The sequence below is a fragment of the Oryx dammah genome, unplaced genomic scaffold (genome assembly GCF_014754425.2).
Source record: "Oryx dammah isolate SB20612 unplaced genomic scaffold, SCBI_Odam_1.1 HiC_scaffold_4, whole genome shotgun sequence".
In the NCBI taxonomy this organism is placed as follows: Eukaryota; Metazoa; Chordata; class Mammalia; order Artiodactyla; family Bovidae; genus Oryx; species Oryx dammah.
The window spans coordinates 42,253,292-42,325,380 of NW_024070188.1; positions in this window are offsets into that span (position 1 = coordinate 42,253,292).

A 72,089-nucleotide genomic window follows, 5' to 3' on the forward strand; every position below is an offset into this window, starting at 1 on the left:
TATTTCAGAATTTTATTAAAAGTATTATTACTGTTATATATTTAAGCATAAAGAATGGGCTTCCCAGGTGGCACTAGTGGTAAAGAACCCACCTACTTGGAGAATCCCAGGGACAGAAGAGCCTGGCGGGCTATGGTCCATAGGGTTGCAAAGAGTCAGACATGAGTGAAGCGACACCCATGCACACAGGCACGTGAGAAAAGTACAAGCTTAACATTACAAAACCCCATGTAACAACGGCCAAAAATCTAATATACATTAAAATTTTACCATGAAAATCTCAAAATTATTTATAAATAGTTGTTACAGACAAAATTGAGGAGATGATGCTGTTTGTACTATTTTCAATCTCATTCTTCCCCTTTCTTCACAAAAGCAACAATTATCTTGAAATTGGTTGCATCTCTGCTGCAATATTTTAGTAGTGTTACTTATACCCATAAGTAATATATTGGATTTTTGTATGTGTATGTTGTGACTATCCAGGACTCTATGGATAGAAGAAGGCCTTTTTTGAAGTTTTTTATGACACTGTGTGATGATATGCTTATCAATAAATTCTATAGCTTGTTTCTTCATGATGGTGTTAAGATCTACCAGTTTTGATATGCAAAGATCAAAATAGCAGATACATCACTATATACATATTCTTCTACTTGCTTGCCTTTGCAAATTTTTTTTTGTGAAAACCATTTCATATAAATGTAAATCAGACTCATTATTGTTAATTAGTTTTTGCTTTATTATTATTTTTTCTATTTCCTCCCATCTTCTCCTTTGAAATAGATGTTTTATTCTCACTTTTGTTTGATTTCTTAGAATAAAAAGACATTGCAACTCTGTTATTTTAATGGTTACACTTAGATTTTTTAAAAAATAAACACAAATTTATTGAATAAGTGTCCTTTATATGCATATAACATAACAGACTGCTCTTAATTTCCTCTTATTTTTCAAGTTATTACTGTCAATTTCATTATTCTTGTTTAAAATCTCTTAAAATTAGTGGTAGATAATTTTTGGCAGTAAATACTAATTAAGATATTCCAAAACACTTAACTGTGTATTTGCTTATTATTGTTTATTCCATATATATCTTTTTTTGAGAGAGCATGAGCTGGTAGGGAATCAGATCCTTGTAATTGTGAAAATGCTTCCAAGTGATCTGAGACAATAGAAGGAAAATGCAAATTTGACACATAGTGTTTTATTTATTTTTTAATTGAAGGGTAATTGTTTTACAGAATTTTGTTGTTCACTGTCAAATATCAACAATGATCATGAATAGGTACATCCATGTCCCCTCCCTCCCAAATCTCCCTTCCATCTTCCTCCCCATCCTACCCTTCTAGATCATCACAGAGCCCCTGTTTGAGTTTCCTGAGCCATATAGCAAATTCCCATTGCCTGTATATTTTACACTGGAGAAGGCAATGGCACCCCACTCCAGTACTCTTGCCTGAAAAATCCCATGGATGGAGGAGCCTGGTGGGCTATAGTCCATGGGGTCACCAAGAGTCGGACATAACTGAGTGACTTCACTTTCACTTTTCACTTTCATGCATTGGAGAAGGAAATGGCAACCCACTCCGGTGTTCTTGCCTGGAGAATCCCAGGGACAGGGGAGCCTGGTGAGCTGCTGTCTATGGGGTCGCACAGAATCGGACATGACTGAAGTGACTTAGCAGCAGCAGTATATTTTACATATGGTATTATAAGTTTCCATGTTACTCTCCGTACATCTCACTGTCTCCCTCCTCCCCCGCCCATGTCCATAAGTCTGTTCTCTATGTCTGTTTCTCCACTGCTGCTCTTCAAATACATTCATCAGTACCATAGTTCTAGATTCCATATATATGTGTTAGTATATAATATTTATATTCCTCTTTCTGACTTACTTGGTATAATAGGCTCTAGGTTCATCCACCTCATCAAAATTGACTCAAATGAGTTCCTTTTTATGGCTGAGTAATATTCCATTGTATATATGTACTGTAGTTTCTTTATCCATTCATCTGTCAGTGGACATCTAGGTTGCTTCCACATTCTAACTATTGTAAATAGTGCTACAATTATATCTTTCTTTTTATTGAGCTTGTTTTCCTTGTTGAAGTATTCCTTTGTCCTTTTTTAAGTGAAGCATGTGAAATGTAAACTTTTTGTTTTTATGCTGGGAAATAATTCATTCAACCTTCAGATGTGAATGGTATTTATTCAATTTAGTATTAGCATTGTTAATATTGTATGGATTCCTAGACTGACAACTAACTTCTCTAAATAACTTGAGGATATTATTACTTTGTATTGTTGTTGTTCAGTCACCCAGTCATGTCTGACTCCATGAACTGCAGCATGCCAGGCCTCCCTGTCCCTCACTACTCAAAGTTTGCTGAAGTTCAGGTCCATTGCATTGATGATGCCATCAAGCTATCTCATCCTCTGACACCCTCTTCTCCTGCCCTGAATCTTTCCCAGCATCAGGGACTTTTCCAGTGAGTCAGCTATTCTCATCAGGTGACCAAAACACTGGAGCTTCAGCATCAATTCTTCCAATGAACATTCAGGGTTGATTTGCCTTAAGATTAACTGGTTTGATCTCCTTGTCCAAGGGACTCTCAGGAATCTTCTCCAGCACCACAGTTCAAAGGCATCAATTCTTTGGCCTTCTGCCTTCTTTGTGGTCCAGTTCTCACATCCACTTGGAAGACCACAGCCTTGGCTATATGGACCTTTGTCAGCAGAGTAATGTCTCTGCTTTTCAACACACTGTCTAGGTTTGTCATAGCTTTCCTGACAAGAAGAAATCGCCTTCTGATTTCATGGCTCTTGTCACTGTCTGCAGTGATTTTAGAACCCAAGAAGAGGAAATCAGTCACTACTTCCACATTTCCCTCTTTTCTATTTGCCAGGAAGTAAAGGGGCTGGATGCCATGATCTTAGTTTTTTGTAATGTTTAGTTTTAGGCTGGCTCTTTCACTCTCCTCCTCCACCCTCATCGAGAGGCTCTCTAATTTGTCTTTGCTTTCTGCCGTTAGAATGGTATCATCCACATATCTGAGGTTGTTGATATTTCTTCTGTCTATCTTGATTCCAGTTTTAACTCATCCAGTCTGACGTTCCTCATGATGCTCTCAGCATATAGGTTAAATAAACAGGGTAACAACAGACATCCCTGTTGTACTCCTTTCTCAGTAGTGAACCAATCAGTTTTTCCACACAGAGTTCTAACTCTTGCTTCTTGACCCACAAACAGGTTTCTCAGGAGACAGGTAAGATGTTCTGGTATTCCCATCACTTGAAGAGCTTTCCACAGTTTGTTATGATCTACACAGTAAAAGGCTTTAGTGTAGTCAATGAGAGAGATTTTTTTTCTTGAATTTCCTTGCTTTTTCTGTGATCTAGTGAATGTTGGCAATATGATCTTTGTTTCATCTGTCCTTTCTAAACCCAGCTTGGACGTCTGGAAGTTCTTGGTTTGTGTAATGCTGAAGCTTATCATGTAAGATTTTAAGCATGACCTTACTAGAATGGGAGATGAGTGAATTGTCTGATGGTTTGAACATTCATTAATACTACCCTTCTTGGGGGATTGGGATGAGGATTGATCTTTTCCAATCCTGAAGCCAGTTCTGGGTCTTTCAGTTTTGCTGACATATTGAGTGCGACAGAGAAGGCAATGGCAACCCACTCCAGTACTTTTGCCTAGAAAATCCCATGGTCAGAGGAGGGTGCAGTCCATGGGTCACAAAGAGTTGGACACGACTGAGCGACTTCACTTTCACTTTTCACTTTCATGCACTGGAGAAGGAAATGGCAACCCACTCCAGTGTTCTTGCCTGGAGAATCCCAGGGACGGGGGAGCCTAGTGGGCTGCTGTCTCTGGGGTCGCACAGAGTCGGACACGACTGAAGCGACTTAGCAGTAGCAGCATTGAGTGCAAGGCTTTAATAGCATCATCCTTTTCAGTTTTGAATAGCTCTACTGGAATTCCATCTCATCCACTAGCTTTATTGACAGCAGTGCTTCCTAAGGCCCACTTGACGTCACACTCCAGAATATCTGACCCCTGATGACTGACCACACCATTGTAGTTATCTGGTTCATTAAGATCTTTTTTGTATAGTTCTTCTGTGTAGTTTTTCCATTACTTTGTATACTAATTTCAAATGTTTTGCTGAGACCTCTGCAATTAAAGTTGATTACCAATTCTTTGAAAATAATCTATTTTTTTAAAAAATCTTATTTTTCCTTTTGGTACTTCTCCAAGACTTTTTCCTCGTCTCTTACATTCTACATTTGGAAGCCCTGAATTTGCACTATAACACACACAGATATAGGCTTATAATTTATATATGTTGTTTGGTTTTCTGTATGCTATTTTATTTCTGAGGACTCATATTTCTTTTTAAATTCTGGATTTTAAAATTCATGATGGCTTTCAAAATATCCTCTCACCTTTTAACTCTGTTCTCTATCTGGAACTCTTAATAGTTATGCATTGAAACTTCTTAATTTTTCTTCAATGTCTCTTAACAGCTTATTTATATTTTCCAACATCTTATTTATCTCTGCTGTATTTTTCATATTTAACTCTATAACTTCCCAATATATAACTCTTTCTTCAGTTGTTCCTGTTCCACCCACAGAAACACCTTTAAAAAATACCAGTGCCTTTAATTTTCATCTTATAAATTTTGTTTGTTCATCTTATAGTTTTAAAAATGAACTTCTTTTTGTATGAATTACAATATTTTCATCTTTTCTTTGAACATTTTCAAAGTGCTAAAATTACCCTGGGTGGTTCTGTTTTCTGTTGTTCTTAAAGTATGTGTTTTTTCTTTAGATTTCTTTGATTATTCTCTTTCTCTTTTTCTCATAGTTCTGTTCTGGACACTTTTGCTTCTTTTTATCAAACCCAAGTCACTTGTTTGCTCTGGGAATTCTTTCTTGCTTTAAACCACAGAGGTGCTCTGACCGGGCTTCTCCATGTTCATCATGAGCTTTCTGAATGTCATCCATCTTGTACCAGTTTTCAGATCAGTTTGTATTGCCTTTTTGTATATCTAACAGATAACATGATTTTAGACTTTTATTTAATGTAATAGTTTGGAGTCTCAGCTTTCTCTGGATGTTTGTCTTCTTTCTTGCCATAAAAGAGAGTAGGAAAAGCATTTTAAAAATGGTTCTACAACCAGGCAAGTGTGAAAATTCATGTAACTTCCCAGGTTTTGTTAACTTATATGATTGATTCTGTTTCCAGCCTTGAATTCTTTCTATATCATTTGTAGGTATTGTTTTCTCTTCCTTTTAAAACCTAATGTATATCTGAATTATTTTGGCATTGCAAGAAAGACTGCTTTTATTAACTTGGTGGACTATAGTGACTGAAGTCTCTCTGAAACTTAAACTCCTTACTGGAAATGTATGTGCTCAACGGTCTATCTGTAGGAAATCAGGAAACACCTGGAGTAACAGGAAAATTTGGCCTTGAAATGCAGAATGAAGCAGGGCAAAGACTAATAGAGTTTTGCCAAGAAAATGCACTGGTCATAGAAAACACCCTCTTCCAACAACACAAGAGAAGACTCTACACATGGACATCACCAGATGGTCAACACCGATATCAGATTGATTATATTCTTTGCAGCCAAAGATGGAGAAGCTCTATACAGTCAGCAAAAACAAGACCAGGAGCTGACTGTGGCTCAGATCATGAACTCCTTATTGCCAAATTCAGATTTTAATTGAAGAAAGTAGGGAAAACTGCTAGACCATTCAGGTATGACGTAAATCAAATCCCTTAGGATTATACAGTGGAAGTGAGAAATAGATTTAAGGGCCTAGATCTGATAGATAGAGTGCCTGATGAACTATGGAATGAGGTTCGTGACATTGTACAAGAGACAGGGATCAAGAACATCCCCATGGAAAAGAAATGCAAAAAAGCAAAATGGCTGTCTAGGGAGGCCTTACAAATAGCTGTGAAAAGAAGAGAGGTGAAAAGCAGAGGAGAAAAGGAAAGATATAAGCATCTGAATGCAGAGCTCCAAAGAATAGCAAGAAGAGATAAGAAAGCCTTCTTCAGTTATCAATGCAAAGAAATAGAGGAAAACAACAGAATGGGAAAGACTAGAGATCTCTTCAAGAAAATTAGAGATACCAAGGGAACATTTCATGCAAAGATGGGCTCGATAAAGGACAGAAATGGTATGGACCTAACAGAAGCAGAAGATATTAAGAAGAGGTGGCAAGAATACACGGAAGAACTGTACAACAAAGATCTTCACGACCCAGATAATCATGATGATGTGATCACTCATCTAGAGCCAGACATCCTGGAATGTGAAGTCAAGTGGGCCTTAGAAAGCATCACTACGAACAAAACTAGTAGAGGTGATGGAATTCCAGTGGAGCTGTTTCAAATCTTGAAAGATGATGGTGTGAAAGTGCTGCACTCAATATGCCAGCACATTTGGAAAACTCAGCAGTGGCCACAGGACTGGAAAAGGTCAGTTTTCATTCCAATCCCAAAGAAAGGCAATGCCAAAGAATGCTCAAACTACCACACAATTGTACTCATCTCACATGCTAGTAAAGTAATGTTCAAAATTCTCCAAGCCAGGCTTCAGCAATACGTGAACAGTGAACTTCCTGATGTTCAAGCTGGTTTTAGAAAAGGCAGAGGAACCAGAGTTCAAATTGCCAACATCTGCTGGATCACGGAAAAAGCAAGAGAGTTCCAGAAAAACATCTATTTCTGCTTTATTGACTATGCCAAAGCCTTTGACTGTGTGGATCACAATAAACTGTGGAAAATTCTGAGAGAGATGGGAATACCAGAACACCTGACCTGCCTCTTGAGAAACCTGTATGCAGGTCAGGAAGCAACAGTTAGAACTGGACATGGAACAACAGACTGGTTTCAAATAGGAAAAGGAGTATGTCAAGGCTGGATATTGTCACCCTGCTTATTTAACTTATATGCAGAGTACATCATGAGAAACGCTGGACTGGAAGAAACACAAGCTGGAATCACGATTGTTGGAAGAAATATCAATCACCTCAGATATGCAGATGACACCACCCTTATGGCAAAAAGTGAAGAGGACCTAAAAAGCCTCTTGATGAAAGTGAAAGAGGAGAGTGAAAAAGTTGGCTTAAAGCTCAACATTCAGAAAACGAAGATCATGGCATCCGGTCCCATCACTTCATGGGAAATAGATGGGGAAACAGTGTCAGACTTTATTTTTGGGGGCTCCAGAATTACTGCAGACGGTGACTGCAGCCATGAAATTAAAAGACGCTTACTCCTTGGAAGAAAAGTTATGACCAACCTAGATATTATATTCAAAAGCAGAGACGTTACTTTGCCGACTAAGGTCCATCTAGTCAAGGCTATGGCTTTTCCTGGGGTCATGTATGGATGTGAGAGTTGGACTGTGAAGAAGGCTGAGTGCTGAAGAATTGATGCTTTTGAACTGTGGTGTTGGAGAAGACTCTTGAGAGTCCCTTGGACTGAAAAGAGATCCAACCAGTCCATTCTGAAGGCGATCAGCCCTGGGATTTCTTTAGAAGGAATGATGCTATAGCTGAAACTCCAGTACTTTGGCCACCTCATGCAAAGAGCTGACTCACTGGAAAAGACTCTGATGCTGAGAGGGATTGGGGGCAGGAGGAGAAGGGGACAACCGAGGATGAGATGGTTGGATAGCATCACAGACTCGATGGACGTGAGTCTGAGTGAACTCCGGGAGTTGGTGATGGACAGGGACGCCTGGTGTGCTGCAATTCATGGGGTCGCAAAGAGTTGGACACGACTGAGCGACTGAACTGAACTGATACTTCCTCAAAATTTATCCTGATTTTTTAATGTAAAATTTATACATTTTGTGTAGACATCATTAACAAAATAGTCATGAGGCAATGAAAAATAACATGAAGAAATTTGTACTGTGGTATGAAGTTATGATGGTATTAGAAAACATCAATAACACCTAGTGTTTTTTTATTCAATATCATTTTTCAAGGATATTCACAGACAAACATTTTAGAAATTTGATATCGAAACAACATTGTGAGATATATAGGCAAGAATAAAGTCAGGGATTTGACATTTAAATGTGTGTACATCTTCATAATGTTAGCACGTTCAGGGCTGGTATTCGAGTCCTTTCCAACATAAGATTCAAGATTTAATATTTAATAAAATTTTTAATGCTGCTTAAGTAAAACATCTGATTTTAAAAACTGAAATTCACAATTTTAATGTTATCTACAAATATAATACTGATCACTCTCAGGAGATAATCTGCACATTTATTCAGTAAAAATAAAATTTTTATATCATAGCCACACCTAATTTATGTTCAGGCTCATTTTACAGATTGTATTGCAGATAATCATGTCTCTTATTGTCATCCTAATTAACTGCTTGCTTATCTGGCAGTTCCTTGTGTTAGTTTGCACCCTTTGCATTCTCAACTTTCAGATGTAATTATTCACACTTTTTTTTTTGGCTTAAAGCTCACCGGATAAGAGGAAAGAAGATTAGCCTTCTGTTTTGTCTAGTTGGAAAATAAAGTTGATTCTCAGGGCATATAGGTAAATATAGAGTTACTTATTGAAACTAGGAAGTTTCCAATTTCATGTTTTGACATTTAAAATGTTTGAAAGGGATCAGAGATTAAGTATAAATATAAGTAAACAATACATTCAAGTTTTTCATTTTTTTAAATAAATAAATTGGTCTTATCACCATATTGTCACAGATCACAGTAATTAACTGGAATATAATCATCCACTCTCACAAGCTAGAATAAAAAATAAAATTTTTAAATCTGAATAGCAATAATTACCTGAATGGTAACAATGGTATCAATCAGTTTGGTTTTGATAAGTTAATTGTTCATCATATTATTTCATTATTACTTTCACTTTCAAAATCTACTTGATCTACTTGGTATATCTACTTATAATGCAGATTTGTACACATCACCTCAAAATTATCACAGAGAATTTGGAGTGGTTTGGCCCTGGAATATTTCTCATTTGAGATTCATTGTTCTACTGAATTCAGAGTCAAAAATATTTGATTCAATTACTTTTTATTACATTGCCCTCCGAAATTCAATATTGAAAATATTTTGGCCCTTCTGTGCCAATTAGGTTTTTTTTTCAAATTGAGCAATTTGAAATAAACTAAAAATATTAAAAAAACCATAACAACTGCATTACCCTAGCTGCCGTCTATGGGATCGCATAGAGTCGGACACGACTGAAGCGACTTAGCAGCAGCAGCAGCAGCAGCAGTGTCTTTAGTATAAAGACAAGTATCATTCACACAAGTATCATTGTGACAGCAAGTGTGCATTTTTAGGATATAGCATTCATTTTGTCTGTTTGTATATTGCCTCATATAATTTTCAACAACTCTGTAAAGAAGAAATTATTACCTCAATTTATATTTGATGACACTAAGCCATAGAAATGGAATAAATGTTTGATTCTTGGAGAAAAACTCCAAGGTTTTACTCTTCACTGCTGAGCTTTATTACACATTATACATGTTGCCAGGTACTGACTGGAAAGAACAGTTGTCTAAATCCATCTTGAATGTTAGAGTCATCCAGGGTAAGTTTGCTGCCCTCAGATAACACGTATCAGTTATAAGATGAAGGAAGATTTATTCACATAAAAAATTACCTCAAAAATCTAATAAACAATGAAACTGAACAAATAACTTGAATGTTATTTAATCTAATCGATCATTAAATGTGGGCATGGACTTATATTTTGAAATATTAATTTACTGAAGATTTCTATCATTCCTAAATTGTTTTATTTAAAATAATGAAAAGTATTTTGGTCATTTTGTAAATTCTGGATCCCCAAGAAAATTAGAAGGTAAATGGGATGAAAACACTAATTAGAAATGTAATATATATTGTAATTCTAAACTCTCATAATTGTACATAAACTTTTGTTAATTATAGACTTTCCCCCTATGCTTAGTGAAGTTGATTAGAATCACTTGTAAACATGAGAATGCTCATACAATCTAATAAAAGTAAGTAGGGCATTTTAATTATCCACACCTGTAAACATGTGAAGACTGACATTCTAGGGATTCTTTTTTCATGTGTAGAAAATAAACATCAAACTTGTGTTGAGTTTGACATTTCAAATGTCTTCCAAGCCTTTTTCTTTATGAAACCTAAAAATAAATATTTCCCAATAATTCTGTGAAAAACATTTTCCTATTTGATTTCTTTTTCTCTGTTACTTATCCATCCCTTCCACTTGCCACTTTGCCATTAATGTTATCTTTTGACAACTATGTTTTGATTTTTTAAGCCACTAGTAATATACCATTTGCTATAGAAGAATCTGTAATCTTTTGACACAGTATATGCAATCATTCAGAAATTGTGTTCAAACTTAATTTTAAATCTCTTTGGTAGCCATTTACATTCACTGTGCTACAAATCCAATTCTAGATCCCTCCAGAGAGGATCCATACACCAGCATCCCTGGCACCCAGAGAGCTTGATAAACATTCAGAAAGCCAGCACTGCTCAGAATCTCCCACACTTCAGCACCTCCCCAGGTGATTAGTAGACAAAAAGTCTCAAAATGTTATGGAGGGTGTTCTTTCCACTTGAAGGGAAGGGCTCTCCTAGCGATCACTTTAAGGAAAAGAAACTCATTTGAACTAGCTAAGAACTTATTGAAAAGATACAGAATTTTCATAAGATCCAATGCCAAAATTACAGCTGCATCTGACCAACTTGAACTACCTGTCTGCTTTTGAGCCCCAGAAGCTCAGGCTGATTGGTTTCCCAGTTACTACTCTTGGCATTGTTTTTCCTTCTTCTTCTGCAATCTAGATTTTCTACTTTTGTTTTCAAAAAAAAAAAAAAATAGCCTCTCAATTTATAGATATATGCTTCTCCTCATTCTCTATTCCTCAAATATAACTTCTCTGACTCTTGTCCTAAATCCTAATTCTTAGGTAAAAGAATCAATTAGATCCATTTGAGGGCCAATATCCATCCCTGTCTAATCAATTATGGCAGGGTGCTAGGAGGGGTCATGGTCAGTTCAAATGAACATGAGAGGAAAATCCAGAATGCTATAAAGAACTGAAGGTAATAATTAATTCACTCAGAAGGTAGTGTGAACTGGACACAGTCCCCTCCGCCAGTGCTCAGCCCCAATCTATTGCAGTATTTTAAAATCATCATTTTCCCCCAAACATTGCCAGGCCCACAGGTGGAGCATCTCTATCCAGGGAAGCCAGCTTCAGTCTCCAGGTTCAGGGCTATTATATTGGGCTGACCACATTATATAGTAATAGAAATGAAGTTCAGTTCAGTTGCTCAGTCGAATGGACTCTTTGTGACCCCATGGACTGCAGAACACCAGGCTTTCCTGTCCATTATCAAGTTCTGGAGCTTACTCAAACTCATGTCCATAGACTTGGTGATGCCATCCAACCATCTCATCCTCTGTCATCCCCTTCTCCTCCTGCCCTCAACATTTCCCAGCATCAGGGTCTTTTCAAATGAGTCAGATCTTCACATCAAGTGGCCAAAATATTGCAGTTTCAGCTTCAGCATCTGTCCTTCCAATGAATATTCAGGACTGATTTCCTTTAGGATGCACTGGTAGGATCTCTTTGCAGTCCAAGGGACTCTCAAGAGGCTTCTCCAACACCATAGTTCAAAAGCATCTATTCTTTGGTGCTCAACTTTCTTTATAGTCCAACTCTCACATCCATACATGACTACTGGAAAAGCCATAGCTTTGGCTGTAAATTTGACTTTGGAATGTGGAATGAAGCAGGGCAAAGACTAATAGAGTTTTGCCAAGAAAATGCACTGGTCATAGCAAACACCCTCTTCCAACAACACAAGAGAAGACTCTACACATGGACATCACCAGATAGTCAACACCAAAATCAGATTGATTATATTCTCTGCAGCCAAAGATGGAGAAGCTCTATACAGTCAGCAAAAACAAGACTGGGAGCTGACTGTGGCTCAGATCATGAACTCCTTATTACCAAATTCAGACTTTAATTGAAGAAAGTAGGGAAAACTGCTAGACCATTCAGGTATGACCTAAATCAAATCCCTTAGGATTATACAGTGGAAGTGAGAAATAGATTTAAGGGCCTAGATCTGACAGATAGAATGCCTGATGAACTATGGAATGAGGTTCATGACATTGTACAGGAGACAGGGATCAAGAACATCCCCATGGAAAAGAAATGCAAAAAAGCAAAATGGCTGTCTGGGGAGGCCTTACAAATAGCTGTGAAAAGAAGAGAGGTGAAAAGCAGAGGAGAAAAGGAAGGATATAAGCATCTGAATGCAGAGTTCCAAAGAATAGCAAGAAGAGATAAGAAAGCCTTCTTCAGCAATCAAGGCAAAGAAATCGAGGAAAACAACAGAATGGGAAAGACTTGAGACTTCTTCAAGAAAATTAGAGATACCAAGGGAACATTTCATGCAAAGATGGGCTCGATAAAGGACAGAAATGGTATGGACCTAACAGAAGCAGAAGATATTGAGAAGAGGTGGCAAGAATACACAGAAGAACTGTACAAAAAAGATTGTCACAACCCAGAAAATCACGATGGTGTGATCACTCATCTAAAGCCAGACATCCTGGAATGTGAAGTCAAGTGGGCCTTGGAAAGCTTCACTATGAGCAAAGCTAGTGGAGGTGACAGAATTCCAGTTGAGCTATTTCAAATCCTGAAAGATGATGGTGTGAAAGTGCTGCACTCAATATGCCAGCACATTTGGAAAACTCAGCAGTGGCCACAGGACTGGAAAAGGTCAGTTTTCATTCCAATCCCAAAGAAAGGCAATGCCAAAGAATGCTCCAGCTACCGCCCAATTGCACTCATCTCACATGCTAGTAAAGTAGTGCTCAAAATTCTCCAAGCCAGGCTTCAGCAATACGTGAACCGTGAACTTCCTGATGTTCAAGCTGGTTTTAGAAAAGGCAGAGGAACCAGAGTTCAAATTGCCAACATCTGCTGGATCACGGAAAAAGCAAGAGAGTTCCAGAAAAACATCTATTTCTGCTTTATTGACTATGCCAAAGCTTTTGACTGTGTGGATCACAATAAACTGTGGAAAATTCTGAGAGAGATGGGAATACCAGAACACCTGACCTGCCTCTTGAGAAATCTGTATACAAGTCAGGAAGCAACAGTTAGAACTGGACATGGAACGACAGACTGGTTCCAAATAGGAAAAGGAGTGCATCAAGGCTGTATATTGTCACCCTGCTTATTTAACTTATATGCAGAGTACATCATGAGAAACGCTGGACTGGAAGAAGCACAAGCTGGAATCATGATTGTCGGGAGAAATATCAATCACCTCAGATATGCAGATGACACCACCCTTATGGCAGAAAGTGAAGAGGACCTAAAAAGCCTCTTGATGAAAGTGAAAGAGGAGAGTGAAAAAGTTGGCTTAAAGCTCAACATTCAGAAAACGAAGATCATGGCATACAGTCCCATCACTTCGTGGGAAATAGATGGGGAAACAGTAGAAACAGTGTCAGACTTTATTTTTTGGGCTCCAAAATCACTGCAGATGGTGACTGCAGTCATGAAATTAAAAGACGCTTACTCCTTGGAAGGAAAGTTATGACCAACCTAGATAGCATATTCAAAAGCAGAGACATTACTTTGCTGACTAAGGTCCGTGTATCTTTGCTGACTAAGGTCCGTGTATTCAAGGCTATGGTTTTTCCAGTGGTCATGTATGGATGTAAGAGTTGGACTGTGAAGAAGGCTGAGTGCCGAAGAATTGATACTTTTGAACTGTGGTGTTGGAGAAGACTCTTGAGAGTCCCTTGGACTGCAAGGAGATCCAATCAGTCCATTCTGAAGGAGATCAGCCCTGGGATTTCTTTGGAAGGAATGATTCTAAAGCTGAAACTCCAGTACTTTGGCCACCTCATGGGAAGAGTTGACTCATTGGAAAAGACTCTGATGCTGGGAGGGATTGGGGGCAGCAGGAGAAGAGGACGACAGAGGATGAGATGGCCTGGTGGCATCACTGACTCGATGGACGTGAGTCTGAGTGAACTCCAGGAGTTGGTGATGGACAGGGAGGCCTGGCGTGCTGTGATTCATGGGGTCACAAAGAGTCGGACACAACTGAGTGACTGAACTGAACTGAACTGAAAGTAATGTCTCTGCTTTTTAATATGCTGTCTAGGTAGGTCATAGCTTTTCTTCCAAGAAGCAAGTGTCTTAATTTCATGGCTGCAGTCATGATCTGCAGTGATTCTGGAGCCAAAAAGTAGTCTGTTTCTACTGTTTCCACTGTTTTCCCATCTATTTGCCAGTGATGGGACCAGATGCTATATCTTAGTTTTCTGAATGTTGAGCTTTAAGCCAACTTTTTCACTCTCCTCTTTCACTTTCATCAGAAGGCTATTTAGTTCTTCTCTTTCTGTCATAAAGGTGGTTTCATCTGTATATCTGAGGCTATTGATATTTCTCCTGGCAATCTTGATTCCAGCTTGTGCTTCATCCAGCCCAGCGTTTCTCATGATGTACTCTGCATATAAGTTAAATAATCAGGGTGACAGTATACAGTCTTGACATACTCCTTTCCCAATTTGGAACCAGTCTGTCATTCTATGTCTGTTCTTACTGTTGTTTCTTGACCTGCATAGATATTCTCAAGAAGCAGGTCAGGTGGTCTGGTATTCTTATTTCTGGAGAATTTTCCATATTTTGTTGTGATCCACACAGTCAAAGGCTTTGGCATAGTCAAAAAAGTAGAAATAGATGTTTTTTCTGGAACTCTCATGCTTTTTCGATGATCTAATGGATGTTGGCAATTTGTCTCTGTTTCCTCTGCCTTTTCTAAATCCAGGTTGAACATCTGGAATTTAACGGTTCACGTACTATTGAAGCCTGGCTTGGAGAATATTTTACTAGCATGTGAAATGAGTGCATTGTGTGGTAGTTTGAGCATTCTTTGGCATTGCCTTTCTTTGGGATTGGAATGAAAGCTGACCTTTTCCAGTCTTGTGGCCACTGCTGAGTTTTTCAAATAAGACTCCAACAATAAGGCCATGTATATCATCAGTTTGAATGTCTACACAAAATAAGTACTGACAATCTGGTGAAGCTCACCCCATTGCTCTGAATACACCCACCAACATTATTAATCAAAAACAAAGAACATTCTCTAGGTCACAGTCCTGGGGGTTGAGCAAAAATCAAACCTGTTTGTAGATTTCTCTGGAGCCATTCAAAGATGGATGAATCAGATTTGCTGTGTTAATTTTTTCCTCACAATGACATTATCAATAAGACCTTCTCATATACATGTATTACTCTCCAAAAATATTTTTTCCCTCTATAAAACTTACTATCATCTGATATTACTTGTGTTTCTTAATGGTCTTCTCCCAGCTAAAGGTCTAAGGGGGCACAGATTTGTTTCTCTCTCTCCCTTCCCCTCTCTTATTTTTTGGGTCCCTAGGACTCTAAATGGAGAAGGCAATGGCAACCCACTCCAGTACTCTTGCCTGGAAAATCCCATCGATGGAGGAGCCTGGTAGGCTGCAATCCATGGGGTTGCTAAGAGTCAGACATGCCTGAACGACTTCACTTTGACTTTCACTTTCATGCATTGGAGAAGGAAATGGCAACCCACTCCAGTATTCTTGCCTAGAGAATCCCAGGGATGGGGGAGCCTGGTGGGCTGCTGTCTATGGGGTCGCACAGAGTCGGACACAACTGAAGCAACTTAGCAGCAGCAGGACTCTAAAAGTACATAAAAGTGAAAGTGTTAGTCACTCAGTGTGTCGAACACTTTGTGACCCCATGGACTGTAGCCTGCCAGGATCCTTTGTCTTTTGGACTTCCTAGCTCATGCGAAGTGTTGACTTCATTGGAAAAGACCCTGATGCTGGGAGGGATTTGGGGGCAGGAAGAGACGGGGACGACAGAGGATGAGATGACTGGATGGCATCACCGACTCGATGGACATGAGTTTTAGTAAACTCCGGGAGTTGGTGATGGACAGGGAGGCCTGGTGCGCTGTGATTCATGGGGTCGCAAAGAGTTGGACATGAATGAGCGAGTGAACTGAACTGAACTGAAGGCAAGAATATCGGAGTAGATAGCCATTCCCTTCTCCAGGGTATCTTCTTGACCCAGGGATCGAACTCAGATCTTCTGCATTGCAGGCAGATTGTTTACCATCTGAGCTACCAGGAAAACCCAGAAGTACACAGATGCTCAATAAACATTTGTTGAATGAGTTAATGAACGTAGCATTTTTATACCCTTCAAACTGTTTTGTCTTTTCTCTATTAGATATAATTGATAAAAGTGTAATACTGATGTATTGAAAGCATACGGTGCCATTTGAATCACATGTACATTGTGAAAAGATTCCCCTCATCAAGTTAATTAGCATGTTCATGGCCGCATATATCCTTTTTTAAAAAAATTATACAATACAGTGTCATCAACTAAAGTCACTATGTTATACATTAGATCCTCATACTTTTTCATCTTAAAACTGAAAATCTGTACCCTTTTTACTAACCTTTTCCTATTTCCCCCAGCTCCTGGCCCCTGGCAACCACTTTCCTTTGTGATTTCACTCTTTCTGGCTTCGCTGGTGGCTCAGAGGTTAAAGTGTCTGCTTGTGATGCAGGAGACCCAGGTTCGATCCCTGGGTTGGGAAGATCTCCTGGAGAAGGAAATGGCAACCCACTCCAGTACTCCTGCCTGGGAAATCCCATGGACCAAGGAGCCTGATAGGCTAGAGTCCATGGGGTCGCAAAGAGTTAGACTCGACTAAGCCACTTTGCTTCCCTTCATGAATTCAGCACAGTTTTTTGTTTGTTTTTAGGATTTCACGTATAAGTGATACTTTGTAGTATTTGTCTTTCTGTCTGGCTTATTTCACTTAGTGCAATACTCTCCTTTTCATCCATGTTACCATAATTGACAGGGTTTTTTTCTAAGTCTGAATAATGTTCTCTCTCTGTGTGTGTATCACATTTTCTTTTTCATCTGTTGATAGGTTGTTTTCATACTTTGACTACTGTGAATAATGCTGTTATAATATGAATGTGGGTGTACAGGTATCTCTTCAAGATAATGGTTTCCTTTTCTTTAGTTATATACCCAGAAGTGGGATTGCTCAATAATATGGTGATTCTATTATTAATATATTGAAGAACCTCCTTACGGTTTTTCCATAGTGGCTGTGCCAGTTTACATTCACACCAACAGTGCATGAATGTTCCCCTTTCTTCATCTCCTCACCAATATTTGTTATCTCTTATCTTTTTAATGAGGATCCTTTAAAAGATATGAGGTTTGTGGTTTCAATTTGCATATCCCTGTTTGCTGGTTAGTAATGCTGATCACCTTTTTATGTGTTTGCTGATCATTTGTAAGTCTTCTTTGAAAAAAATGTCTATTAAGATCCTTTGGCCATTTTTAAATTGGGGTTGCTTCTTTGCTATTGAGTTATTGAGTTAGCATTTATGTTTCTGAAGTTATTCTCATAAAATACATAATTTTAAAATACTTTCTCTCATTCAGTAAGCTTTTTTTTTTAACTCTGTTGGCTTTTTCCCTTGCTGTGCTAAAGTTTTCAGTTAAATGTAATCCTACTTTTTAATTATCATTTTTCTTGTTTATGCTTATGGGGTCATATCCAAGGAATTGTTCTCAAGGCAATATAAAGAAGCTTTTCCCTTGTTTTCTTCTATTCATTTTATAGTTTCAGGTCTGTGTTTAACTCTTCAATCCATTTGAGTTGATTTTTTGTATATGGTAGAAAATGGGGTATACTTTCACTTTTTTGTATGTAGATATCCAGCTGTACCAACATCACTTATTAAAGAGAATATCCTTTCCCCATTGTGTCACTCTGGTCAAATTTAAGTTCACTGTATATATGTGGGATTTAATTCTGATGTCTCTATTCTGGTATATATATCTGTCTTATGCCAGTACCATACTATTTTAATCACTTTAGCTTTGAAATATGTTTTGAAATTAGAAAATGTGATGCTTCCAGTTTTGATCTTCTTCTCAAAAAAGTATTGGGTGTTCTAGGTCCTTTGTGGCTCCATATGAATTTAAGGATATTTAAAATATTTATATGAAGCATTTATTTTGGATTTTGATGGGGATAGCATTGAATCTGTAGATCATTTTAGGTAGTATAGACACTTTAGCAAAATTAATTCTTCAAATCCAAGAACAAAGAATGCCTTGTGATTAGCTTTCAATACCATCAGAAACTTCCACTAAAAGTCATAACCAATCCTTAAAAGTATATTAAATTTCATACTGTTAAAGTATTTAGAATATATTTATATCCACACACTTGGAAGAATAAAAAAATGTCATATTTCTTTATTCTTTTAATGGGCTAAAATAAAAATCTAACCCTAAATCTGAGTGCATTCCTTAAAGTCCAAATATTTGTCAATATTAGTTTTCTTCTCCCAATCTAAAGCAAGGTCACTGAAATTTCACTAGACTTGGGCAGTACCACATAAGCTTTCAGGCTAGAAACATGTCTGTTTATGTTCAAATCATGTAAGAAGAGGTGGCAAGAATACACAGAAAACTTTTGATAGTTTGCTGCTAATTTCCATAAGTTTCTTCTTTCTTATTCCAAAGATGATCTTCAGGGTCTAGTCCACAAAATTTTTGAGGGAATAAAACTATCTCTCTTTTGCTTGCTTTGTAAATGAATAAAATCCTCCTCTCAAAATGTAAGTAAAGACAGCATACTAACTGTTAAAATCAAGATGAGATCAAACTTTTAGAAATTAAATCAGTAGGCTGCAAAAGGTGATCGTTTCAAGTTCAGAAGATATAACAGAACATATTTTCAAATTTGTTTGCATGTCAGTCTTTAATTTCTATTTTTGTGTATATTGTATAATATTCATGCAACTCATAATACTAAGTGCTACAGTCCATGGGGCCTTAAAGAGTCGGATATGACTGAGGGACTGAACTGAACTGAATTGAACCACTTATTTGTGTAATCTTGAGCAAACAATATAGCATTTCTTTTCCTTAGTTCCTCTGGTTCTGAAATGGAATCAATGCTAATCTCATACTATATACTATGAGCATTAGGTGTTTTCAGGTGTACAATGCATAGTAAATGTCAGTGTCTGTGAGGCTTTTTTGTCAGTCCACAGGTTACCAACAAGAAAACAATTTCTCAGCTTGTATGGCTCTTCATAATTTGGCAACTTGCTACCACTGCACTGATTTTCATGCAAGGGTATCACTGTAAACCCCAGGACCTGATTATTTTGTTTTCCTTAATGAATCATCAATTCTTGCAAGCTCTATGTGTTGCTGCCACTAAATGATACACAGATCTTAGCTATTTTGAATTCTTCAACTTCTTCAATTTGGGAAAAGGCTTCCTTTCTCTCACCTTGCTCCCCAAAGCATTTCTCTTTCTCCCACCCAGACACATGTCTTCACTTCTGCTGAGTCTCCAAGTTTTGAAAGGCTTCTGACACTCTGCAGTTCCTCCTACAAAACATCCTGAGGCACGGCATTTCAAAGGACCTGCTTAGAATAGCACTGCTTTGAACAGGAATGAAGGGGAAATACAGAGAAAAACCCAAATTGATATCTCAAAAATGATTCTGCCATGTTGAGATGCTCAGTTTATGCTTTCCCTATTTTTAGTGTAATTTTAGTAATCAGTAGCTGAGTTGCAGCCATATTTTAATATATACTTAATTCACCTCATACTATTATGAGATAATTTCCTACATTCAATTATTTTAGTTTTAAAAATAAACTAAAATTAGCAAAAGAGGATCTTTAAGGTCATTAATGAACTAATGGGTAAGAATATACTGTAGAGACATAAGAACATAAAGTACACAGGAGTAAGAGTTACAGAGTCAGACAGATGTAGAATTGAATGCCCATTCTGCCACTTACTAGCCACTTACTAACTTCTGACCTTTGGAAAATGAGTTTCCTTACTTCTAAAATGGGATAAGGCAAATCGATACAGACTGCAGATTAGTGACCACAAGCGTTATGGGAAGGAGGAGAAATTGACCCCAAAGCAGAACAAGAGAACTTTAGGGGGTGAAGAAAATATTCTATAATCTATTGGGGTGATTTAACAAAACTCTTAAACCAGATGCCTAAAAAGAGTAAATGTTACTAGATGCAAGTTTAATTTTAAAGAAATGGAATAATGATATATTTTTTAGGGAAATATCTGACTCTGAGTGATCACTTAATATTAATTTGTGCTATTTCTACTTAGGATTCTCATAAGAAATTATATTCATCTTAGAGAGATATTTTTAAGTTTTGTTAAAACATGCCAAGTATATTAGTATAGGAAATTAGGAGGGAATAAATGGCACCCCACTTCAGTACTGTTGCCTGGAAAATCCCATGGACAGCGGAGCCTGGAAGGCTGCCGTCTATGGGGTCGCACAGAGTTGGACATGACTGAAGTGACTTAGCAGCAGCAGCAGCAACATTCTCTATTAAATTTATGCATATGGAGATCTGAATAGAATAACATGGTATTGAGAGTAGATCAAAGCTGGAAGTGAAAAACGAGAAACGGAACAGTTAGATCATTCTGTGCTTTCTCTCTTCAGCTATATGAATGATTTGTAGTTTCCCTATCACTGGATGTCTGGTAAATGGGTCGCTCTGCCACCATACAATGGTTTCTTTTGATTGTCTGAGATAAGTTGCCTTCTAGTTTAGGGCAAGAAATCCAGAGCTCCCTTTTAAAATGATTATAAAAGAAGAAAGGATGAGATACTAATATTGTACTAAGTTACTTATTCAGAACTTAACTGAAGTGTTTAAGTGTTATGGAATATATCTTCAATACTTGTATTATTCTAGGGATTTTGATAACTTTCTGTAAAATCAGTGTGTTTATTTGGGGATTTGTTCAGTTTAACAGAGACTTTAAAGAATTTACAACCCCTTTCAGTAAGAATTCACATCACTTTTTAGATAGCTTGAGACCTTTTGCTGGCTAATAACCAATTACATAGTTGGTTTATGACTAGGGAAACAAGCAAGACAGATACTTTTGGGCTCATCCAAACAGTTCCTGAACTGGGCATTGGCTCTCTGTTTATTTATAATTATTCGGAAACTGTAGTTCTCTTGGGAATAGTTGTAAAGGAGCAAATAAATACTTAAACTGAGATGTGCTTAATTATCACTCTCTGAATTTCAGCTCTGTTAAATCATACATCATACATCTATGACCTTAGATTTATGCCTATATAATCTTGGACAAGCTACTTAACAATTCTGAACTTCAATTTCCTTTCTGCAATATTGGAGGAATTACTGTACCTTGTTTTAGTGTTGTGAGGATTAAATCTTACATATCAAGTACAGTGTTCAACAAGATGCCTAAGAGTTAAGAACTCAGTCAGTATTAGAGAACTGTTTTTTTCTATTTATTTAAATAATTTGATGAAAAGTAAACTCGATACATGAATGCTGCTGCTAAGTTGCTTCAGTCGTGTCCGACTCTGTGCGACCCCAGAGATGGCAGCCCACCAGGCACCCCTGTCCCTGGGATTCTCCAGGCACGAATACTGGAGTGGGTTGCCACTGCCTTCTCCAGTGCATGAAAGTGAAAAGTGAAAGTGAAGTCGCTCAGTCATGTCTGACTCTAGCGATCCCATGGACTGCAGCCTACCAGGGTCCTCCGTCCATGGGATTTTCCAGGCAAGAGGACTGGAGTGGGGTGCCATTGCCTTCTCCATGATACATGAATACTACTTTCCAAATAACATTCATTTTCTCCTTCTTTTCCTAAATACTTCTTTTCCTTTTCATCTCACTGGGGTGAGACGTTTGTGTCATTAAAATGAGTGGGTTTGTGGGGAGAAAATATACTCAGAGCAGCAATAAGTAACATTTATGGAACTCTTATTCACACTAGCCCTCTTTAAGCAATTTTTGTGTACTTAATAAATTAATCCTCACAACTTTAAGAATCTAAGTACTGCCATTTTGTCCCTTTCAAAGATGAGGAGACTGAGGCTTTACATAAGTGGGTATTTTGTTCAGATTACACAAGCATAATATGACTCAAAGTGTCTCTGTTTTTAGAAATGGCTTCTGGAAATAGAAATTCAAAAGTAGGTGTATATGTATAGCTATCCCAAGCTTCTTGGGGTATTATTAAAAATAACATCCCAAGCTTCCTTTCTCTGCTGTTTTTCTTTTCCTATTTGTGAAATTCTTATTATATTCCATAGACAGATAGTTCCCATATATTACCTCATTTGATAGGCATGAATAAATTATATCAGAACTATCCCATTCACAGATAAGAAAACTGAAACATGCCCAGGCTTATTAAGAGACGGTATCAGGAGGAACTTCCCTGGTGGTTAAGTGCCTAGTACTCTGCACTCCCAATGCTGGAGGCCCAGGTTCATTCCCTGATCAGGGAACTGAATCCCATATGCTGCAACTAAGATCCTATGTGCTGTGATGAAGACCCAGTGCAGCCAAATAAATAAATTTAAAAAAAGAAAAAATAATTATTTTTATAAAAAGATAGACAGTATCAGAATCCCTACAACGTCTCCCTGCTTGCTGATATTACCTGGTACATAAGTGAAGGATGAGATTGAAATGCTGTTCACTGTTCTTACATGACATGACATTGGGGTACAATGGAGAAAACATTGCCAAATTCATTAATTCATGGGAAACAAAAGAGCATAGTAAGATGGTGGTTAAACTGGTGGTGGTGGTTTAGTCAATAACTTGTGTCCAACTCTTGAGACGCTGTGGACTATAGACTGAAATTAAAAGACGCTTGCTCCTTGGAAGAAAAACTATGCCAACCCTAGACAGTGTATTACAAAGCAGACATTACTTTGCCGACAAAGGTCTGTATAGTTGAAGCTATGGTTTTTCCAGTAGTCATGTACCAGTGTGAGAGCTGGACAACAAAAAAAGGCTGAACATTGAAGAACTGATGCTTTCAAATTGTGGTGCTGGAGAAGACTCCTGAAAGTTCCTTGGATAGCAAGGAGATCAAACCAGTCAATCCGAAAGGAAATTATCCCTGAATATTCATTGGAAGCACTGATGCTGAAGCTGAATCTCCAATAATTTGGCCACCTGATGCAAATTGCCAACTCATTGGAAAAGACCCTGATGCTGGGAAAGATTGGGGACAGGAGAAGCGGGTAACACAGGTTGAGATGGTTGGATGGTATCACGGGCTCAATAGACATGAATTTGAACAAACTCCGGGATATGATGAAGGACAGAAAAGCCTGGCGTGATGCAGTCCGTGGGGTTGCAAAGAGTCGGACACGACTGAGCAACTGAACAACACAATGGCTCCCCTGTCCATGGGATTTCCCAGACAAGAATACTGTAACAGGTTGCCATTCCCTTTTCCATGGGAATCTTAATCCAGGGATTGAACCCATATCTCTGGCATTGCAAGTGAATTCTTTACCCCTGAGCCACCACAGAAGCCCGGTTAAATTGGTAGCTACTGTAATCTTATGCTTACTAATTTCTAGGCCTGAAAACAATTACTTTTCCATCAAAATGCACCACTAGAGAAGCAGATTTAAGTGCCTGGTTTCATGTCTCTGCACAGTGTCACCTGTTTCTATCTCTGACTTTACCTTCCTTTTCTACTAGACTGTATTCAAATATTGCTACAGGGAGATAAATTCTCAGCGGCTTATTATCTTCCCTTTCTCCAATGCCCTTAAGGGTGCTCTGGAACAAGCCCTGCCACCTCCTCATTACCTCCACAGGCCTTCTGTGATTAGGAACTACAGCACAGTCACATGCAACCTGCAGGATACACATCCATACACAAACACACACTTGTGCATGCATTTGCTCTTCTTTTTTTTTTCAACTGGGCAAGATAACATAAAGAAACTTTACTTCTAAAAATGACTGCAGATTTCACTTTTATCATATAAAATGAAAGAAGAGATGTCTGATAAAACGTCTTCCTGTTTCCTTGGATTTTCTGTCATTTTCACCTTGACCTAAATTCTATAATCCTTTACCACTTGACTCATCCCTGTTGATATACTGTCTAGTAGATAATTCCCTCAAAAGTGTCAAAAATATCTACTGCCTAGTGTTTTATTTCCTTGTTCTTGTCAAGAGAAACAAAGGTCGCTCTTACTTACCACCAGATCTTATAACTCACATTTTATAGTCTGAAGCTTTATCAAATTTAGATTTCTTTTTAGAGTTTTTACTACTGAGCTTAATAATTGCATTTAACATACTTAAAAGGTATTCCTTGTTTGTAAATGTCACATAATATCAATAGGCTTTCTGTTATAAAATATTAAAAAAGAAATAATTAAATCCTCATATTTCTTACCTGATTCACTTTCCTAAGCTTGTCATTATAGTCTTCTAAATTTCTTATTTTAATCCTTTAAAAACAATTAAATTGTATTTGAGAATCAAATATGCTTGCACCACTTTAAATTGATTTGCAAAATTTAGATAAAATCTATTAATTGTATATTAGAAAAATATACACTATTCATAAAAACTCATTAATTAATATTGTCTCAAGTTTCACCTTTTAATTTTCTTTTTGGGTAGTTATCTTACTTGTTGTCATTGCAGTTTTCTGGCTAAAGGTATTTCATATGACACAAGAATCTGTGATACAACTTTTTCCTGCCCCTTGGCCCAGTTATCCACAGGTTAAGTTTTCACTTAGAAAAAATTTTACTCTTCTTTAGCAATTCTTGTTCTGCTCTGTCCTTGAGATGGATGTGGAAACTATTTCACACATGTTTATTCTTCATGGAATCTCCCAGACCTTATGTGAACCCCATAAAAACTTTAAATGGTTGGCAATTATAATTTTTATTACTAAAAATATCAGTGAAATTGTTGTGACTCTCGAATCCTAGAGCAGTTTATCCTTTATTATATGTGGGTGTGTGTGTGTGAATGTGTGTGTGTTCAGTTGCTAAATCAGGTCCAACTCTTCACAACATAGACTGCAGTATGCCAGGCTTCCCTGTCCTTCACTGTCTCCCAGAGTTTGCTCAAATTCATATTCATTGAGTCCTTTACTAGAGAGTTACCAGTCAGTGTAATGTTTCTGATAAAAATATTTTTAAAATTATCCATATATTAATATGAGCAGACTATAAAATGGCAGTGCCTTTCTCTTAATTTGAGGCACTTAAATCAAAGCAACTAAATGACAGGGTTTTTGAAATGGCTTATTGTTATTGCAATCTAACCCCAGAACTTACTTGGTTAGAAATTTTTGTTTCTATTTTGGGAAGTGTTTCATAGCAAATGCTCAATAAATCTCAGCTGTAATTTTTATCTTGGCAGAAGGAATAATTATGCTTCAATGAAAAATGCCATGATGGTGGGCAACATAGGGAACTTCCAAGCATTTTTCTGTGCTAACCAGATTATAGTTAGTTAGTCTTTATCTACCAACAGAAAGGCAATGATTCATAATAAAGATTCAATCTTCACCTCACATAAGTGGAATTGTTGAATAGGTAATCTGGATAATCACTTCCCTCTCTTTTCATCAGAGGTAGAAGCCAATCTGGGTACTGTGTTAGACTCATTGGTCAAGTTTTCCCCAAATCATATCACCTTACCATATATATGTTTTAGAACTTTTGAAAAAGTGTCTAGCAAGATACTGAGTTGGTATAAATCAGTAGAGACAAGAAGTGTGTCAGCAAGAAGGTTATACAGGTGTTTTCTATTTTGAACATATGTGTAGGGGTTTTTACACTGTCAGTGTTTTCACTGAAGATTAGGTTAGAGAGACTGCAATTTATACCAGGAATTGTACATGTTATTGGAAAGATGTAAGAAAGATGCTTCATATACTTTGTGAAACCTGGCCAGACACATTTTATCTCAGGATGCTAGAAATGATTATGATTTTCTGAATTTGCCTTTTGTGTAAAATGCAAAATGAAGTTCATTTCCCTACTATCTACAAGATACTGATAGATACAATTTGCCTTTCTAAACTAGGTATAAATTAACAAGGGTTCTCTTTTTAAGATGTATTACTCATTTAATATAGGCTCTTAAGTTGTATGACTTAGTGATTTTCTGTGGTGGGCAAAGCAAAGGGTCAGCAAACATCTATGCCTCTACTTACAAGCAAAAGTATAAAAGCAAAATGCAAATAATTAGTCTTAAATTGATGTATTTCTTTGCCTGAATGTAAACAAAAGTAATATACTTCCATCAACATTTTTATCAAGATATATATAATGTGAAGCAGAATTTAAAATTTAACTTAAATATTTTAATAATTCTCTATGAATTTCTCATTAAAATAAAAAAAACAATTTACTGAACATAGAACTCCAAAATTCTCCATTCCTATTAGTTACACAAATTTTGAAGGCAGTATTAAATAAAATACATAATATCAAGAAAATAGTCTGATATTCGGTTTTGCCAAGAGCTATAAATTAAGAGCTACAGAAAGATAGACTTCTTTTTTTTCCCCTTAGGTAAGAAAAGTAGGCCAGTGAGAAGATGTGAAAAACATGAACCAGGAAAACAAAACTTGAATATCTGACATATTTGGGACAAGGTATTCTTGATGGATCACTGTCTTGGCTTGCTTGCTGACCCACATAGTACCTAATATCAATCAGAGATAAAGTCATCTACTAAAACCCCACTTACAAGCACTTCTCTCCAGTACTCTGGCAATGGTTAGGAAAGCTTTGATTTATTCACTCAGGATTATAGTCTATTCTATCATTCTTTCCCTGTTCAAATCATGTATTTGGTCTTTCCACAAATACAAATTTAAATTGCAAATAGGGACTTGAAGGTACTGGCCTGGATATGGGTATATATTCTACATAGATCCAATCTACTGGCAAAAATTACAGTTTTCACAGGAATTCAGCATAAATATACCATAAACATAGATCTACATTAAGACATTCTGATACAAGACAGATCTCTATTCACCTGATGCCAGCTAAACCTGTGAGATAATGAAACTGCTGACCCAACAGAGCATTTCAACATATTTGACCATTTAGTTTTAGCCAAAAAATTGGAAAAATGTTTCTATTCATGTGGGAAATTTGATATCATTTGAATATATTCTATATTATAGTCAATTCTGAACATTGTCAAGGCTGTGTGGTACAAAAAGGTTCAGATAAACATTTTAAAATATCAATAAATTACTAGATGTTTCATCTACATAAATCTAAGAATGCTTATATTTGTAAGTGTTTGGTCAATAGTTCTATTTTTAAATTTTCATGTAGATATTTAATGTTAATTACTGAAACTTTTTTTTTTTTATTTTTATTTTTATTTTTATTTTTTTTAAATTTATTTATTTATTTTTAATTTTTACTTTACAATTCTGTATTGGTTTTGGCATAGATTGACATGAATCCACCACAGGTGTACATGCGTTCCCAAACATTCTATGCTAGGCTCTTTAAAAAGAGAAAATGGATTAAATAATAGTTATTTAGAACTATTTTCATTAAATACTTTTTATTTTAAATTACTTTGTATATTATTTGAAATGTTATACATGAAGAGTAATTATTTTACCTTTAAATACATATCTTCCTGTAGACAAGTTTTTGTGTATTCATATTACTAGTAAAGATAATCCTGAAGGATGAATCTTTGGTTCCATGTATCATAGTTTTCCTTTAACTTCAATGTGAAAGACCAACACTGCATTTGTAATACAGGACCTGACAAGAAAAGATCAACATGTACGATGATTTTATTTGTGATTCTATTTTCTAAATTGTGTTAGATGCAACATAAAACCACTTACACAAAACATCAAAAGAACTTTAACAATTAAACTTTTAATGAAATAAAGCATTCCCAGAATGAAAACGGGTTGCATTTCCAACAAACTGTCTGTGTTTATTTTATCTACAAGAAACATTTGCATCTCTAGATTAAGTAGTTTTGCTAATCAGTTTACATCTCCAAGAAGGCTGCTGTTCCTTAAATATTTATATAGCTTTAATGTACATCATGCTGGTTTTATTAATTTTAACCCCAAAGCCTATTCTACCAATTACCACTTAATGACTACATCGCTTTTCCTTCTGATCGCCTTTGTTCTTTGGTAAGGTATCAAAGAGGGGGGCAGGGACATCAGACTGAAATAAAACAGCTAAATAAAATGTTACTCTGATTCACCATGAAGGACTTTTCTTCTCTGACTCACCTGTCTCTTTCAAACAAACTTTCTTGTTTGGGGTTTGTTTTATTTTTCTTAATCCAGAGTCATTTGCTTTCTTTTTATCCTAAGATAACATTTAAAAAAAAGCTTTCTGTTTGATGGAGTTGATTTTAGACTTTATGTAGCTCGATAAAAGCATATCAAAGTCCTTGAATCATCCTATATCTTCTGACTGATCAGCAAAAGAAAACATTTAAGCCCTTTCGGAGCTTAGTAAGATCATTCAGCCAAAAAAATGTAAGATATTATCCTGGTGAAACTTACTTAATATTTTACTTTAAAAAATATGTTTGTCAAAGAGATTTTTTCAACTTTTAAGTTATTTTTTTCTTTATTTCTAATATCTATCAATGGACTATTTTAAAACACAAAATTAGACTTGTGAAATATAACAAATAACACCCAGTTATGATTAGAAGTATATTTCATTTTAGAACGTCTAACTATATATGGAATAGTATCTCTAAATATAATTAATATGTTTATTTGTTTAAACTTTTGCCAAAATGGTCACAAAGAAGTGTTTTTACTATATTAATCCATGTATATATCTACTGATGGGATAAAACTCTTTACTATTATATTTTATAAACTGGCTCATTTAATATACTTATATATATTTTAGTGATGTTTCATATGCTTATATAAATATATCAATTTTATCTTTCTTTCTCTTTATATTTTAATCTATGATGTGTGATATGTGGCATATATATGACAATTTATATAAAATTTATATTTAAGTATTACTTTAAAATATTTCTTATATTTCTTATTTAACTATGGCAGTGGAGGAACAGTCTGACATGGAAAAAATTGCAAACAGATCAATTTGTACTTTACTTTTTAAAATCTTGATTTATTATTCAACTTAGCTGTGCTGTTAGGATTCACCGGTTAACATAGTTTTCAGAGTTGTGAGACAATTTGTTTGCTTTCAAACTGATTTATACTCATTGTTCCTTCTATTATTTTAGTTCCTTATCACTGTAGCTATCTTTGTTTTGGGTGGTGGTTCTATTTAGCAGGCAACCAACTCAAAACTGGATGAAAAAACAAATTTATAAATTATATATAAGAAATCTACCTTAGGTTTAGTATTTAGGCCTAAAACTTCTAGAATATATATTTAAGTATTTACATTGTCTTTCAGAAATGGGGGGGGAAGCATTGTACAATAATATGTACTATGTTTCTAACATAAACCTTTTAAATAGCTTTTAAATATAAACCTTACATAAATATTTGTATCAGTGCCTGACACATAGTAGATGCTAAAATATATGATCCATATATAAATAAATCAATAACTAAATTCCCTAGTATAAGTTTTCAGTTTATCTTGATCAACTAACCACTGGGACAAATTTCAAAGTTTTAATATGGATAGATATGTTGCTAATATTTTCTCTTTCTAGTTATCTTGCTAGGATTTCTGTATTGTATTTTTCTTGTACTTAAGTTGTACACCAACCTCAGCCTGTTCAGCTTTCTAGTGTTACAGGGCATTCAGGACCCTTTCTAGTCTTTCCCAAATGAACTTTCTAACCTTCTTCCACCATTCCCTGGCCTAGGGCATGAACTCTCCTCATTCTTACGAGAATAATCAACCAGTGCTTCCTCAAACATATCTAATTTACTTTAAACTTTACATCTTTGTTGCCACTGAAGCCATTATGCTCTGGCTTCTTACACAAATCATAGGCATTCTTTAAGCCCCAAAGCTAATCCTTCCACTCCCAGGAAGCTTTCTCAACCACTGTTTTCTCTTACTTTTCTCTGAATTCCTGCACTATGCTATGAGGCAACCATTCCTTTGTTTGGAGTTGTGATACATGTTTCTCTTTTTCTCTCTAGAGACACAAACCCTGTATTATTGCAGAAAAACTACTTCAGTATTTGTATATAAATGTTTAGTACATTTTAGTGAGTCGAGCCAACTGGCTCTCTGAGTAATTAACTCATAATCCCTCACATCTCTACTTACTGAAGCAGAGTGAGGGACTATCATGTAAAAATTGCATAGACACTACAGAGATTTGATCTTGTCATCCGAAGCAGAGCAATCTTTCCCCACAGCGTCAATCATTTCCAGCCCCAATTCCTTGCCAAAGAAGATTCCTGAATTATCTTTTTGTGTCTTCAGAATTACAGGTGGCTGAACTCTACCTGGTCCCAATTAACCTAACAAGTGAATATACATCATTATACCAGCACCAAGCCACAACCTGCTAGGTTAGTGTAAGATTTTTTAAAAACACATACAAAACAAAATGAAATACAATTTGCCTTCTCTTTCAGTTTAACTTTAAAAAAAATGTTTAAGGCAGATATTGCCAATGCAAGTGCTATTCTAGTCTGCATTTTGGAACCAAAAAAATCAATTACATTATAAAAATTGTAAAGTACTTCTTATTTTGAAATCTGACAGTCTTAATTTCTTTACGAGGATTTCAAGAGATCAATCATCTATTTTTATATTCTAGAATTCTGCTGTACACAGAGGACCTCATTGCTTGAACTTTCCTTCCCTTTATACATAGACATTTTTATAAAATATTCATAAGAAATTGTTGACTATAGAACTATGGCAATTCTCTTGAGTGATCCTGGGAGTTTTTCAGTCAATGAGCTCCATGCGGCTCTGGCAGCATGAGCCACGCTTCATAAATCAGACTAAAACCATTTTATGCTGCTTTTAAAATTACTGCTATCAACGAAACCCATGAGCCTGAATTACTTAATCTATGCAGATGTTGTTAACTGCATTAATTATTTAATTCTGACAATAAAACAGCAGTTCTATTTGCCTTATACAGACGATTCACGCTGCTAATTCCTGAAAGGACATTTAACCGCATGACCACTAGGTGGGAGTAGACAACTTTTTAAGCTTCATAAAGCAAGGGATGAAAATGGCAGCTGCTAAACTTAGATGTAAGGTAATTCTAGGTTACAGTACTGCATTTCTAACCAAAGCTCATGAAATACCTTTTGTTAACTAGTGCAGGTTACATTAAAATTGAATTACTTTCCTGGAGAACCGAATTGATTCAAAGGAAGTTCCTTCTTTATTGCCAGCGGAGTCATCTTTATGATTTCATAAGAAATAAATTATATAGAAACTTTTCCTATATTTCTATTGATATAAAAACCAATTTTACATACCAGTTAGACAGCCACTAGCTTGATGAATTAAGTGGTCCCATTTGAAATAGGATTGTATTTTTTAATAATCATATTAACTAGAAATTAACAAAAAGGAATTGCATGGATTATTATCCTCTTTAGACCACTGGTTAATTGATTACTTCTTGCACATGTGTTGAATATTAAGCTTCCCCAATCAGACATGTGCATAAAGCAAAATGATCTTTTTTTTTTTTTTCACCAGGACATAGTGAGCCGTGGCAGGTCAATGAAATTATAATTGGTTCTAATTAGCACTCTTCAAGCTGTTAAATTTTTTTTTTAACCTGCATCTAAATCACACAAAAAGAAAGGTAAAAACTGTCTTAGGAAATCACAAAAGTGCCCCCAATACTTGGATCTTTCAATTTGAGAGACATCTCCAAAGCTTAGATTCTTTTTTTCTTTTTTGGTATGACTTTTTGGTGATTTCTGGGGAAAAAAAAAAAAAAAAAGTTCATTAAATTGCAATATTTTTTCCAAGAAAAAGCACATAAGGATGTCATTGTAACAGTCATGCTCTTTTTGTTATTGTTATTATTTATAGCTACACAGAGAGTGAGGTCATTAACTGGAGGCAAATGTCACATTTTTTATATAAGCTTTCAGCTTTTTTACTTTGCTTTGTTTCAAGGAATGTTGGAAATCTGATTCTAGTTCTAGTTGCCACACAAGGTAAACACAAACGAAACTGATTATGTTCTTTGTGCAATGCAACTTGACATAAAAAATTCAGATTTCTACTCCTCTTACACATGTCAAATGGAAAAAAAAAAAAAGATGCACGGTCAGAATGTCTAATAAATTGAAATCTCTGAGTTTTTTCTATGTACTAAGGTTCACCTCTATTTTTAAATGTGAATGCTTCAATGTCAAAACTTTGCAAAATTTCTGAATAGATATGTGAATTGGAGCTGTTCTCTCAGGGTTATTTTCTCTCTAAGGCCAATATACTTTTTAGAAATCACTTTTGAATCATCATTTATTTTTATATAATGTGTTTTATTTCCCATTGCTTCATACAGATTTCATCACAAAATTAGTTTCTAATAATGTCTTCTTTGATTAAGAAATTATTCATAAATTTAATCTTGCTCAATGTTTCTTCCATTTGATTCTTTAACCACAAATTTCCTATTTTAATTTTATATCACAGTTATCATTTTAATAAATTTACACTAAATCTGCAAAATAATTGTATTTGCAACAAATGTTAAATTTTATCATAGTTACTATTTTTTCTAAGATTAAATATCACATTTAAACTATAGGAAAATGCTTATATAATATATAAAAACCTGCTTTTATGGCAATTGTGGAAACAAATAATATTTGCAGTAACTATTAAATGTGTCTGTTATCCCCTTAAGTAACAATAATGTGTTTGTCAAATGATGAGCAAGACAATGTAGTCTTTGTAGTATAAGACACAATATGAGGCTTTAGAAAAATGTTCTAATCAGATTTCTCTAATATTTCACCTAATAAAGTTGAATTACATGACATTTTTTAACAACAAAATTAACACTATGTTTCTTCAACATGTTTTTAAAGTAAACATTTTTAATCATACATATAATATAAAAATACATATTAAATCAGCTTAGACTATCAAATATGATTTCAATTTGGCTTTAAAACCTGATAAATTTATTTCAGAGAAACAAATGTAACATCATAAGACAAGCTAAAAAGAACATATCAGTTCCAAAACAGATCTGATATAATTTTCTTGTTTAAATGATCTTGATGATATAATGGCTTGAGAAAATGTTAATCTACAACTAATAAACCTGAATAGAATAACTAGAAAGTGAAAGAATGCTATTAAATGATAATTTTTTCCTCTTAGGCTTTTCTTGCTTTACAAAAATTAAAGCAATTATATTTTCTTGTGAAGTCCTATTTGTGTAAATTTCCAATTTTGACATTTAAATTAACAATTTAAGCTATTTGAGTATTAGTAAGAATTGGATTTGCTTACAATTTCCAAATCATTTTGTTGAAAGAAATTTTGTCAAAAGTCTACATAATTGGTCAGGAGAAATGATATTTTAGATTCCTATTTGTTATCTTGTGTAAGATCTTTCTTGGTATTAAAATCTTTGATAGTAGCATGTTTTTGGCACATATGTAGCATTCTATATTTTCCAGTTGATTTTTATTATTGCTCCTTAGTTGCATATATTAATGAGACAAATAAATATATTTTAACATGGCTGAAATTAACAGAATATATATTTTAATTTCTATATAGATTTTTTGCATTTATATAAAAATTGAGACATCTTAATAGAAACCCTCTATCCATGTGTTCTAATTCATAGCTCTGTAGTCAATCATAAATACAGCAGAAAACACCAAATTGACCCTGCTGGGGACAATGGAGCCAGGTTACACAGAATTTGGCTCCAGTTTTTGTTATTTTCAAAAATGTCCGGTTAGAAAAACATACTAATCCTGGAGACAGCAAGCCATCTTCAGTTTAAAGATGTAGGGTTCAAGTGCAGCCAAGTAATACGAAGAAAGAAACTAGATATGAGAGCTAACTGAATTTTTGCTTTACATTATTCACAAAATTTATTTACACTTTGTTTTCTTGAAATAAAAAAATTGTTATTGCCTGGGAACAGATCAAACACTTAAGCCACAGGCGGGAGATTCGGCTCCACCCTTTACCTGCTGTGAAACCATCTGCAATCTCCTTAATCTTCTGAATACCTCAGTTTCTCCATTTATCAAGTGACAAGAGAACACCACCTGCCCTCTATGCCACTTTTTTTTTTTAATTAAAGAAATGTTAGAATTAATGAAATCTCTTTTGCAAAAACACACAGCTCTGAGAAAGTGGAGAAGGAAGTATAACATGACGATAGCAAAGAAAATGCCTTTTAACAAAGATATTACGGATACTTGTGATAGGTTATCAGAACTAACAGTATGTGTTCAAAGAAAGCAGTATTTTAGAGTATTCAGCTTTTCTGCACACAAACCTGCAGCTCTGGGTTTGCCAGTTAATGCTTGTCTGAGGATTATACAAATTCAATAACTAAATAACTTAATTGCTATAAATATTTTTGGCTAAAGCTTAAAATGAATCTATTTATTTTCATTTAAATTGTTAGCAAAATTGTAGGTCATGAAGAGGTAGAATAAACATTGTCTCTTGCATTTGCTGTTGGTGGTGGTGGTAGCAGATGTTATATTCTATTTGCCACTTGTGTTTAATGATAGTTAAAATATATAAATTTAGGAACTTGAATATAGCTAAAAGTTGACCTACAAGGATTCCTACTGGGCATTTTGAAAATTAGTAAATTTATACAAAATTAGATTTTTCAAAATGGAGTATATGAACAAAAATGTAGTGCAGCTATAGCTATTGAAATTGACAACTTCAATTAATGTAAAACATCAAATATATATAGCCTGAAAGAATATCACATTGGGAAAAGATGCACATGTTGGTCTTACTAGCCATTTCATTTTACCTAGCTTAGATATAGTCTCAAACTCTTTTCTGTTAAACACACAATAAATAGTAAAAGAGATTGTCTCTCGTCTCCAAAATGGAATATGCATATAATGTTAAATAGCTTAAATTTTTAAATAAATTCATATTATGTAGTGTATTATATTCTATAGTCACATTAAAAATATCTCACAGAAAAATCTTATTCAGATTATGGAGTTAAGTGTGAATCAAAGTATGGAACATATTATAAAAATCAAAGAGGACCAAGGTGGAATAAAGCTGTGGCTTCGGCATTGGCATAAAATGTAGAGCAAACCTCTCTAAATAAGCTTATTTGATTTGGGAATTTTCCAAGCTTGCTTAACATAAACTACATTTTAATTCCAGAATAATCAGCCAGAGGGAATGGTTTTATAGTTAACACATACGGTTTGAAATCCTTGGACTTCCTGCGACTACAGGTTCAAATCCCAGTAGTGCTCCATTCTCCAGTGGTGGCTAAGTACCACGCACGTGTATATACATCTGTGAGGGGATTTTTACAGATGAAACGTCCTAAACGAGAGCATTGCTTGCACTGAGTGAAGATCCCAATGCAGTTTTCCTAAGAACCGAGTGTGTGGCTCATGAATGACTGCAGCTTCTGGGAATCTTGCCAAAAACCTAGGGCAGCCGAGAGTGTGGCTTTGCTCTAAAGGAGATTAAACTCCCTATTTAAAAGCTCCCTATACTCCACCATTGTGAGGGTTACACTCATTATTTTTTCCATGTTAGATGGTGAGTTAATGCACATGCCTAAAATGCAATATCTTAATTTTCCTCTGCCTCCCTGTCTGACCGAGTTGGTAGACTTGCCACACACAGTATTCAAGGTTACTGATTTTCAACAGCACTCACAAAATGCTATTATAGGGGAAATATCGTATGCACTGGATGGATAACCACAAAAAAGGTGAAAAGTGACCCACAGAAGTTAGCTCAGTAAGAATATAAAAATAAATATGTTTTAAAAGCTAAGGCAATGAGGTTAAATTCCCTGTGAATCACACACTTCTATATTTTCTAACTATAATCTGTAGTCCCTAAATATCACTATTTGTTGTATGATTAGGTAGAAAATATGAAGGAATTAACACTTAGTGCCTTTTTAAAGTTTATTTCCTACTGTGCTTTGGTCAATATAGTTTTATTTATATTTTATGAGGAATTAGATAAACAAAATACCTCTCATAAACTTATCTCCTTTTTAGTATTGGTCAATATAATCCATATTTATTTAGGAGATATTTGTTTTAAAGGAACATCTAAAATTTCTGAAATTAATCAGTCATAAAGAATGTAAGATGGGGCATGAGGAAGAAAAAAACATGTTTTTACTACTGTTGCTTTCCATTAAGAAAACATCTTCATTCTTTAAATTTTTCACTATTATAATTTAATCACAATGTAATATTATATATGTTTAACATGGAATAAATATGATACAGGTTTCCAATATCTTTTCTACTTTTTTAAAATTCACTAAGTCATTTCTCCTTAAAATAATCCAATAACATCTCAATTTTTAGAATCCATGTGATCGACTGACAAAACATATTTAAATGCTCTCTGAAAAATATAAGATACCTTAAAACTACATGATATTATTATTTTCTAATTTTAGGACGTGCTAAAATTAGCAGTTTTTGAAAAGACTAAAGAAAGGAACACACAAAATATTAAATATACAAGTATTACAAATATATCATTAAATTGTAAAACTAATTATGGTAAATATAATTAGATTAAGTTAACCACTGGCGGTCTTACTAAGAATTATTGATACAGTTGGTTTTCCAGCATGCTCAAGGTTTTTCTTTTTAAATTCTTGGACATAGAATTTAAGGTGTTTTATTTTATCATTAACAACAAACAAATAATAAAAACTTTAGTTTGCTGTAGGTTAATAACTCAGTGTGATAGATAGGTTATCAATTTCTGTTTTGCCCTTTCATTCATATGTAAAAGGTTGAGGATATAATTATTCACAGATGGCATGATTATCTATATAGAAAGAAACAAAAACATACAAATAAGCCATGATTTCCAACAAAAGAGTTTACTGTTTTCTGTATTAAAAATCTTAATATAAAACTAACTTGAATTTTTATACATCAGCAGCAACAATAAAAAAATCCTGTTAGACAATGTAATTTTTAAAGGATGCCATTGTAGTATATCAGAAATAAAGTAGTTAAAGAATATTAACATGCTACCTATGAAGAAAGTAAAAGTGTTTCACCAAAAGATATTAGAAAAGACTAACAAGTTGAGATATATATCAGTAATAAGTTCACAGATGAGAAGATACTGGAGTGGGTAGCCTATCCCTTCTCCAGTAGATCTTCCCGACCCAGGAATCAAATGGGGGTTTCCTGTGTTGGAGGTGGATTCTTTACCAATGGAGCTATCAGGGAAGCTGATATGTAAATGTCAATACTTTTCAAAATGATTTGTAAATTTGATACATTTTACATCAAAATCCCTACAGTTTATCTTCTTGTGCAGATGACTCTAAAGTTTGTATGCTTGAGAAAATGACAAAAATTTCCAAGACATACCTGTGAATAACAAGGAAATAGAATTCTTCATGAGATATCAGAAATTATTATAGACCTATAATAAACGAGCGAGTGGTACTGGTGTATGAACTAAGAAAACATCAAGAAGTAGAACAGAAAAGCCAGAAACAATCCACAAATACATGGATTTTTGATTTACCACAAAGCTGGCTTTGGTTGTTCATGAACTGATAAACTTTTAAATAAATGATGCTAGTATGTTAGGCTATATTCGCTTTTATGGATATAAGTAAAGCTGAAGCTTTATTTTATACTATACACAAAAAATCATTTGCAGGTAGATTAAAAAAATTGATGTAAAAGGAAAACAAACTTCTAGAAGACAATATATTTAAATACTTGAACAATTAAACTTTTAGAAGACAATATAATTGAATATTTTGAGGGCTCAGTAGAAACTAACTTATTAAGAATCAAATAGCAAAAGTAAAATAGAGATTAATTTTAAAATGGTAATATTTAAAATTTCTATTATTCAAAACATCAAATAGAAAATAAAATGACAAGACAGAAACAGAATATTTGCTATATATATACCTAGGCCCTCCAAATTATGATGAATAAAGAGAATGACTTTTTAAAAGATAGTCAAAAGTCCTGAATAATCATATGAAAAATTGACACATGGACATACAGATATTCTAAAACTATCTAAAAATCAGAGAAATGCAATTTAAAACTAATGAAATATAATTTTTCACATAGGACTTTTGTAGAACATTTTTTAAAGTTTTGACAATAGGAAGTAAAAATGAAGCTATGGAAAAACTTGAATGTTATACTGGTGGTGAGTTTTAGTCAGTAACACTAATTTAGAAAAACATATTGTCATGATCTTATAAAGCTGAGGATAAGTATATCAATGACATAGGAAATACCTTCTTTGGCATTCACCCTGGAGAAAGATGTGTACCTGGAGACACACAGCAGAATGTACATGGTAACACTATTTGTCCAAAAATAGGAGATAAATCAATTGTCCATCAGCAGTAGCACCCATAAATAAATGATGATATATAAAGGAATTCTATACATCAGTAAAAATGAATAAATGATAGCTCAGGAATAAATGAATCTCAGGAATAAAACATAAGGCATTAAAAATAAATTACAAAGGAATATATAGATTTGATTCAATTTATATAAATTTACAAAATAAGAAAAACAAAAATAAGTTATTAAGGGTGAAATATCACTTTAGTAGAATAATAAATAAAAGCAAGAAAATGATAAACATGAAATTCAGGAAATAATTTACCTTCTTTAAAAAATGGGATGAGAAAAAGTCATGTAAGGTATTTCAAAGTAATGAAATTATGTATTTTATTTCTTATATAGCTTGACTAATAATGGGTATTAGGCTATATGATTAAATATATTTCATATAGTATATATAGAAATATATGAATGCCAATAATCTTTTGAATCTTTCATTACTTAACAAATGTCCTTCATGTTTCATGATAAAAAGAAAAATTATATTAAATAGTCATAAAATTATTTTTCACTAAAGACATTTTAATTAGGCTGTCATAATGCTAATAAAACTAGATCGTTTGCACTTGCACAGCATTTTAACTAAATTCTGTACTTGGGAAACATTCTGAATACATTCTAGGCTTCTTTTCCTGACTTTTGAACTGAAACTGGGACAATGGATTTTCTTGATACATAAGAGGAAGTGATTGTGATATATTCATGGTATTCAAAGTTCAGACTTTCTTAAATACAGTATTCACTATCTCATACATTATTCTTTCACCAGGACTAACAAACAAATTTGCTTCAGCACTAAGCTTAAAAAAATGTATTTCCTGAATAAATGTCTTAAATTAATGGTATGGCCCTGGGAAACTCTTTGGACATTGTTTAACTTAGCTCTGAAACTTTCATTTCTAGATTTAAGGCCTCACTGACCTTATGAAAGGCCAAATTTTGGCCACCAAATAAAAATTTTATAGTAAGGTTTTTTTCATATTTATCCCATATTTTACATTATTGTCCAGCACTTATTTTCCATTTATTTCCTGAAATTTGTATACCTTACTTTTGCTCCCTACTGCATATATGCATTCCTTAGCTATTGTACATTCTTATCTGAAGGAATCAGTGTATAAATAATTCTTTTAAAATTTTTCAATGTTTAAATCTTATGACTCTAGCTTTATTACTTAAAATTCAGAATTTGAACTTTTGAGGATGTTCTCCTGCACAAATGATATTGAAAAAATCATGCCAGTTTCAATACTGAATAATACAGAATATAGGCAAATTTTTTAAGCCATTTATAAAAATTACATGATCAAAAAACTCTGTAGAAACATATTATATACAGTTGCTTTTCTTTAAGAGACAAATATCAAGAAGTCATATTTTAAATACAAGGAATACTAACATAATGTATACAGCATGTCCACTATGGAAAATAAGAGAAAATAAATAAAAATACTTAGCACCCCTTTTGTTTCTTCTTTTAACTGCTAAGTCACGTCTGACTTTTGTGACCCATGGACTGTAACCCTCAAGGCTCCTCTGGCCATTGAATTTACCAGGCAAGAATAATAAAGTGGGTTGCCATTCCCTTCTCCATGGTATCTTCCTGACCTAGGGATCAAACTCATGTCTCCTGCATTAGCAGGCAGATTCTTTACCATTGAGCCACAAAGGGTAGCCTTAAAACAGTTTAGGTAAGAACAAAAACTATATCCATTGTTATCTGAAAAAAGACTTGAGAGCTGTCTTTAAAACTGGGTTAAATTTTTGACTGGAACCTCAAATCATCTTTCTGAAAACAAAGCAAATTATACAGAGTGAAGTAAGCCAGAAAGAAAAACACCAATACAGTATACTAACACATATATATGGAATTTAGAAAGATGGCAATGATGACCCTGTATGCAGGACAGCAAAAAAAGACACAGATGTGTATAGCGGACTTTTGGACTCAGAGGGAGAGGGAGAGGGAGAGGGTGAGATGATTTGGGAGAATGGCATTGAAACATGCATAATATCATGTAAGAATCGAATTGCCAGTCTATGTCCGATGCAGGATACGGCACGCCTGGGGCTGGTACACAGGGATGAGCCAGAGAGATGTTGTGGGGAGGGGGGTGGGAGGGGGGTTCATGTTTGGGAACGCATGTACACCCGTGGTGGATTCATGTCAATGTATGGCAAAACCAATACAGAATTGTAAAGTAAAATAAAAAATAATAAAAAAAAAAAGAAACTGACTCAGTGGCTTAAGCCACACAAGTGCATCAACAATTTTCACAGGAAGCACAACCAGCTTCACAATGTTTGGCAACCGGTAGAGGGTGAATTTCAGCATGGGTCTTTCCTTTCTTCAGGGGTCATCAGGAAAGTGTACCCACTCCTCCTGCCTCAGTTACAAAAGGAGTTATCTACAAAGGACTTCAATATCCATTATTTTGGTAAAGAAAGTGAGAAACTAACTTTATATATAGTTAAGTACTATGCTTCCCATACCATATCATCATCTTTTCACCAATAACATGACAGATCAAAGCTACACAATAGCTCAGACATTCCAGGAGTGGACCTTAATTTACAATCTCCCAAGCATTTTTATAATGTTTTGGCATTTTTTCTTTTTTGGCACTTTTTGCAGTATTTTCAATAACACAGTCTTTCCCCCCCCTCTATTTCTCTTTTCTCCTTATTTTTCATTAGTTTCATTTTTATCCTTAACATCATTTTATTGGTGATAATCACTATTACAATACATTGTGTTAAAAATTATCACATTCCACACTAAATCAAAAGCTATTTCAAGCATATTTACCTTTAATAATGAGTGATATTAACAAAGGATTGCTATGTTCTAGTTACCTTTTCCAGGTTTAGAGTTTTTCTTAATTGATTTCAGTCACACAATTTTCATCCCAATTATCTGCAAAATAAATGAATCTTAATTAAACCATATAGAAATATAATAGATTCAAGACTGACCTCCATTAAATGGCTGGGAAAATTTTAGAAGTATGCACAGTGCCCCTAATCTGAAATTTTCTAGACCAAATGACCTCAAGCTTCATCTACTTATCTCTGGAGTCATTATATCAGTCAATGATAGTTGATTAAAAAATGTGTGTATATCTGTATGTATACACACACATATTCTTTGGATGCTGTTCTTTTTTTCAGTAGTACATTATTTCCTTATTAAAAATGTATATATCCTAGATACGTTTAACTTTCAAGAATGTATGAATGTAGAAAAATTCTGACTTCATTTAGCTTGCATTTTATCAGAGGGAAAATTAATTATTTTCATGTGCTAAACACTTGGCATTTTACATGCAAAAACATATTCAAATCTTAAATCTAATCTGTGAGTTTGTATTATATCCTCATTTATTTAGCCAATAAGTATTTCTTGCAATTATATATCATACACAGTTGCTGCCCTTATTTTATTTAGAGTGTAGTGGAAGAGGTACATATTAGAAATCATATATTGAATGTTTGTGGGATTTATCTTAGACAGGAAGGTTTTCTTGAAAATTGAAATGAAAACTGATTAAATAATAGAAGTTAAATAGAGGCTATGCTGAGCTTTCCAGACAGAGGGCACAGAGTGTGTGGAAGCTCCATTCTGCAAATATTATTTCCAAACAAAGTATACCATTTAATAGTCGGTATGTATTTCATCATTTTTTTCAAAATGAAGGAGTATGGGATAATCAAGTCTTGTTTAGTTAACAAATGATGCAGAGTATGCATGGGTTGGAAGCATATTTATTGTTACAAGAAAATATTTGGTTTGGGCACATGTGAACAACCCAAGCATTTGTTTCCATCAAAAACATTTGTTTCAGAAGAAAATTTGGCTTTCACAGTTGTATGCAAGTTTCCAACTTGGTTTCCAATTGTAGTGAAGTAAGCATTTGGTTGGTGGCAGTTAGGATAGCCAAATGCTTCTGCACATGTTTATAGAGACCTGGGAACTCTTCTGAGGTCCAAGGCCTTTTATTTTGTTTTTATTGGTTTTCTGATTAGTGATTTTTCACATAATTGTGCAATTAGATTCATCCAAACTTTCATTTAAAGGAAAAAAAAAATTTACAAAAGCTCATCAGAAGTTAAAAAGGCCTCCCTCATCTTAGAACTTTTATTCTTTCCTTAGATTATAAAACTTTTAAGAAACAGAAGGCATGGCACAGACAATAATTATGCTATATTATTTTTGTATTTATTTATGTATTTATTTACTCATGAAAGTGTTTTTTTTTTTTTTTAATATACTCTAAAATTTTAAATTTAAATTGGCTCAGACAGTAAAGCATCTGCCTGCAGTGCGGGAGACCTGGGTTCGATCCCTGGGTTGGAAAGATCCCCTGGAGAAGGAAATGGCAACCCACTCCAGTGCTCTTGCCTGGAAAATTCCATGGACTGAGGGACCTGGTAGGCTACAGTCCATGGAGTTGCAAAGAGTTGGACATGACTGAGCGACTTCACATCACTAAAATTTTAAAGATTTTTTTTTAATTTATTTTTTATTTTACTTTACAATTCTGTATTGGTTTTGCCATACATTGACATGAATCCACCACGGGTGTACATGCATTCCCAAACATGAACCCCCCTCCCACCCCCCTCCCCACAACATCTCTCTGGGTCATCCCCGCGTACCAGCCCCAAGCGTGCCATATCCTGCATCGGACATAGACTGGCAATTCGATTCTTACATGATATTATACATGTTTCAATGCCATTCTCTCAAATCATCTCACCCTCTCCCTCTGAGTCCAAAAGTCCACTATACACATCTGTGTCTTTTTTGCTGTCCTGCATACACGGTCATCATTGCCAATCTTTCTAAATTCCATATATATGTGTTAGTATACTGTATTGGTGGTTTTCTTTCTGGCTTACTTCACTCTGTATAATCGGCTCCAGTTTCATCCATCTCATCAGAACTGATTCAAATGTATTCTTTTTGATGGCTGAGTAATACTCCATTGTGTATATGTACCACTGCTTTCTTATCCATTCATCTGCTGATGGACATCTAGGTTGTTTCCATGTCCTGGCTATTATAAACAGTGCTGCGATGAACATTGGGGTACATGTGTCTCTTTCAATTCTGGTTTCCTCTGTGTGTATGCCCAGCAGTGGGATTGCTGGGTCATAAGGCAGTTCTATTTGCAATTTTTTAAGGAATCTCCACACTGTTCTCCATAGTGGCTGTACTAGTTTGCATTCCCACCAACAGTGTAGGAGGGTTCCCTTCTCTCCACACCCTCTCCAGCATTTATTGCTTGCAGATTTTTCGATCGAAGACATTCTGACTGGTGTGAAGTGGTACCTCATTGTGGTTTTGATTTGCATTTCTCTAATAACGAGTGATGTTGAGCATCTTTTCATGTGTTTGTTAGCCATCCGTATGTCTTCTTTGGAGAAATGTCTATTGAGTTCTTTGGCCCATTTTTCGATTGGGTTGTTTATTTTTCTGGAATTGAGCTGCAGGAGTTGCTTGTATATTTTTGAGATTAGTTGTTTTTCAGTTGCTTCATTTGTGCTTATTTTCTCCCATTCGGAAGGCTGTCTTTTCACTTTGCTTATATTTTCCTTTGTTGTGCAGAAGCTTTTAATTTTAATTAGGTCCCATTTGTTTATTTTTGCTTTTATTTCCAGAATTCTGGGAGGTGGATCATAGAGGATCCTGCTGTGGTTTATGTCGGAGAGTGTTTTGCCTATGTTCTCCTCTAGGAGTTTTATAGTTTCTGGTCTTACATTTAGATCTTTAATCCATTTTGAGTTTATCTTTGTGTGCGGTGTTAGAAAGTGATCTAGTTTCATTCTTTTACAAGTGGTTGACCAGTTTTCCCAGCACCACTTGTTAAAGAGATTGTCTTTATTCCATTGTACATTCTTGCCTCCTTTGTCAAAGATAAGGTGTCCATATGTGTGTGGATTTATCTCTGGGCTTGAGATAAGAATCAATCATGACAAAACTGGAGTTATTTGTTGAGATTAATTGCAAAATACCCTGTGTTTCTCCTACTGTTTACTGATAAGATATTCAAGTTTTCAGTTTACTTAAGAGAAACCTAGAGTAAAATTTTGAGACACTGTGGAAAGCTACAGCTTTGTCTTCCCATTCTAGTCTCAATTGTTCTGCAGCATTCCCAGTTCTCCAGGCTGCCTCTGGCAAGGTCTGGCCATGAAATTAGGTGATTACCAAAATGATGTGAAAAGAAGAAATTAAACTTCCACCTGACCAACTTTTTAGAAAATTTCTTGTCTGGAGTTTCTGCTTCTTTTTCCCCTTACCCACAAGTTGAAATATGGATGTAACACCAATCCAGTATCACTGTGAAGCCAAAACCATTGCCTTACATGGGTGGGTCACAGTAGAGTGGATGGTTTCATGAGAGAGAAGTTCTTTCTTTTAGCAAAGCTATTATATTCTGGAGTCTCTTTATTATAATAGCTCAACACTTACATGAGCTATTATAATGAATATCCATTCAACCAGATTATCAAAGTGATAATTTTATGATGATGAAAGTGTTTCTTATACTGATATTGAAAATTATTAGTTTAGTTTCCAAAAATAACTAATAGTATTAGAAGGATGAACATGTTGCTTTTGTCAGTCCCTACTATTTAGGTAACTAAACCTCAGGGCTACATATATATCAACATAGACTTTTACTCAGGATCCCAACTGAATGTATGTTTTTAATTTTTTAACTTTAACTAAATGAAAATAAAATTGCCAAAGATGATGAGTATATAGAAACAATAGTGGCCAGGATATTAAAATACTATATAAGAAATTTAATCAAAGAAACTTATTAAGACAAAATAGAGATATCAAATTTTGTCTTAAACAGAACCTGGAAATTAATAGGTCATATATTCATATACCTTCCATAAGCAAGAAGCATAGAATGAAAATAAAAATACATCTAAAATGTAATCTTTTATGTAGGAAATACCATATTATGTGGAATATCAACAAATAAGCAAGCCAGTTCAACTCAGTTATAAAGAAGCAATATGTTTTGAAAGCTAAATAAAGATTTAAAAAATTTAAATACTTGAAAAAAATATTTTTGAAACAAGTTCTCTATCATAGGCTATATCAAAAAGTAGTAATGGAACATTTTAATTTTTTCACATATATAAGGAAAAGAGACAACATTAATTTTATAAATCAATAAAAAATTTACAAAATTTAGATTATACACTGTCCATATGAATGAATATGCCTACAATGATGGGTGATAGATGCTAGAACTTAGTGTTCTATTTTGTAAAATGTGAATACCTTTATTTAACTCCATGGTGATATTAACAATAATAATACCAGTCCAACTGTTTTTCACTTTAATATTTGCTTTTACATGATCATATTATTTGAGCTGATGAGTCGACACTGTTCCTGTCAGGCGAGTGTATGCTCCTCGGTTCTGTCTCATCACAACAAAGATTTGGAGTGACAGACATTAAAGCTCTCGGCGTGTCACAGCTCTTGGGTTTTGGACAGACCATGTTATAGCTCTTAGACAGATCAGTGTTACAGTTCTATTTTATTTAGAAAATAGCAGGAAAATCCATCTTGAGGTGTGAGGGCATGCTGATCCAAAGATGCAGAGAAGAGAGTGAAGGAGTGTGCCAGTGCGCAGGAGAGAGAGAGACCCCCAGCCCTTTGGCTCCTGTTTTTACATGTCTTTTCCTCCCCCTGGGCCTACCCTATGTAAACTGGGCTAGCTAGGAGTGTTGTTTGTTCTACCTGAGGTCCTCACTCCGGTCTTCAGACCTTCCTTTGTTCTATTTTCATAGGCTTTTCCCCTCCACATCTTTTAGCCACCACCATTTTGGACTCCTATTTCCTAACTACCTAACAGTCCTATTCATAATTGTTCATGTTTGCAGCAATATTCTTTAAATGTTCAAAACAATCTTGTCAAGTTTTAACCCAACTTTCTCTACTCTTCTCTTTCACTATCATCAAGAGGCTCTTTAGTTCTCCTTCACTTTCTGCCATAAAGGTGGTGCCATCTGTGTATCTGAGGTTATTGATATTTCTCTTGGCAATCTTGATTCCTGCTTGTGCTTCATTCAGCCCAGCATTTCGCATGATATATTCTGCATAGAAGTTGAATAGGCAGGGTTACAATTTACAGCCTTTATTCACTCCTTTCCCGAATTGAGACCAGTCTATTGTTCCATGTCTCGTTCTAACTGTTGCTTCTTGACCTGTATACAGATTTCTCAGGAGAAAAGTCAGGTGGTCTGGTATTTCCATCTCTTTAAGAATTTTCCACAGTTTGTTGTGATCCACACACTCAAAGGCTTTGGCATAATCAATAAAGCAAAAGTAGAAGTTTTTAGAGAACTCTCTTGCTTTTTCGATGATCCAGCAGATGTTGGCAGTTTGATCTCTGGCTCCTCTGCCTTTCCTAAATCCAGCTTGAACATCTGAAGTTCAAGGTTCACATACTGTTGAAGCCTGGCTTGGAGAATTTTGACCATTACTTTACTAGCATGTAAGATGAGTTCAATTGTATAGTAGTTTGAACATTCTTTGGCATTGCATTTCTTTGGGATTGGAATGAAAATGGACATTTTCCAGTCCTGTGGCCATTGCTGAGTTTTCCAGATTTGCTGGCATATTGAGTGCAGCACTTCCACAGCATCATCTTCTAAGATTTGAAATAGCTCAACTGGAGTTCCATCACCTCCAGTAGCTGGTGGAGGAACAGTACTGGGAGACACTTTCTTCCCCACAAATTCATCAAAATGTCATTTGTATGCTGAGCAACTTCCATAAAACAACTTCTGAACACTGGCGGAGAACACTCAGCACCCAGAGAGGCAGCCCATTCTCTTTGAAAGGAGGTAGGAAAAAATATAAAAGACAAAAAAAGAGACAAAAGAGTTAGGGATGGAGACCTGTCCTGGGGAGGGAATTGTGAAGGAGGAGAAGTTTCATACAGTTGGAAACCCTCTCACAGGTGGGTCTGTGAGGAGTTTTGGAATCTCAGAAGGTAACATTGTATACAATATTTCACTATAAAAATAGATAAATTTCACTATAAAAATAAAAAAATGAGCTTGGATTGTCATCTACTTTCATTACACACTAGTGCAAGAAATAATCAATTTGTCTCTGTCATTCTTTAAACATTTCTGTGTACATTTTCCCCTTAGGACAGCTCTCTTCAGTCACCTACTCAAAGCTAAATTCTTGGAGAAGCAAGGTGAAAAACAATGGAAACTAAGTTGGAGGGTTTTACAAATATTGAATATATGTAGAAGTTTAAATGATTCCTATTTGACAATAATGAATAAAAAATCACTGGTAGTCACAAAACCCTTTGGTGGAAGGCAACCTGAAAAGTACACAAACCTTTAAGTATTTTTCTTTTTTTATTATTATTGGTTTATAATTGCTTTACAATGCTGCATTAGTTTTTGCTGTATAATGAAGTGAACCAGCTACATGTATACATATATTATGTCTCTTTCGGACTTCCTTCCCATTCACCCTCAAGTATCTTTTTAAGATACAAACAGTTCAGAGAACATTTGTGTTCCTTTTCTTTTTTGTGTGTGTTCCTTTTCTTTTTTGTGTGTGTTCCTTTTCTTAAATCTTGAAAACCTCAGTACTGAAATGTTCAAGATAGTTATGAGCTATACTTTGATTAGTTGACCAAGATACTTAAACGATAAGATATTTCTCAAGTTTAGGTGGATTAGAGAGTACATTCTGTGGACTCCTGAGGTCTTCACCAGAAGTTTCAAGGACATTTACTTGTCTATATTTCTGGTTGGAAAATAAGCATTATACTTCAAGGGCTGTATGGTTATTTGTACAACAAGTTGGAATGACTATTTGTGGAATCACATTCCAAGTATCCAAATTCTGATATATTTGTGCTGGAAAAAAGTAGAGTGAAACAATAAAAAGGAAGTAAGAAAAATGTTCTTTTTGGTATATTGCTGGCAATTGTTAAATGTCTAGGAATCATGCCTTAAAATTGCCTAGCAAATGGGTAAATACTTATCATATTAGCACAAAGAAAAGAAAGATAATAAAATAAAATTCCAAATCATAATTCAATGCAAGAATTTTTGAAAATGAGTAAATGTTAACTTGACATCTTCCATTACCCTTTAAATTGTCAATTCTTACTGCATAATGAATATTTGGGTTAATTTAAAAATTATTTTATATTTAAATTTATGTACCCATAATCTTAAACTTCCATGTGGACGGAAAACAAAATACTGATCAAGTAAATCATAAATTCATGGGATTAACAACTAAAGTATAATTGTGACTTGTAGCTTTTTCAGTGGAGAAGGCAATGGCACCTCACTCCAGTACTCTTGCCTGGAAAATCCCATGGATGGAGGAGCCTGGTGGGCTGCAGTCCATGGGGTCGCTGAGTCGGACACGACTGAGCGACTTCACTTTTACTTTTCACTTTCATGCATTGAGAAGGAAATGGCAACCCACTCCAGTATTCTTGCCTAGAGAATCCCAGGGATGGGGGAGCCTGGTGGGCTGCCGTCTATGGGGTAGCACAGAGTCGAACATGACTGAAGCAACTTAGCAGCAGCAGCAGCAGCAGCTTTTTCAAAATGTGATTATATAGTTGGCAGAGGTAATCCAAAAGATTATATTCTTCAGTATCTTCTTGCCCCTTCTTGCATTACAATAGAAGTTTTTGTTGGTTGATAATGTCCCAGAATAAAAATGACATTTTCCAGCCTTTTTCTCAGGTAGAAGTGGCCATGAGACTAAAGAAATTTCTGGCAATGTTTTTTTTTAGGAAAGAAGTTGTGAGAGCCCTTTGCTTCTTTTTTTACCCTGCCGTACATCCTGCTGATTAGAATGAGTATGAAATTACTGAAACTCCATCTTGAACCTTAAAGATGGAAGGCATACTCTAAGAACTGCATGTGTACACGCTCAGTAGTGTCGGCCTCTTTGTGATCCTATGGACTGTAGCTCACCAGGATCTCTATCTATGGAAGTTTTCGGCAAGAATACTGGAGCAGCTGCCATTTCCTCCACCAAGGAATCTTCCCCACTCAGGAACTGAACCCACGTCTCATGACTCCTTCAGAGCAGGCAGATTCTTTACCACTGTGCCACCTAGAAAAAGTGAAAGTGAAAGTACCACAGTTGTGTCCGACTCTTTGCAGCTAAACAGTCCATGGGATTCTCCAGGCCAGAATACTGGAGTGGATAACCTTTCCCTTCTCCAGGAGATCTTCCCAACGCAGGGACTGAACCCCAGACTCCTGCATTGCAGGAGAATTCTTTACCAGCTGAGCCACAAGGGAAGCCCCACCCACCCTAAGAACTGTTTAGCCAGAAATCAAGGGTAGTCTAGATCCCACGTGACAGCTGAACAGTCAAGGACTCAATATATATGACTTATACAAAATAACAAAATGAATTTCTATTTTGTTTTTATTGCTACTTTTGAGAACACTTTTGCTCACAATTAAATTTAGTCCTTTTTAGTTCTTATTGCTGTGGGACAGTGTGGGAGTAGGGTGTTGTAGTTTAAAATCTATATAACAGACAAATTTAAGCCTAATGGAAAGTTATATTGTTCATAATAATTTAAAATATTTAAAAATCTTATTCACAGTATCTTTCTTATTCACAGAAAATATACTATGAATTTAATATTTATCATATTTTAATAAAAACAATGGTACCAAAAAAAGAAAACTTGATTCTTTAAAAATACTTTCTTTTCCTCTAATGAGCATGTTATATATAGCTGATATATTATATTTCATTAATACAAGTATAAATATTCCTTAATTATGAGTATAAATATTATTATATACAGCTGACCATAGCCTCAAAATCTTAATCTCTCTTAACATTGTAAAAGATATTGTGACATGCACACTTAAAAATAAAAAGGTATATTCTCTTACAATGGAGTAAAGACAATCTTTTTAACAAGTGGTGCTGGGAAAACTGGTCAACCACTTGTAAAAGAATGAAACTAGATCACTTTCTAACACCATACACAAAAATAAACTCAAAATGGATTAAAGATCTAAACGTAAGACCAGAAACTATAAAACTCCTAGAGGAGAACATAGGCAAAACAGTCTCTGACATAAATCACAGCAGGATCCTCTATGACCCACCTCCCAGAATCCTGGAAATAAAAGCAAAAATAAACAAATGGGATCTAATTAAAATTAAAAGCTTCTGCACAACAAAAGAAACTATAAGCAAGGTGAAAAGACAGCCTTCCGAATGGGAGAAAATAAGCGCAAATGAAGCAACTGACAAACAACTAATCTCAAAAATATACAAGCAACTCATGCAGCTCAATTCCAGAAAAATAAATGACCCAATCAAACAATGGGTCAAAGAACTAAACAGACATTTCTCCAAAGAAGACATATGGATGGCTAACAAACACATGAAAAGATGCTCAACATCACTCATTATCAGAGAAATGCAAATCAAGACCACAATGAGGTACCATTTCACACCAGTCAGAATGGCTGTGATCCAAAAGTCTACAAGCAATAAATGCTGGAGAGGGTGCAGAGAAAGGCAACCTTCTTACACTGTTGGTGCAAATGCAAACTAGTACAGCCACTATGGAGAACAGTGTGGAGATTGCTTAAAAAACTGGAAATAGAACTGCCTTATGACCCAGCAATCCCACTGCTGGGCATATACACCAAGGAAACCAGAATTGAGAGAGACACATGTACCCCAGTGTTCACCACAGCACTGTTTATAATAGCCAGGACATGGAAGCAACCTAGATGTCCATCAGCAGATGAATGGATAAGAAAGCAGTGGTACATATACAAAATGGAGTATTACTCAGCCATTAAAAAGAATACATTAGAATCAGCTCTAATGAGGTGGATGAAACTGGAGCCGATTATACAGAGTGAAGTAAGCCAGAAAGAAAAACACCAATACTGTATACTGACACATATATATGGAATTTAGAAAGATGGCAATGATGACCCTGTATGCGAGACAGCAAAAGAGACACAGATGAATAGAACAGACTTTTGGACTCTGTGGGAGAGGGAGAGGGTGGGATGATTTGGGAGAATGGCATTGAAACATGTATAATATCATGTAAGAAATGAATTGCCAGTCTAGGTTCAATGCAGGATACAGGATGCTTGGGGCTGGTGCACTGGGATGACCCAGAGAGATGTATGGGGAGGGAGGTGGGAGGTTCAGGATTGGGAACTCATGTACAGCCGTGGTGGATTCATGTTGATGTATGCAAAACCAATACAGTATTGTAAAGTAAAATAAAGCAAAAAAAAAAAAAATCCCATGATAGAAAATAAAAAAGTAAAAAGGTATATTCTCAACATTATTTAATCTGTCCATAGTTAAATTTTTTTCTACTTGGGTGGTTCTCTTGTATAATGTTATTTTGAGTTGGATAAATAGTGTTTATACTCCCTTTCCACTCAAAGATGGTAAGCAGGGCCTTGGTGAGATTATCTGTTTGATAAAGGAGTTTAATCTTAGATTGATAGAATATAAAGTCTAAGTGTATAATTCTGCCTTTGTAGGTTGTATTTGCTTTGGTGGAATATATTCATTCTATCATTTATGTAGCTTTTATGTCCGACTCTTTGCGACCCCATGGACTGTAGCCTACTACACTCCTCTGTCCATGAGATTTTCCAGGCAAGAGTACTGGAGTGGGTTGCCATTTCCTTCTCCAGAGGATCTTCCTGACCCAGGGATTGAACCTAGGTCTCCCGCACTGTAGGCAGACGCTTTACCATCTGTGCCACCAGGGAAGTCCCATAATTTTATATACTAGATATTAAAGAGAAAGATTTGTCCTCATCTGATCCATGTGTTTGCAACTATTAATATGTTTTTCTTATGTCTTTTTCTCACCTTATCAATATTATATGTAAACAATATTCAGTATTCTTGTAACAAGTATCAAAAATAGTTTTACTAGTCTAGTAATAGAATTAAGTTATGTTTTATTCCTACTCAATCCTACAATCCATTAGCTAATGGTATATCCCTAAATTTCTTATAAATTATTATCATTTTTTTCCAGATTGTTTACAATAAGACATCATAGCTTACATAACTAAATAGATGAATAAGATTTGTTTTAATAGTATATGCCCACATAACATCCATAGTTCTCTGTAAACACACTAAATAGTTTTTCAAAGCAGAATTTAAAATTAATTAATTATAAGATTGAATGGTAACTTAACTACATTACTTTTTCTCTAAAGCACAATATAGTAGAAAAATATCTACATGGCTTTGTGATTGCAATTAATTTCCCAAATATATTGATTATAGGAGTTATATATGCAAACATTTTCCCCATATCTTTTAATTATGTTTTCTCACTGCAGGCAAACTTAACATGTATTTAAAGCAAAAAAAAAAAAAAAATGCAGAGAGTTCTGTAAGTTCTTCACACTCCCCCTTACCTATTGCTGTTTTCCAAAAATAACTACTTCCAACTGGTTTAGCTATTTTTCTCAAATTTCCTTCATTCCTCTAAGTAACAAATGTATGCTTCTATGTGTTGATTGTTCAACAGGAGGCATTATCTAACTCACCTTTCACAATGATTATTCACAGCAAGCTCCCACAGTATTTATATTTACACAGTCCTACACTTTTGTACTATTATTTAGTGGGTTTTGGTTTGTTTATTTCAGCAAATCAATGCTCAGATCAGTATTTTAGAGTCTTCAACAATGCTGTAAAGTTTGTGATTATTTTTGCTTTCTTGTATAATATTTTGCTTTGTTGTAAATAATTGCCTTGTAATCCCCCCCTTGTTTTCTATGTGCTTATCACTAATTCAATATCAAACTCTTTTTGTAAACCTCCCCTGTGTATGTTCACAAATGTCAAATATTTGACCAATTTTACTTTCTTGATGAAATCTCTGCTAGAACTGATCCAGTCTGTATCCTTTTTACATGGTGTACTATTGTTATCCTGTAATCTTGCACCACTTTACTGAGGAGGTACAGCATTAACATATGACAGCACAAGGCAAGAAGACAAAACAGCGGCACACTGGTTTATGTCTCCTTCCCTCCTTCTTCCAAGGCTGGTTCCTGGGAACAGACCCAAGGAAGAAGCTAGGAAGCCAGCCACACCTTGGGTCTCAGGGAAACACCATTTTCGGCAGAGGATTACTTGGTGTCCTACCAAGAGCATACTGGCTCTCTGGGAAGATGCTGTGTGTTTCAGATTCAGTATTTTAGAAATTACTTTGCTGAAGTCTACTTTCAACCATGTCTGGTGTCACAAGCTAGAGATTTACTTTTTTTCCTCCACTTTTCTTCTGAGGTAAGACAAGTCACCTATTTCTCAGAGTGAAAGAGGACCCCTAAGGTTAAAGTTCTGCCTCTTAAATACATATTTATCCAGTACTATTTCTGGACCTATCTTAAATCTTATTTTCAGAGATTCTAGGTATCAACTATTCCAAAGCCTTTAAGAGGGTTACATGATACATCTCTCTGAGTCTTTCATTTTCACTGTTGTCTCATAACAACAATGTAGTATTACCTTATACATTTTCTCTCTGCTCCAACCATGGTGAATTTCTCCCAGTTCTTTAAAGAATGTTTGAAAATGTTTTTCTTTCTGCTTTTACATACGCATTTCTCACTGCTTAGAACTCTTTATCCACATGTGTGTTGTGTCCTTAGTTGCTCAGTTGTGTCCGACTCCTTGCAACCTCATCGACTGTCACTCACCAGGCTCCTCTATCCATGGGGATTCTCCAGGCAAGAACACTGGAGTGGGTTGCCATGCTCTTCTCCAGGGGATCTTCCCAACCCAGGGATCAAACACAGGTCTCCTGCATTGCAAGTTAATTTTTTACCGTCTGAGAAACTAGGGAAGCTCCTTTATTCACATCAGTTCAGTTCAGTCGCTCAGTCGTGTCTGACTCTTTGCAACCCCATGAATCACAGTATGCCAGGCCTCCCTGTCCATCACTGACTTCCAGAGTTCACTCAAACTCATGTCGATCCAGTCGGTGATGCCATCCACCCATCCCATCCTCTGTCATCCCCTTCTCCTCCTGCCTTCAATTTTTCCCAGCATCAGGGTCTTTTCCAATGAGTCAGTTCTTCCCATCAGATGGCCAAAATATTGGAGTTTTAGCTTCAGAATCAGTCCTTCCAATGAATATTCAGGATTGATTTCCTTTAGGATGGACTGGTTGATCTCCTTGCAATCCAAAGGACTCTCAAGAGTCTTCTCCAACACCACAGTTCAAAAACATCAATTCTTCAGTGCTCAGCTTTCTTTATAGTCCAACTCTTACATCCATATATGACTACAGGAAAAACCATAGTTTTGACTAGGTGGACCTTTGTTGGCAAAGTAATAACTCTTCTTTTTAATATACTGTCTAGGTGGGTCATAACTTTTCTTCCAAGGAGCAAGCATCTTTTAATTTCATGGCTGCAATCATCATCTGCAGTGATTTTGGAGCCCAAGAAAATAACGTGTCTCATGGTTTCCATTGTTTACCAAACTATTTGTCATAAAGTGATGGGACTGGATGCCATGATTTTAGTTTTCTGAATGTTGAGTTTTAAGTCAACATTTTCACTCTCCTCTTTCACTTTCATCAAGAGGCTCTTTAGTTCTTCACTTTCTGCCATAAAGGTGGTGTTATTTGTATATCTGAAGTTATTGATATTTCTCCCAGCAATGTTGATTCCAGCTTGTGCTTCATCCAGTTCAGCATTTCTCATGATGTACTCTGCATATAAATTAAATAAACAGGATGACAATATATAGCCTTGACATACTCCTTTCCTGATATGGAATCAGTCTGTTTTCCATGTCCAATTCTAGCTGTTGCTTCCTGACCTGCATACAGATTTCTCAGGAGACAGGTAATGTAGTCTGGTGTTCCCATCTCTTGAAGAATTTTCCAGTTTGTTGTGATCCACATAGTCAATGGCTTTGGCATAGTCAATAAAGCACTTTGGTAGCACTTGGTGTACTTGTTATTCTATACTTGTGTGCATGCATTCTAAGTCACTTCAGTAGAGTCTGAGTCTTCACAACCCTATGGACTGCTGCCCTCCAGGCTACTCTGTCCATGGGATTCTCCAGGCAAAAATACTGGAGTAGGTTGACATGCCTTCCTCTAGGGGATCTTTCTGACCCAGGAATGGAACTCACATCTTTTGTGTCTCCTGCATTGGCAAGCAGGTTCTTTACCGCTAGTGCCATTCTGTACTTAATGATCTATAATGATTTGTTTATTGTTTTGTTTCCTCATAGAGCATGTTACTACAAACCTAAGTACTATGTGTTTTAGACACAATCTTTCTAAATCTTAGTTTAGTGTTTATATAGTTCAATGTTTATATTCGTTTCCTGTGTCTGCTGTCACAAGATGCCACAAACTGGATTGCTTGAAATGAGATAAATCTATTCTCTCAGTTTTGGAGGCTAGAAGTCCAAAATCTAGAAGGGCCATCTCCCTCTGTGGCCCTTGGGAGAACAGGTCCATTGCCTCTTCTGGACGCATAAATGCATCAGTCTAGTCTCTGCATCTGCAATCATATTGCCTATTCATTGTCTGTCCCTCTAATCTCCGTCTACCTAACTTACATAGGAATACTAGAAATCGGATTTAAGACACACCATAATAAACCATTTGACTTCCTCATCTTCAGATCCATAACTTAATTCCATCTTCAAAGACCTTTTTTATAATTAAGGCACCATTCACAGGTTACAAGAATCAGGACACGGACATACTTTTGGGAGACCATAATTCAACTCACTATAGTGCCTAATCTTAAATGTGTGATGGTAGCACATTTTTGAGATAGTCCAAGTTTTTTCAAAGTGTCAAATTTTTAGTTATATTTTTATTTTGGAAAATGTTAAGGGTGAAGACAAGAGTCACCCTTAGTTGTTTGCCACCTTGGTTTTTTGACAGAATCGATCAAAATATGATAGTAAGTTTCCTTTACAGCAAGACACAGTGTAAGAAAGTGCCCAAGACAACATCCACAGGATCAGAGAGACCATTTATGAGGCTACTGCAGTAATTATCAAACCTGACCAGAGGTAATGTTAGCTTCTATCAGAGGATAGCAGTGGAAGCGCTGATAATTTGTTGAGTTCTAGAAAAGAATTCAAAAAGTATGCCAACACAATTTCTTAGTGGATAAGAAGTGGGTGTAAAAGAAGAGAGCATTGTAAAAGCAGAAAAGCAATGTCTTCCTCCCTAAATACTTTACTCTGTGCAAGAACAATTTTTCTTTTCTCCACCACTTTATTTCTGATATTTCTAAAGTAGTTAATAATCAGAGTAAATGATTGTATCAATGGATAATTTGATCAATTTAGCAAAATTAACAGATGTGGAAGTACGAAGTATATCAAATGAGAGTCAACCTACATATTCTATAATTGTGCTACAAAGAAAAATATTGGTCATAATTATAACAGTAGTAAAGCATCAAGGGCTTTAATACAATATATTGTCAGAAAATGTAACTTACAGGGTAACGTGATGATAGGGACATGTAATGTGAATACACACAATAGGCATATCAATGAACAACAATTATAAAAAATAAAATTTTTGAGAATGAAAGTTCTTCAGAATCACTGGGATTCAACATACCTTACTTACTTAATTAAAACTCATAATAGAGTTTGGTATTCTGAGCAACTAATTCAACATTTTCATTTTAAATTAGGAAATGTATAAATCTTTGAAGTAACATTATATGGTAAATTTTGTATTCTTTTCCATATGTAGATTAGTAAGTTACAAAGTTAATTTCAGTTATTACCACACTTGATGAGAAAAAAAAATACTAATCTCTTACTATAGGTAGGGTGAAGTTTAGTATTTTGTGTCAACTTGGCTAGGCTATAGCCCTGAGGCTGATTAGCTATCTAATCAGATATTAATATAGTATTTCTATAAAGGTATTTTGTACATGCAGCTAACATCTACAATAAATTGACTTTAAGTAAGGTCCATCTAGTCAAAGCTATGGTTTTTCAGTAGTCATGTATGAATGTGAGAGTTGGAACATAAAGCTGAGAATTGAAGAATCTATACTTTTGAACTGTGGTGTTGGAGAAGACTCTTGAGAGTCCCTTGGACTGCCAGATCAAACCAGTCAATCCTAAAGGAAACCAATCCTGAATATTCATTGGAAGGACTGATGCTGAAGCTGAAACTCCAATACTTTGGCCACCTGATGCAAAGAGTCGATTAAGACCCTGATGCTGGGAAAGACTGAAGTCATGAGGAGAAGGGGACGACAGAGGATGAGATGGTTGGATGGCATCACTGACTCAATGGGCATGAGTTTGAGCAAGCTTTGAGAGTTTTTGATGTCACAAGGAGTCAGATAGAACTGAGCGACTGAACTTAATTGAAAGGGAAATACCCTCAATAATGTGAGTGGGCCTCATCAAATCAGTTGATAAGACCTACAGCACAATCGGAGGTTCCCTGAAGAAGAAGAAATTATGCCTAAAGATAACAGCAGTAACTCTAACCTGAGTGTTTGATCTGTCATTCTATTTTATGGATTCATCAGTCCCCATAATCTTGTGAAGCAATTCCTCAATATAAATTTATATCTAGCTCTGTATGTAGGTCATATATATCAGTATAGTTATACCTGTATGTCTATTTACATATCTCCTATTCTGTTTCTGTATTTTTTTAAAACATTGGTTTTTATCCATGGTGATTATGAAAGAAAAAAAAAAAAGTTAGGGATATTTGCCAGGAGACTACAGTGAGAGAGAAATCACAGGATAGTTAAATTTGAACTTCTGACAAAAGAGAAAAGTCAAAGAAAATCATTAGCATATACTTGGTGAAAGGGTGCCAAGTTCAAGCTCTAAAATCAGACAGCCTCTGTCCAAATTCAGGTCCTGCCAATTATAGGGGCTTTTGGACAAGCTACTGACTTCTTATAATTCCAGCTTCCCTTGTGCATAATGACATTATTAATGATTTCTACCTCATGGAGTGTTATGAAGATTTAATGAGATCCTGAATATAAAATGTTAGCACAATGCCTTAACTATAGTGAACACATAATAAAGTTAGTGATAAATACTATTTCTCAGTTTTAAAACGGGAATTATGCCAATTGTAGGTACAAAGAGAATAAAAGGATAACAATTGGGTTGAGGATATCTTATTGACCTTAAAGAGGAAAATAAACGCCAGAAATTTGCATAAAATTCCTATTTCTAACCAATAACATTCTAATAAAAGAGGGGGAGAAAAAACCCCTTTTGAAGTAAATAAAAGCATCCCACAAATGAGAAAATCTTCAAAATCGAAATAGTCTGGCAAGTCAAGTGCAAAATAGAAACCGAAGAAGCAAAAATGAATCTAAGAAATGCTCTATAAAGAATTCTGAAGGCAAGATAAAAGATAAAAGGTCAAATAGAGTACCACAGGAACCTTTGCTTTCAGTTTACTTTGTGTTACAAGTATGTGTTTTTTTTTTGTGTGTGTGTGTGGCATGTAACCAACTTGCCACTAAAATAACAGTAAAGCTATGGTTCGCTCTCTGACACATTCATTCACTATTATGACACAATTTGCTATTCTTTTCTGTCAGTTACTGGGAACATATCATGAGTATAAGTAGAATACAGGCAGTCAAGAGCCCAACGGTATGCGTGTGTGGTGGTCTGGTTTGGATGGAACAAAAATGTATTGCCTGAGAGTCAGTTTCCCACGACTGGTACAGCTCCCTATTAACAGAATCCTTGGGGGAGAAGAGATAACGCATCTCTCTGACCCTGCTCCCCCTTTTCTACAAACGTCACATGAAGCTACTGTTGTCACAACCACTGGAGTGGAAATACAGTAAAGTAATATTTAGATTGGGTATGTTAATGACTTCCTAAGATTATAGCTGTCTTCAAGGAGTTCAGTTCAGTTCAGTTGCTCAGTCCTGTCTGACTCTTTGCAACACCATGGACTGCAGCATGCCAGGCTTCCGTGTCCAACACCAACTCCTGGAGCTCACTCAAACTCATGTCCATAAAGTTGGTGATGCCTTCCAATCATCTCATCTTCTGTTGTCCCCTTCTCCTCATGCCTTCAATATTTCCCAGCATCAGGATCTTTTTTCAATGAGTTAGTTTTATGCATCAGGTGGCCAAAGTATTAGAGTTTCAGCTTCAGCATCAGTCCTTCCAATGAATATTTAGGACTGATTTCCTTTAGGATTGACTTGTTTCATCTCCTTGCTGTCCAAGGAATTATGGATTCAGTATTTTATATTTTCATTTAAGATTTACAAAAAGTTTTCTATGAATAACATGAACGAAAATTAAACGTTTTTACTTTTCTTTTAAACTGTTTCAAGTTTTCTGCTCTACACATAAACTTCCCAGTGCAATTATCTAAAAATCAAATCTATATTTTTATATTTATTTTTATAATTAAATATAACAAATTGTTTTATCATCATGGAGTCTTTTTCTATACTGACTTCTGCTAATAAGAACAGTCATAGAATGAATATATAAATTAACTTCAAATCAAACTGTAGTTGGAATTTTTTGTTTGTTTTTAAAGATTACTCATGTCAACCTCCAAAATATTTCAATTCTGGCAAGTTTTACTAAAGAAAAAATAATGTTAACTACAATTAGCAATTTGACATACATAAAAGGAATATTATGCTAAGGCTGTCTGATTTGATTAGGGAAAAAAAATATTTTGTTGGCACATTTACAAAGTGTTAAGAGGATCTGCCATGATGTAGAGAAAACCTTGTTTAATGACTCAAAACACTAGAGATAATTTCAACCTGCTCTGGCTTCAAGACCCTTACCAAATTGCTGCCTATTCCCACTCCGAACATTCTCTCTCCTCACCACACTTGGTTCCAAGCACCATAACAGATGCTACCATGACCTCCCACTGCAAATATATATTTTCCCCATGTCCCTAGCAGCTTTTTTTGTGTGTGAATTATTTGAAAGCAAGGTAATAGCTAATAAGAGAATTTTGGTCACTTTAATGACAATATGAGTATAACATAGTGGCTATCACTTGCATGTCAGCACAATCTCAAATCTTTATTCTAGAGAGGCAGAGGGCCTTACAGAAAGCCACCATAAAAAATAAAATAATATTCCACTAAACTACCGTGACTAGTTCACTAAGTAATCCTGGATATGAACTGTTAAGTTAGTTAGTTAAGTCGCTCAGTCGTGTCCGACTCTTTGCAACCCCGTGGACTGTAGCCCACCAGGCTCCTCCATCCATGGGACTCTCCAGCCAAGAATACTGGAGTGGGTTGCCGTTTCCTTCTCCAGAGGATCTTCCTGACCCAGGGATTGAACCCAGGTCTCCCGCATTAGAGGCAGACGCTTTAGGATATGAACAGCATTGTTTAAATCTCCTTCAAATTTGCAGTACAAGCAGCAGAGAGTTGTTATCCCATCACACCAAACACACATGTTCTCCAAGGCCAAAAACATCCCAGTTATCTTTTTTTTTCCCCTTTCCTGAAGTCTAAAGTGTTTCCTAAGTTCCAAAGTCATCTTCTAAAGGGAAGATGGTAGAATTAATGACTTTTGGTATAAACTAATTCATGAATATTTGCATTTTTAAAAAAACAATGTCAGGGTCTGCCCTTTCATCTTAAAGACAGTCTATATTCTTTAGAATTTCCTTGACTAATTCTCTGTGAATGGAGTTGTACTTTTCATCTATTGCTGTGACTCTGCTGGATAAAAAACAAGCCCAAAATTTCAGTGACTTTTGAGAAGTAGTACTTGGTTTTTTCTTACAAAAGTGTGCGAGTTAGCATGGATCAATCAGTCAGTTCAGTCGCTCAGTCGTGTCCGATTCTGGCGCACCATGAATCGCAGCACGCCAGGCCTCCCTGTCCATCACCAACTCCCGGAGTTCACTCAGACTCCCATCCATCGAGTCCGTGATGCCATCCAGCCGTCTCTTCTTCTACTGCCCCCAATCCCTCACAGAATCTCAGTCTTTTCCAATGAGTCAACTCTTCACATGAGGTGGCCAAAGTACTGGAGTTTCAGCTTTAGCATCATTCCTTCCAAGGAAATCCCAGGGCTGATCTCCTTCAGAATGGACTGGTTGGATTTCCTTGAAGTCTAAGGGACTCTCAACAGTCTTCTCCAACACCACAGTTCAAAAGCATCAATTCTTCGGTGCTCAGCCTTCTTCACAGTCCAACTCTCACATCCATACATGACCACTGGAAAAACCATAGCCTTGACTAGACGGAGATTTTTTGGCAAAGTAATGTCTCTGCTTTTGAATATGCTATATAGGTTAGTCATACCTTTTCTTCCAAGGAGTAAGCGTCTTTTAATTTCACGGCTGCAGTCACTGTCTGGAGTGATTTTGGAGCCCCCCAAAATAAAGTCTGACACTGTTTCCACTGTTTCCCCATCTATTTCCCATGAAGTGATGGGACTGGATGCCATGATCTTCCTTTTCTGAATGTTGAGCTTTAAGCCAACTTTTTCACTCACCTCTTTCACTTTCATCAAGTGGCTTTTTAGTTCTTCTTCCCTTTCTGCCATAAGGGTGGTGTCATCTGCATATCTGAGGTTATGGATATTTCTCCCAGCAATCTTGATCCAGCTTGTGTTTCTTCCAGTCCAGCGTTTCTCATGATGTACTCTGCATAGAAGTTAAATAAGCAGGGTGACAATATACAGCCTTGACATATACCTTTTCCTATTTGGAACCAGTCTGTTGTTCCATGTCCAGTTCTAACTGTTGCTTCCTGGCCTGCATACAGATTTCTCAAGAGGCAGGTAGGTGGTCTGGTATTCCCATCTCTCTCAGAATTTTCCACAGTTTATTGTGATTTACACAGTCAAAGGCTTTGGCATAGTCAATAAAGCAGAAATAGATGTTTTTCTCGAACTCTCTTGCTTTTTCCATGATCCAGCAGATGTTGGCAACTTGATCTCTGGTTCCTCTGCCTTTCCTAAAACCAGCTTGAACATCAGGAAGTTCACGGTTCACGTATTACTGAAGCCTGGCTTGGAGAATTTTGAACATTACTTTACTAGCGTGTGAAATGAGTGCAATTGTGCAGTAGTTTGAGCATCCTTTGGCATTGCCTTTCTTTGGGATTGGAATGAAAACTGACCTTTTCCAGTCCTGTGGCCACTGCTGAGTTTTCCAAATTTGTTCGCATATTGAGTGCCACACTTTCACACCATCATCTTTCAGGATTTGAAACAGCTCAACTGGAATTCCATCACCTCCACTAGCTTTGTTCATAGTGATGTTTTCTAAGGCCCACTTGACTTCACATTCCAGGATGTCTGGCTCTAGATGAGTGATCATACCATCGTGATTATCCAAGTCGTGAAGATCTTTTTTACACAGTTCTTATGTGTATTCTTGACATCTCTTCTTAATATCTTCTGTTTCTGTTAGGTCCATACCATTTCTGTCCTTTATCGAGCCCATTTTTGCATGAAATGTTCCCTTGGTATCTCTAATTTTCTTGAAGAAGTCTCAAGTCTTTCCCATTCTGTTGTTTTCCTCGATTTCTTTGCATTGATTGCTGAAGAAGGCTTTCTTATCTCTTCTTGCTATTCTTTGGAACTCTGCATTCAGATGCTTATATCTTTCCTTTTCTCCTTGGCTTCTCACTTGTCCTTTTCACAGCTATTTGTAAGGCCTCCCCAGACAGTCCTTTTGCTTTTTTGCATTTCTTTTCCATGGGGATGTTCTTGATCCCTGTCTCCTGTACAATGTCACGAACCTCATTCCATAGTTCCTCAGGCACTCTATCTATCAGATCTAAGCCCTTAAATCTATTTCTCACTTCCACTGTATAATCATAAGGGATTTGATTTAGGTCATACCTGAATGGTCTAGTGGTTCTCCCTGCTTTCTTCAATTTGAGTCTGAATTTGGTAATAAGGAGTTCATGATCTGAGCCACAGTCAGCTCTTGGTCTTGTTTTTGTTGACTCTATAGAGCTTCTCCATCTTTGGCTGCAGAGAAGATAATCAATCTGATTTTGGTGTTGGCCATCTGGTGATGTCCATGTGTAGAGTCTTCTCTTGTGTTGTTGCAAGAGGGTGTTTGCTATGACCAGTGCCTTCTCTTGGCAAAACTCTCTTAGTCTTTGCCCTGCTTCATTCTGCATTCCAAGGCCAAATTTGCCTGTTACTCCAGGTGTTTCTTGACTTCCTACTTTTTGCATTCCAGTGCCTTATAATGAGAAGGATATCTTTTTTGGGTGTTATTTCTAAAAGGTCTTGTCGGTCTTCATAGAACCATTCAACTTCAGCTTCTTCAGTGTTACTGGTTGGGGCATAGACTTGGATTACTGTGATATTGAATGGTTTGCCTTGGAGACGAACAGAGATCATTCTGTTGTTTTTGAGATTGCATCCAAGTACTGCATTTCGGACTCTTTTGTTGACCATGATGGCTACTCCATTTCTTCTGAGGGATTCCTGCCCGCAGTAGTAGATATAATGGTCATCTGAGTTAAATTCACCCATTCCAGTCCATTTTAGTTCACTGAGTCCTAGAATGTTGATGTTCACCCTTGCCATCTCTTGTTTGACCACTTCCAGTTTGCCTTGATTCATGGACCTGACATTCCAGGTTCCTATGCAATATTGCTCTTTACAGCATCGGACCTTGCTTCTATCACCAGTCACATCCACAGCTGTGTATTGTTTTTGCTTTGGCTCCATCCCTTCATTCTTCCTGGTGTTATTTCTCCATTGACCTCCAGTAGCATATTGGGTACCTACTGACTTGAGGAGTACCTCTTTTAGTATCCTACAATTTTGCCTTTTCATACTGTTCATGGGGTTCTCAAGGCAAGAAAACTGAAGTGGTTTGCCATTCCCTTCTCCCGTGGACCACATTCTGTCAGACCTCTCCACCATGACCCGCCTGTCTTGGGTTGCCCTGCGGGCATGGCATAGTTTCACTGAGTTAGACAAGGCTGTGGTCCTAGTGTGATTAGATTGACTAGTTTTCTGTGAGTATGGTTTCAGTGTGTCTGCCCTCTGATGCCTGCCGGGGTCCAGCCCCGGTGGATCCAGGGTGATTCAAAGGTGGGGGGACGGCGTTGGCGTCTTTGGAAAAATACATATTTAATTACAGATATATAGAGAGATTAGAAGCGGACAGTGTAGTAGGAGATAGTGTAGTAGGAGATAGTGTAGTGGAGAAAAGGAGGCTAAATTCAGCCAGAGAAACGGGAGCAAGAAAGAAGCGACATGGTGGAATCAGTCTTTCCAGAAACTGATCCGATTTCTTTATTTTGGGGTTTGCTTATATACCTTTTGTTACACATAGTGATGAATACAGAGTCACACGGGGGACTTAGGGATATTACATCATCTTCTGGCCATGAGTGAGACCTGCTGACAATCTATGATCCTTTCTTTCTCATAACCAAAAACCTTATTTCTTCCAAGGGTGTTTTTTCTTAAACCAGGCACCACCCTCCAGATAAAGTTGCATTCCTATAGGGTGAGGGTGTAGTGAGTTACAATCAAGAAAGGAATTTATTTCACCCAAGGTTAATATGATTAATCTTAAAGGTTAATGCTTATTTCTCCTATATGCTTAAAGGTTAATACTTATTTCTCCTATATGTTAGTTATATTCATTATAAGGGCAGGGAATATGGAGATTTAGCAGCAAACATCAGCCCAACAAATGAAAATCCTTTCACCAATGCTCCCCTTAAGATCTATTTAGTCTTAAGATAGCGATAAAGTTACATTTTTACATGGCAAGGACACAGGGATTTATAATAAAGTACAGTGATCTATTACAAAAGAGAAAATCCATTAACTAAAAAAGTCTAGTATTGCTAACATCAAAAACTACTATATTTCCTTTTCTATATTCCAAATACATTGATTAATATATTCCCAGGTGCCTAAGGATATGGAGGCCTGGCGGCAATCATTGACTCAACAATGAGAAAAGCCCTATGCTACTTAAGACTCTCAAAATACTCCAAAACTCTGTGATGCTTATGGTTAAGAGGTAGTAAACAATTATGTACATAGTGGCAGGAGTATGGATAATCCTGTCACACAAGCTAGTCTGTCAGTAGAGAGGTTTGACCTGAGATATCCTTGTCCCACTCAGAGCAGGGAATTAGCAGCAATTATTGACACAACAAATGAAAAAACCCTTCACCAATATCATTCCTAACCAACCGACTACACTAATAATTTCTAACCCCCCAGAGAATTTGCCTTTAGTAAGTCTAAAACATCTTGTGCCTCTCAGGTTGGGAGGCTGTAAACAATCACTTGTGACCAGATGAACCTATACAGGCGGGCTAGATAACCTTCAGAGGAGTCCTAAGCTGAAACACTCTTGTCACGCCCAGGAATTTTTATTGCCTTGGAGCTGCATGTTTACTCCTTCTCTGAGAGAAATGGTTATGGGGGAGAACATAAAACAGATTCTGGTTTGGGGGTAGATGCTCAGGAACAGGGGGTTTCCTGAGGCTTGATCACGCCTTTGCGTATGCCAAGCCTCCTTCCTCATGACCTTTGCCATGGGCGGAGTTCCTCATGCTGGCCCCCAACAGATGCCCTCTTGTAACACCTACCATCTTACTTGGGTTTCTCTTACCTGGGCATGGGGTATCTCTTTACGGTTGCTCCAGCAAAGCACATCAGCTGCTCCTTACCTTGGATGAGGGGTATCTCCTCCTGCCGCCCTTCCTGACCTTCAACGTGGGATGGCTCCTCTAGGCCCTCCTGCACTCTCACTGGCCTTGGACGCGGGGTGGCTCCTCCCGACCACCTTCCCTGGCCTCAGATGCGGGTTATCTCCTCTTGGCTGCCGCCCCTGACCTCGGATGTGGGGTAGCTCCTCTCGGCTGTTCCTGCGCTGTCGCAGCCTGGTACCCTCGGCTGCTGCCCCTGACCTCCAACATGGGGTAGCTCTCCCCCACGCTTAAGTGCACTGGGCACCACCTCCGCCTGCGCCTAAGTTCGCCAGGCGCCGCCACCACCGCCGCCACCTGTGCTTAGCATGGATAGTTCTATTTAATACAGCAGGTCTATTTCAGCACAGCCTCATGTGTTTCTCCTTCTGGGAGAAGCAAGTAGGAGGCAAGCTTCTATCATAGTGAATGGGAGGAACACAAGTAGACAAGAAAAATCTTGCAAATACACTAAGCCTTCTTCTAATATCCCTCTGTCTAATATGGTAGGAATGTATATTTTACCTACAATGTTTAATGGAAAAAATGGAGAGTGCTCAAAGAATAGTGGAAAAAAAAATAATGCAATTTATTTGTGTTTGTCTTCAAGTTGCATTCAGCTACTTTGATCTATTTAAAATCCTAAAAGATGATGCTGTTAAAGTACTGAACTCAGTATAACAGCAAATATGGAAAGCTTAGCAGTGGCCACAGGACTGAAAAATGTCCTCTTTCATTCCAGTCCCAAAGAAGGGCAATGCCAAAGAATGTTCAAGCTACTATATAATTGTGCTCATTTCACAATTAAGGTTATGTTCAAAATCATTCAAGTTAGGCTTCAGTAGTACATTAGCTGAGAACTTCCAGATGTACAAGTTGCGTTTCAAAAAGGCAGACAAATGAGAGAGAAAATTGCCAACATTTGTTGAATCATGGAGAAAGCAAAGGAGTCCCAAAAGCATCTACATCTGCTTCATTGACTATGTTAAAGCTTTTTACCATGTACATCACAACAAACTTGTGGAAAATTCTTAAAGTGATGGGAGTGCCAGATCACCTTACCTGTCTCCTGAGAAACCTGTATGTGGGTCAAGAAGAAACAGTTAGAACCGGACATAGAATAACTGACTGGTTCCAAATTGGGAAAGGAGTATGGCAAGGCTATATATTGTCACCCTGGTTACTTAACTTGTATGCAGAGTACAAGTACAACATGCAAAATGCCAGGCTATATGAATCACAAGCTGGAATCGTTTGCCTCGGGACAATATCAACAACTTCAGAAATGCAGATGATACCACTCTAATGAAAGAAAGTGAAAAGTAACTATAGAGCCTCCTGATAAGGGTTAAAGAGGAGAGTGAAAAAGCTGCCTTGCAACTCAACATTTAAAAAACTAAGATCATGGCATCTGGTCCCATTACTTCACAGCAAACAGAAGGCGAAAAAGTGGAAACAGTGACTTATTTTCTTGGGCTCCAAAATCACTGCCAACAGTGACTGCAGCCATGAAAGTAAAAGGTGTTTGCTCCTTGGAAGGAAAGCTACGACAAACCTAGACAGTGTGTTAAAAAGCAGAGACATCACTTTGCCAGCAAAGTCCCATATATTCAAAGCTATGGTTTTTCCAGTAGTCATGTAGGGATGTGGGAACTGGACCATAGAGAAGTCTGAGAGCAGAAGAATTGATGTTTTTGAATTGTGGTACTGGATAATACTCTTGAGAGTACGTTGGATTTTTAAGGTGATCAAACCAGTCAATCCTAAAGTAAATCAGCCCTGAATATTTATAAGAAGGACTTGCTGAAGTGGAAGCTCCAATGCTATGACTACCTGATGCAAACAGCCAACTCATTGGAAAAGACCCTCTTACTGTGAAAGATTGAAGGCAAAAGAAAAAGGGGATGGCAGAGGATGAGATGGTTAGATAGCCTTAAAGACTCATTGGACATGAATTTGAGCAAATTCCAGGAGATAACAGAGATCAGAGGAGTCTGGCATGCTACAGTCCATGGGGTTGCAAAGAGTGGGATACAACTTAGCTACTGAGCAACAACAATTATAATGTCTACAAATGGCTAAATCTTTCAACAAATAATTTACCCTAAGATTTACATATAACATAATTGCTATATAAAAATATTTTCATTCTAGAGTAAATAATGAAACTCAAGTATGATAACAGTAACTTTTAATCAAAGTAGTATTCTGCTTTGATGAAGAAATGTAAATTTTACATCAAGAGGTCCAAACACTTCCTTAAGCTCTCAGGTAACAATATACAGTATACATTTTTATCTATGTTTATATAAACATACACTCAATAGACATTACAGACTAAAGTAGAAAGACTCCTAAATTATCAGTAATTTGTTTGATATTTTGCTAAAAGCAAAAATATTACATATTCAGAGATGTGGGATAGTATGGTATTGTTTAGTGATAATGTCATAATTATCACTTTGAAGAAAGTGGCTCACTAGCTGTGGAATCATATGTGTGCCAGAAATAATTTATTCTGAAATGTCTAAACATGGTATGCTAGGATAAACTGTTAATAGATTTATTATAACTAATATATTTTTTAATATGAGTCAGAAAAATTCAAGGTGGAGAAATAAAAGCTAAATCCAAACATTTAAGGAGTGCAATATGGCCAAGAAATTTGACTTGAGAAGAGCATTAAATTGCATTGGACTATATATAAAAATAGTGGTTGGGAATTCCGTGGTATCTCAGTGGTAAAGAAGCAGCTTGCCAATGCAGGAGACATAGGTAGGATCCCTGATACAGGAAGATCCCACATGCCACGGAGCAACTAAGCCTGTACACCGCAACTGTTGAGTCTGTGATCTAGAACCCCAGAACAACAACTATTGAGCGCACATGCTGCAGTTACTGAAAGCTGTGCACACTAGAGCTTGTGATCTGCAACAAGAGAAGCCACCATAATGATAAGCCTACGCACGGCAGCTAGAGAGGAGCTGCTGATCTCTACAACTAGAGAAAAGCCCAGGCAGCCAAGAAGACCCAGCACAGCCAAAAATAAATAAATAGAATTATTAAAAAAAATAAAACATTCTGATGAAAAATGGAAAAAAAATAGTGGCTCATAAATGGTGAAAAGGAAATATTTGAGATGTTACATGAAAGTTATTGTTAGTATTATTATCTAAATCTTCTCAAAGTCTCATGTCATAAACACCATTTTTTTGGCTTCTTATACTCTGTTTTAATGTTTGTGTGTCTTTGTTTTTCTTTTTTTTGGAGAGTGGGTTAACCCATACCAGTAAGCAATTCTCAGATGCCAGGAGGGTGTTAAAAAATTCAACTGAATTCTGACGCCTTTCTACACGGAGATAGCATGGGACACCACAGGTTAAGAGTGCCATCCTACATGTGTATTCCTATGGCTGACTTATGTCGATGTATGGCAGAAACCAACACAACATTGTAAAGCAAATATCCTCTGATTAAAAATAAATAGATTACAAAAACAGTAATGCAAAACAATTAAAAAAAAACAAAAAAAAACAGAGTGCAGTCCTAGAAGATCATCTCCCTCCCACTTTCACAAACCAGTGGGATGTCAAGTCAACCTGCATTCTGGATTGCCCTGCATTCTGGCACTAATTTAGCAGTTTCCACAATCCCCTCCTTGGGTTCAATGAATTTTCTAGAGTAGTTCACAGAACTCAGGAAACTACCAATTTATTATAAGTTAGAACAGGTAGAATGCTAGATATAATCAGAGAGAGCGGGGCACGGACCGGATGGCAGAAAACCATACGTCTTGTAAACAATAGGGGTCCCTGGGGAGACAAAGAAAAATAGGAACCTATAGGCTGACAGGGTGGAGAAGGAAATGGCAACCCACTCCAGTACTCTTGCCTGGAGAATTCTAGGGACAGGGGAACCTGGTGGGCTGCCGTGTATGGGGTCACACAGAATCGGACACGACTGAAGTGACTTAGCAGCTGCAGCAGCAGCAGCAGCAGCAGGCTGACACGGAGTCAAACATTTTGTGATAGGGGTCCTAGAGGCAGACAAAGAAAGGCAGGAATATCTCGAATGTAACCTTTTGTTCATTATCCCCTCATTACAATTAAATTAGCTTTGCCAGATAAGAAGTACCCATCATATACTAATGGCATCACACTTCTGATCAAGAATAAGTAGGGACAAAAATCCCTCTTCCCCTTGGCAAGAAGGATCTGGGATGAAAATCAAAAAATATCAACCCAAACTCCTTCCTTCTCATCATTTCTACACTTCCTAATATCAGCCTGACAAAGGATCTCTGGGTAGCTGTTTGCCTATGTCTGCCCACTCTGCCCTTAAAAGTGTACTATCACTTAATAAACCCTCACTTTGCTTTCTTGACCTCCATGTCTCCTCTCTGAATTCTTTCTGCAATGAAACAAGAACCTGCTCTCTGATAACAAAAGGATTCAACTCAGGAACAACCAGATGAAGACATGCATATAGCAAGGTAAACAGGAAGGGGAACAAAGCCTTCAAGCCCTTTCTAGCTGCACAGTTCTCCCCAAATATCCATGTATTTACTAACCTGAAAGCCCTCTGAACTCTTTTAAGGGTTTTATGGAGGCTCCATTATGTAGGCACTATTGATTAAATCATTGGTTGATTGTGTTTGAGCTAAATCCCCAGCCTCTCTCCCCTCTCCAGAGGGCAGGGGGTGCAGTTGAAAGTTTCAGCTCTCTAATCACAAGATTTGTTCTCCTGGCAAACCAGTCCCCATCCTTAGGAGAGATCGAAAGTCATTCATTAAGATAACAAAATGCTTTGGTTACTTTCATCATTTAGGAACTTATAAGGGTTTAAAACCCTCTCACCAAAAATGAGGATAAAGACCCAATATGCATTTCTCATTATAAATTACAACACACATTCTATATCTATTTATACTTGTACTTTATCATTAATGTCTTATTACTGAAGAGATACATGCTTATCTTAGAAATTTTTTTCCTAATTTTTTGGAAATGTGTTATGGATCTGAGACAGATTAAAAAAAAACTGCAGAAACAAAATAAAAAAGTAATTTTGAGACTAACTTAAACTACTGCACAATTGCACTAATCTCACGTGTTAGCAAGGTCATGCTTAAAATGCTCAAAGCTAGGCTTTGACAGTACATAAACTGAGAACTTCCAGAGGTACAAGTTGGATTTAGAAAAGGCAGAGGAACAGGGATTAAACTGCCAACATCCGCTGGATCCTAGAGAAGTAAGAGGATTCCAGAAAAAAACATCTACTTCTGCTTCATTGATTATGCTAAAGCCTGTAACTGTATGGATCACAACAAACTGGAAAATTCTTAAAGAGATGGGAATACCAGACCACCTTACCTGCATCCTGAGAAACCTATGTGCAGGTCAAGAAGCAACAGTTAGAACGAGACATGGAACAATGGACTGGTTCCAAATTGGGAAAGGAGTAGGTCAAGGCTTTATATTGTCACCCTGCTTATTTAACTTATATGCAGAGAACATCATGGGAAATGTTGGGCTGGATGAAGCACAAGCTGGAATTAGGATTGCTGGGAGAAATATTAACAATCTCAGAATGCAGATGACAACACCCTTATGGCAGAAAGCAAAGAGAAACTAAAAAGCCTCTTAATGAAGGTGAAAGAGGAGAATCAAAAAGTTGGCTTAAAGCTCAACATTCAGAAAATGAAGATCATGGCATCTGTCCCAT